The sequence below is a fragment of the Clarias gariepinus genome, chromosome 6 (assembly GCF_024256425.1).
Source record: "Clarias gariepinus isolate MV-2021 ecotype Netherlands chromosome 6, CGAR_prim_01v2, whole genome shotgun sequence".
Lineage (NCBI taxonomy): Eukaryota > Metazoa > Chordata > Actinopteri > Siluriformes > Clariidae > Clarias > Clarias gariepinus.
In genome coordinates, this window is record NC_071105.1 from 5577398 (window position 1) to 5649486 (window position 72089).

A 72089-nucleotide genomic window follows, 5' to 3' on the forward strand; every position below is an offset into this window, starting at 1 on the left:
AGATAGTGTTGATAAGTAATGAAGAGGAGAAGAGTTGTGAGTAATCATCTGTGGCATATATTTAAATCATAATAATATTATATTTATTTACGTACATAATTATGATGTACATAAAAGTAGTGGTACACAAATTCTGTACATGAAAAATATTAGATACATTAGCAAAAGTATGTTTGTATTAGCTCAACTCTAGTCTATATCTTAGAGTATCTAGTCTCTAAATTATAGTAAAAGACTCTCTCTCTCTCTCTCTCTCTCTTTCTCTGTCTGTCTCTTGATCATGTGAACAGGCTATTTTTGTCACTTTATAACACCTATTTGTATCCACCCTGATGTTAAATAACTGCCACGTGATTAAGCATTTTACTGATGGATGGCAGAAAAACAACTGCTGATACTCATCAGCAGGTGGCGATTATACAAAAGTAGGAAGTGCAAATGATTGCTTTAAGATGCAGTAAAAGATATCCTCTAATAAAACTTCTTAAGTACATAAACATAAAAACTGGACTTATCCAGCAAGCACTGGACCCAAGGCGACATCGTGTCCCTGGCCAAACCTGCGGTATTAATTGGTAAAGATTTTACCAATTATGGTATTAACTAGTAAAAATACGTGGCACAAAACATTCCAAAAAAATGCATTTAGATACATTTGTAAATGTCTACAGTTGTGTGGGGTTGCATTTATAGCTGTTACTCTGACTTTTAACTAATTGTTGTCCAATATATACCCTCCAAGCAAAAATTCGGATGATCCATGACCGTTTATGACAGCTGTTGTGAATGAGATATGTCAAACACGTCAGTTCAACTTTCATTTTAGAACTATTTTTTAATAGTTGTACATTTTTAAAAGTTGTAGAATTGTAAAAAAAAAAAAAAAAAAAAAAAGAAAGAAAGAAATTCATGTTTCATAGGGTTGTCATTTTAACAGTCATCAAACGTCCAAATGTTTGCTGGGTAGGTTCAGTAGCAAAGTAATTGTAATTAGTTATCGTCCACTCTGCATATGTGCATGTGTGTTGTGTATCTAAATCAATCAATCAACCAATCGATCAATCAATTAATCAATCTATCAATTAATTCAACACAGAATAATCTTGTTATGAAATGCTAGGTAACATTAATATACTGTAGTGACAAGTTCTCCTCACTGTCTGCTTAAAAAATAAACTTGGATTCTGTTGTATGTTCACTAGAAACTCAGTGGGGATTCAGAATTCATAAATAAATGTAACACACAGATGAACCTTGTGATGAAATGCTGAGCAACTTTACTGCACTGACCAGCTTTTTTTTCTTTTCGGGCGGTAGAGCAGTACACACTGACATCAGTAAAGTCAATTTTGGGTATAAATAACTTACATGGAGAAAGAAAGTCACATGAAGATATCTACTGTACACATTCATCTGAATTAGAATCAGATTTTTTTTTCATCAAGTATCTTGTTAAACCACTCATGTGTTTATTTACACACTGTACCTGACCAGATGCTCATTGTTATGTCAGAAATGTAAAAGTGTTTTGCATTCGCTGATGTAGTTTACATATTTCTTTTTCTGTGCAGCTCTTTCTAATGAAGGCAAAAGGGGAAGTTATTACTGCGTCACATCTGTTTAAAATGCAGATGAAGACACGAAGCACATTCACAGAGCAGGACAGAGACAGTAAGAGTGTGTAACAGAACAGGAGCTTTAATATCTTTCTGAAGTGGAGTTGGTGTGGAGATGTGTGAGTGTGAACTCAGGATGAAGATCCTCCTCCTCATCTTCACCCTCTGCCTGATCTCAGGTAAAGAAATGCACTTCAGAATAATCCTCACTCTCAGCAGCAGTGTTACATGAAGGAAGGTTTTGCTCAGATGGATGTTTGGTGTTTTGTTAGATGGAGGAGATTGCAATGCAGTAACAGGATATTCAGGAGGAGGAGTCCTTATCAAGTGCGAGTATGATGTAAAATACACACAAAAAAATAAATATTTCTGTAAGAATTTAGGACCAATGTGTTGTTACCAAATAAAGGCTAATAATGATCAGATAAACCAGTGTGCGGCTGATACACAAATAGTGAAGGACATTTCCATACTAGTGGAACTGAAGGCAACAGGTGAGTTAATACCATATACAATACCTTTTGTTAATTTTGTATATGGTATGAAAAGTCGAGATGGAAAATACAAAGGACAAACAAATCAGGCATCATTAACTTAAGTAATTATTTTAGAAGATCTTTCCTTAATTTTTTTTTTTATTTAGACCATTGTAATAGTAAGGTAATGTTATTTTGCATAGCTGAGAAACCAATGAATTTCTTACTATAATTAAACTCTTAAATCCATTATCATTTTTACACCTGCCTATTAAAGTCACCTGCTCATTAAAAAGTGTTAAGTTTCTTGTATATTGTTTGTTTTTGTTTTTTTATACAAATATACTGTATAACTCTCTTTATGTTGTTACTAAGAGCAAGATTTGAACATCAGCTGTAAGGAACCTGCATCCCTCATTAATTACCCCATCGTTCTCTGCAAGAGTCTGCAAACTGCTAATTGTTATGTTAAAGAATGTGAAAATGTTAATAAGGGGAAAATCTCCCTTTGTTATGACACAAGAACACAAATCTTGAGTGTGAGTATTAGAAATGTAACTGAGCGAGACTCTGGTGAATACTGGTGTGGAGCTGAAGCATGTGGACAATCTAGTAATGGAAATAAGGTTAATTTCACACGGATCAACCTGACAGTTACTGGTGAGTTTATAGAGACACAGAGACACACACACATGACTATTTTATCATTACAACAGTTTTGTGTGAAGCACAGCGTCAGTGCACATCCTAACCATGACTAGTCTGTAATATTATTGGACATTTGATGAATATAACAATAATAGCAGGAGAAATATAGTTATGTTTAGAATTTCCACACAAATGATGTAGCTGATGTTTTTCGTCCACCTTCTGAGTTTTGTTCTTTCAGGTTAAATGATATAAAGAAACAGCAGCTTCCTGTGATTTAACAGATGTATTGAATGCACAGCCATCTGTATTTCTAAAGTTTTAAACATATAGAATTTTGACATTATTGTGTTGAATCTGTTCTGCTATCAGTCGTACACTAGATTCACTCTCTTAATGCCATTCATTATCTAACTAAACTGTAAATGTTTCATTTCCAACAGCAAAACCAACAAAACCTTCACCATCATCGACTTCTCCTCCAGCAGGTGATTTTGCTCAGACACACATTATTCCATCAGTCTAACTACATAACACTGATGAATCTTTTTCCTTATAAATGACCAGAATGAAGGTTAAAGTGTCTGATTCTTTTTCAGAATTTCCAGCTTCCATTTTGATCATTGTGTCTGTGATTCCACTGCTGCTTCTGATTGCATTGATATTCCTTATTGTAATTCTGCAAAGGAGATGCATGGTGAAAGGTACCCATACACACACCACACATGATAAAACGTTTAATATGGTAAATGTATTGTAACAGGTTGGTTCAGGCAGTACGGTGACACAGGGGTAACATTACAGTCCAGTCTCCAGATGCAGTTTTGCATTTCTAAGCTTCTACAGTACAATGGATTTAATTTTTATATAAAATAAACAAATCATTTATGGCTAATTCTGTGTGCACCCTGGCATAAGCTCCAGGTTTCCCATGATCCTGTGTGTGTGTGTGTGTGTGTGTGTGTGTGTGTGTGTGTGTGTGTGTGTGTGTGTGTGTGTGTGTGTGTGTGTGTAAATTTTTTTCAAGTGATTAAGTCAAAGCAAAAACACTTTACTTTATTACTGTGACCCTGGATCATGCTGTGGTACACAAAAATCATATAATGTACATGATGTAAGATGTAATAATGTTTATAAGAGCCCTAACGCAGAGCTTCAGAGGGGTGAATAAAACAGGAAGTTGTGCGAGTGCTTATGATACGCATGGGAAGACCTTTTCATTTGGACATAGCGTGGGATTATTAATTAGTGAACTAAAAAGGAAATGAAAGAAAATGGAATAAAAAATTTACAATTAAAAAATTTAATCTATATCCTCTCAGGGCCTATGTCCTTACCAAGGATTTATGGGAGAGAGTTTGTGTTTTATATTTTTATACTTATATTTTTTATACTGTCCTAAGGAGACAGAACCTGAGTCTTTGCCTTTGTCTCTTGAGTCTTTGTCTTTATCTTTTTCTTTGGTCTTTAGCCCAGATACCTTACTGGTGCTACCTAATGATATAAGGATGTATAACCATGTGTATAAAGTGCCATGGCTCTGCCTGACAGTGCAGAGTAATTTTGCATGGTTCTGCCCCTTGCAAGACCCGCATCATTACAGTACAACAATTCTATTCTCTCCATTTGAGTATTTCTTCACCATAAATGTGCAATTTGCCATTGTTTTATGTTTAGAGCGAAACAAACTTTGGTGCTCTTGAGTTGTCTAGTATATACATCTATAGCAGCTTCTCCTGTGCCCCGAGCCCTGTGCTCTTGCCTTGTGCCCTGAGCAACTTGGCATAAGCTCCAGGCTTCCCATGACCCTACACAGGATAAAGGGTATAAATAACGGATAGTTAGATACATGAATAAATGATTCATGAACAATTGTCCAACTGCTGTATTTTATTGACTCAAAACTTAAAATGAGCAAAAAGTTTCAGAGTTGTGCTTAAATGTTATGTTGTAGTGTGAGTTTGTGTGTCTGTGTAAATTAAATGCTCAGTAGTTAAATCAGGATATTGCTGTACATGTTTATTACATTCACATGTCGCAGATGAATACAAATGAGAACATACAATACAGACAATACAGATCAATAGGGATTTCTAGCCATCATATAGTAACAAAATAAACAACATAGTTGCAAGCAACAATGCCCGGGGCCAAACACCTAGCCAAGCCAAAAAGCTGGGTGATATATCAAAAAAATAATAATCCTTAGAAGAACAAGAGGGTCCTTATACACTATGATGCCTGATGTCATAGTGCCTGGGGCCTAAATATAGTTGCAAACAAAAATGAGTGGGCCCAAGCACCTGTGCCATCACCACCACACAACTTTTGTGCCTTTTGAGCATGTTAAGACTTCCAAAAGACAATGCCACAAAGATGTACTGCACAATCTGTGTGTTTTGAGCAGAAATCAGAATCTGTGTGGAAATTGTGTATCTGGGGAAAGTCGGTGTCTGGGGGCCGTGGCCTTGTATTACCCAGACTGTTTTCCCTGTGAATAGTGTTTGGGCGTGTCCTCCCTCGAGTAATTATCAGATAATTTCCACACTGATTACATAAACTGAGAATTTTTTTTTACACACCTTAAGCACTATATGTATATCTTTAAGACACTTTAAGCTTTTTGTCTGTTTGTCAATTACAGTGACGCGTTTCAAAAATATTTTCTTGGAGACTGAGAATATTGTGAATGTACATAATTAAATGTAGACCCTTTACAGATTCAAATAATGTAAAAACACTTATGTGTGTGATAAAAAATGACGGGGCTTTTTTTACAGTTACCAGAAAATAATGTACGTGTTGCTGCTGGCAGAAATATCGACTCCTAAGGGTTAAGAACTTGAAAGAGTCCTGGATTATTGAGGGAAAAAAATACTCAAAAAAGAATAGGGGCCATTTATACACTGTGATGTAATAGGTCTGATGTCATAGTGCTTGGGCACTAAATAATCCTTAAAGGAACACGAGGGCCCTCACACACTATGACAACATAGGGCCAAAGTCATAGTGCTTGGGATCTAAAAAATACTACTAATAATAATCCTTAGAAGAACAAGCTTGCTATATGCTATAATAAAATGCCACATGCTATAATGTAATAGGGCTGATTTCACAGTGCTTGGGCTCCAATAAGAGCAGTAATAATAACTGTCTATTTATTTCAGCAGGTATGGCTTCCTTGGTCAAGTGTTGTGTCTCAGGAAATAACCAGGAGGTAACTGTCTTTACTAGTGCACATGTGTGTTCAGTATGAAAATATATTCTCTTTTAGTAATAATCAGTAATAAACATTTGCATTATTCTGTTGTTGTTTTTGTGTTTTCGGTCCAGGAGAATGATGAGAATAAAGACACCAGGCGACTTTGTGCATCAGATGTTGATATTTTCACCATTTCCCCTGCGCAACAACCTACAACCACCTCTGATGCTTCTCAAAATGTTTATGACAACACACTGTTACCCACAAGCCCCTGTGTTTCCACTGTTTATCCTAATGCAGAATTTCCCACAATCCCATCTGATCAGGACATCAGCACCACAGCTCAGTTACCCACAGATCTGCCAGCGTCCTCAGTCAGTGCTGCTCAGCAGTCAGGTGGAGAATCTGTTACAGGTCCTGTTTATGCAGCAGTGAGATCCAGCACTAAAGTCACCAGCTCGAATTCTACAGTCCCAAAGATAATCATTGATAAGGAAGAGATCGTGTGTGACAACGAAACACAGCCATGATTTCAAGCTTATCATCAGCTCTTTTCTTGAATTACAAATTCCTTTACTGTGTTTCTATAGCCTTCCTTATAGCCTTTTTCTTGTTGTATCTGTATCAGGGTTACAGTGGTCGTGCCACCATTTGACTGTTGTTCCTCCTGTAGTGCCAACTTAAATTCTTATTCTAAGTTTGTAATCATGAATCAGAATGATTTATGAAACTTCCATTCACACTGCTCATGACTCATGAACGTTCGGAATCTGCTGCCATTAGAATGCCTGAGAGTCGCATGGCCTGTGGCCCTCAGGGACCCGCACACAAGATTTTGATGCATAGCTCATACACACTTGCACATATGCACACGAATGTTGGTACACATTTAGAGCTCATTGAACTAAACAACTTTTGAACTGCATGTCCTGGGTTCAACTCAACAGGAGGCCAGTTATTTTGGGTCGTTCGAAAAAACGCACCAGATGGATTTTGATCCTCCTAGGGAATTTATATAATTGCCACCAAACCGGGCTGATGTGATCTAAAGACACTGAGGATGCAAAAATGTAAAAGGATTTTTGATATCTCAAATGGGTCAGCCGTGATGATGCCTTAAACTTACACTGAAAAATGATTAATAACTTTCTGTGTGGCTTCATAGTGAGTGGCATTATATTCAGTGACACGTTTACATACACAAACACAGTCATATATCACACATCACAAATTTTAACACTCACACACTTACATCAGCGTCTCACATGCCTGCATGCAGAAACGCATCCACACACACTAACAAGTCACGCCTTACACACATATTACAGACATGCTAATACACACATCACAAATGTAACACACAGACTCACTCAACAAATATTTAGGGCCCAAACCGACATTAGCCCTGTATAGTGTGTGATGTGTGCAAGTGTGCGAACCGCCCGGGGTGGCGATGGCACAGGTGCTCGGTCCCGTCATCATTGCTTGCAACTATATTTTAGTGACTTTCCTATAAATTGCAAATATTGGGGTATTTTCTTATAGTTTTATTAATTATTTACATTCATCATCTTTTAATGATTAATAAAGAAGTACATGCCTTTTTGTCATTTACAGTGTTTTAAGATATAATGTAAATTTCTAAGACTGCGATTTTAATTTTTTTTGTTGCTGTTGTTTTCATTGCTGCAATTATTATTGAATCTTACATTTTTACTTTTTTCTGCCAGGATGCTAAGCAATAAAAATACAATTGTAAACTATTTGATTCATCCTTATACACTGATTAGCGATAACATTCCAACCATTTTCATTATTACCATCCAGGTTTTGGGTTTCTCTTGTGCCACTGAAGCGGCTCTGGCCTCTCAGGGCATGACTGCACATGACCTCTGGGGGCATGCTATGGTGCCAGACACTTTGAGTCCTGTGGGTTGCGAGCTGTGTCCCCCATGTATCGGACTTGTTAGGTGCTTGATTAGATTCAGATCAGTGGAGAGATAAGGCCAAGTCAGTGGCCTTGTGCTGTTTGCCTGCTGTGCCCTATGGTGGCAAAATATGGTCATGGGGGTGTTCTGGTATCTTTCAATTGACTTTTTTTTTGCAGAAATGCTGCATTAGTATGCAAATAAATGCAAATATCTAATCAGCCAACTACATAGCAGTAACTCACTGCATTTAGGCATGTAGACATGGTCAAGACAATCTTCTGAAGTTAATAATGATCATTAGAATGGGGAAGAAAGATAATTTAAATGACTTTTAACATGACATGGTGGTTGATGCCAGATTAAAATACTAGCAAAACTGCTGATCTACTGTGATTTGTATGCAAAACCATCTGTAGGGTTTATAGAGAATTTTAATATAGGGAGGCCATGATCATTACAACAGTCTGGTTGTGAAGGAACATTTCACAGAAGCTTCACTCCTTTAATTTTAAAATACAGTATGTCATCAATATCACATTACTGGAAAAGAAAATTTAGATACACATGAGGAAGCAAAAGTTAACACTCCCAATCGTAATAATTCTATTACTATTACTATTAATTCTAATTATCTAACTAAGTTCAATTAGTTCTGACAATTACTTACAGACGCATCAATGTCTCAGACAAATAATGGTGTCACAGCTTTCAGACAGATCAGTTGTAACACACAACAGTATACAGTATATCTACATTGAAAATACAAAAACATTTTCTTTAAACCTTTTACTTTAGGATTTGTGAATGTTAATACATCTATACATTATCTAGAGAACATATTCACCTCTACATCAATGTATCAATATATTTAATACAAACACCTCTGCTTATGCCCCTAGGCACCAGCTAAGTCAATTATCTACATACTGTATCTACAAAGGAATAGTGTGCCCTGAATATATATATAAAAAAAAAAATATATATATATATATATATATATATATTTTTTTTAATCCATGATCCACACTTGTATAAACCAATAAATCTGCCTCCCCCTTATCAACAAGGTTTTTAACTTGGCTAGATGTCGTGAACGTGTTCTTCTTCTCCATGGACTGAATTCTGAAGTCATCCACTTTAGTTGTCCTCATGGTTTTCCAGGTCTTTTGTATTTGCTAAGGTTGCTAGTTAATTCCTTCTTTTTAATAATGTTCCAAACAATTGTAATGGCCTTTCTAAATGTTCCTCAATGATAGTTAGAGTGAACAGCTACCAAATATAAATGTTGCACTTTCAGGTTTTTTGTTTCACACATCTTGGTTTTTTCACGTGCTTGATAAATCATGGAGCAACAAAAAAACATGCAACTGCTTGTCATCCATTTGTTCAAATACATATGAGCCCCCAAAATGTGTGTGTGTGTGCGCGTGCGTGCGTGCATGCGTGTGTGTGTGTGTGTGTGTGTGTGTGTGTGTGTGTGTGCGTGTGTGTGAAAATGGCTGTTATTCCTGAATGATTAACAACAAACCTTTGTTAAACCCCTTGAATTAATGCAGACAGTCTTGAGTGTTTTATTTCAAATTCAATGTACACTGTAAACCGAATAAGTTGGTAAAACTAAAAAAAAATTTGGTAATCAGTTACATCTAATTTTTTAAGTAATGATGTTTTCAATTTTGATTATCAGTTTTTGACTTTGTTGTACTCATTCATATTAAATATTCTTTATTCGTATTAATGAATAGCCTAACTCATACTATTTAATAGTAATTATCATTATTTAATTTTTTTTGTTGTTGGAACTCAAAGAAATTGTTGTTGGTCTTTCGCACAAAGCTTGGCACAGGTTTTACACCAGATGCCAGAGTTTATCTGGGCTTGGGACAGGCACTTTATCCAGTGGCTAAGAATTGAACCCAGGCCTTTTATGTGGCAGGTGAAACACCTACACTGAGCCACCAGTGCCCTGTTACTAACCAAATGAGTAACTTCTTTATTTCAGTTAAATCTGAAAGTACAAAATCTATGAATATTAATACTAAAACTAATAGGAATTCAGGATTTATATTCAAACCCCGAAAACCGGAGTTGTAAACCTGACAATTTCAAAAACCAAACAATTTATGCTAGGAAAGTAGTCGGTTTAGATTAAAGATTGATGTTTGCCAATTACAAGAAGTCTTGCTTTCTAACAGTAAAACAGTAGGTAGAAAAATGTGGAGCTTACGTCTAAAAAAAAATCTATTCATAATTCTAGAGAGCACGAAACTGTCGACAATCAGATGACATAAATCAAAAACATCAACTTTAGGGTCCCCAGATTTATAAAGATTTTAAACTTTGTTTAAAAATGTATGGAACATCTAATATTACCTACTCCATATTCAGAATGTTGCATAATGTCTAGAGCACAATTTAGCACTTTTGTGTTAATGAATATTGAAAGATGTACGAAATATTATAAAATGTAATAAACAAGCAAATAAATAAATAATGTAATTTTTTTACAATTCTACTTCTCACTCTGTACTCATTATGTTTTGCTGATAATATTTACAGTACAGTTCTGTGTAATAAAGATGTTTGTGTTAAAGTGCCAAACAAATGCTCTACTGATGCTTATTTAGTAGAGAATGTTTGGATTCAATTACATTTTTTTGTCCAAAAACAGAAAGCTGCTGAAATTATGTTGTGCTGTTACTTAAGGCTTCTCTAGATGGCTTATTGATCCTCATGCATAGGGTTTGGTTCTTTAAAGGTTCAGGGGAGGCAATAATAAGTTCAAGTTCAAGTAGGCTTTATTGTCATTACAACCATATACAGTTAGTACACAGTGAAACGAAACAACGTTCCTCCAGGACCAAGGTGCTACATGCAACATACATTTACAACATAAATTACCATAGACACTAAACTAGCTAACCAAGAGGCCTGGTTAACTGGCTAGCAGAGACAGGACAGAGAGACCTAACACAAATTACATCATAAATTAACAAAAACTAACTAGCTAAGTATAACTATTTTAACAGACAACATAAAGTGCACATGCAAATGTGCAAACAAGAGCAACAACAAAGTGACAGTGCGCAACCACGACATAACAGAACATCAAATATGGTGTTGAGGTAGTGGGTAAACATAAACGTTCCTTAAAACAGCAGCAAGAATTGAGGAATTAGTGCAAAAATTAGTCCAGTAATGATCATTGTGCAAAAGATAAACAGTGAAGCATTTACAGGTTGGTGTGTACGATAATTTGGTGGTGTAGGTCAGTGTGTCTGCACTTGTGTTGATTAGTCAGTCCAGTCCCAATATTTTGAGGTAGTTGAGTTAAGCTGTGTGCTAATGTTTGTGTGTGTGTGTTTGTGTGTGTGTGTTTGTGTGTGTGTGTGTGTGTGTGTGTGTGTTTATCAGTTCAGTCCCTTTTTGTTACGGAGACGGATGGCTTGTGGAAAAAAGCTGTTGCACAGTCTGGATGTGTGTGCCCGAATGCTTCGGTACCTTTTTCCAGATGGCAGGAGTGTGAAGTGTGTGTGAGAGGGGCGTGTCCGATCAGCCACAATGCTGGTGGCTTTGCGGATGCAGCGTGTGGTGTAGTTGTCTTCAATAGAGGGGAGAAAGACCCCGATGATCTTCTCCACTGTCCTCACTATCTGCTGTAGGGTTTTGCGGTCCGATATGGCACAATTCCCAAACCAGGCAGTAATGCAGCCGCTCAGGATGCTCTCGATAGTTCCTCTATAGAAGGTGGTCAGGATAATAATAATAATAATAATAATAATAATAACAGAGTCTAAATTATTGTCACTAGGGTGGTATACTCAGAAAGTTATACTTCTGAAAGTTGAAATTACTCTGCTTATGCTTCTACGCACCAAAGAAGTAAAACCATCTACAAATCTATAAAGGAAATGAGAGTTCTGTGTTTGTAAATCTAAAAGTGTGTGGTATGAGCAGGGTTACACAATCCAAAAGGGAAATGGAAACTGCATTAGTGTCTGATTAAGATACAGATAAAGACACAGAGCACATTCACAGAGCAGGACAGGGACAGTAAGAGTGTGTAACAGAACAGGAGCTTTAATATCTTTCTGAAGCGGAGTTGGTGTGGAGATGTGTGAGTGTGAACTCAGGATGAAGATCCTCCTCATCTTCACCCTCTGTCTGATCTCAGGTAAAGAAATGCACTTCAGAATAATCCTCACTCTCAGCAGCAGTGTTACATGAAGGAAGGTTTTGCTCAGATGGATGTTTGGTGTTTTGTTAGATGGAGGAGATTCCAAGGAAGTAACAGGATATTCAGGAGGACGAGTCCTTATCAAGTGCGAGTATGATATAAAATACACACAAAATGAGAAATATTTCTGTAAGGGTTCATCACCGGGCTGTTCTAACCAAATAAAGACAGGAGGTAAAAATAAGTGGATAAATTCAGGAAGATTCTCACTGTATGATGACACCAAATCAGCAGAGTTCAGGGTGATGATCAGAGAGCTCACTGTACAGGACACTGGGACGTACCACTGTGGAGTTGATATACAATCATGGACAGACATTTACACACGAGTGGAACTGAAGGTAAATGAAGGTGAGTCTCCCACTATTGATATTGACAGACATACAAAATGCCAAGTAATCATACTTCATTACTATACTTATATAATTTATTAATCTATTAAATATATTTCATGTTTTTTGTTACCCACAACATTTTTTAATTTTCAGATAATAAGATGATAATTAAATTCATATTTACCATTTTTATTGCTGAGACTTTAACTGCTGATTTATAATTTAAATACCCAAATATACTGAACAAAAATATAAACGCAACACTTTTGTTTTTGCTCCCATTTTTAATGAGATGAACTCAAAGATCTGAAACATTTCCTACATACACCAAATAACCATATCTCTCAAATATTGTTCCCAAATCTGTCAAAATCTGTGATAGTGAGCACTTCTCCTTTGCCGAGATAATCCATCCCACCTTACAGGTGTGCCATATCAAGATGCTGATTAGACAGCATGATTATTGCACAGGTGTGCCTTAGACTGGCCACCTGTAAAAGGCCACTTTAAAGGTTCAGTTGAATCACACAGCACAATGCCACAGATGTCGCAAGTTTTGAGGGAGCGTGCAATTGGCATGCTGACAGCAGGAATGTCCACCAGAGCTGTTGCTCGTAAATTGAATGTCCATTTCTCTACCATAAGCCGTCTCCAAAGGTGTTTCAGAGGATTTGACAGTACATCCAACCGGCCTCACAACCGCAAACGACGTGTAACCACACCAGCCCAGGACCTCCACATCCAGCATGTTCACCTCAATAATCGTCTGAGACCAGCCACTCGCACAGCTGCTGAAACCTGTCTCAGGGAAGCTCATCTGCATGCTCGTCGTCCTCATTGGGGTCTCGACTTGACTCCAGTTCTTCATCGTAACGGATTTTGACAGATTTGTGAACAATATTTGAGAGATATGGTTATTTTGTTTATGTAGAAAACGTTTCAGATCATTGATTTCATCTCATTAAAAATGGGAGCAAAAACAAAAGTGTTGCGTTTATATTTTTGTTCAGTATAGATATAAACTTGTCCCTGTACCTGAACTCATTCTTTTTAACTCACTTATTTAATTTAATGGATTCATTTCAGTTCATTCATGACTTATCTTAGGAATGATATGTTGTTCCAGTGTGCGTTATGTTGTTTTACCTCAAAATCTCTTATGTTTATTCTGGTTGTCCTGCATTGCTCTGTGTGACTGACCTTTGACCCCTGTCTTTTTCACCCCTGTCTTTTTCACGCATAAGTTGTTACAAATGTTTCATGCTTACTTCCATCTGTCATGAAATCATATGTCTTATATTGCAAGAAAAAGCTCAGACTTTAACCTTACCTCTAATAAAGTATGGATTTAAGATGTGATCTTTATATAATACTTGAGTTCAAGATATCTTTTTAATTTCTACTAGGTGTTTCTAGTTTTAATTGATCAATCATGATTTAAACTTCTTGTTCTTTATCAGGGCCCAGGGTCTCTAGAGCAGTAAGTGCACATGCAGGGGGAGGAGTCAACATCAAGTGCAGATATGAAGATAAACACAAAGACAACATCAAATCTTTCTGTAAGATCGAGACAGATCATAGCTGTTCAAATCAAATAAGAACAAAACTAAACAGTGAATGGTCACATGATGGCAGATTCTCAGTTCATGACGACAGAAGTTCAGGATTCTTCAGTGTGTTTATCAGAGAGCTGATTACGGAGGACACTGGAACATACGCGTGTGCTGTTGATGTGTTTGATAGAATACAGACCTACACTGTAGTGAAGCTGAATGTAACAAAAGGTGAGTAACTGTAATTATGTGTTTTAGCAGAACAAACATGTTGGGATGATATTTATAGAAGCAAATTTATTGTACCACATTAAGTATAACTCAGACTCCATGGAGGTTTAGTGCTTAGCACTGCTTATCTACTTCTAAAGTTTGCCTTCACCCTGTGTGTGTGTGTGTGTGTGTGTGTGTGTCTGTGTGTGTGTGTGTCTGTGTGTGTTTGCTTGATGGGTTCACTCGTGGTAGTCTGGTTTTTTCCAACAAAGACATGTACAGTATTTTGATTTACATTTACAATTTGCCCGTAGTGTGTGAGTGTGTGCTTTGGTGCTACAATGGGTTGGCTCTCCATCCAGGGTTCCACCTTACCGTAACTCTACACTGAACAAGCAGTAAAGATAATGGATGGATGGACAAAAAGTATAACTCAGTTATTGTTGCTCATCATAGCTTCCTAAGACCTCAATGTCTCCAAAACAGATGATGTTTGGCAAAAGTATTGCAACTAACAGTCCTCATATGTGGATCCTACAAGGATCATCCACACAGACAGTAAGCTCTATTCTGTAGCTCTCCAAGCTTTCAAAGACAGAATATAATATCAAAATCTCCCAGTGTGAAGGGTTTTTCCAGGCTGCTACACATCAGTAGAAGAACGCTGCCATGATTAGTGTATCTCCACATAACATACAAACTGTTGCAGGATGTTTATCTGATGTTTATATTTACTGTAAATAACGTGAAGCATAAAAAAACATCCAAAGTTTAAAGTATGTAAAAAAAAGCAGTGATGGTGTGATGAGGAGCGTCATGTGACTTTGCATCAAAATTCAAGAAAACTTTGAGTGCAAAACGATATACCTGTACTAGGAGACCTGTACCTGTACCCCCCTTAGGACACATAGACACATACAAACTGATCTAATGTTTTCCGATTTGCAGATCTGTCCTATAAAAAGTCCATCAGTGAGACTGTCCATGTGGGAGGAGATTTGAACATCAGCTGTAAATACCCAGAATCCCTCAGGAGTAATTCCAAGTTTTCCTGCAAGATGAGCCTTCAAGATTCCGCTTGTTCTTATAAAACATCTATTAATGAAAGTAGAAAACACATAAATATGGAGAAATGGTCCCTGTATGATGACAGAGAAAGACGAATCTTGAGTGTGAGTATTAGAAATGTAACTGGGCGAGACTCTGGTGAATACTGGTGTGGAGCTGAAGCAGCCTGGGAATCTGATGATGGATACAGGGTTTATTTCACACAGATCAACCTGACAGTTACTGGTGAGTTTGTAGAGACACAGACACACTGCATTAACTACAGTATGTTGTCATTACAAAGGTTTTGTGTAAAGCACAGAGTCAGTGCACATCATGACCAGGACTAGCCTGTGATGATATTGGCAGTTATAACAATAATAGCAGGAGGAATTGGGTGGTTACTTTAAGAAAGAAGCTTATTAACACATGAAATTACATAGATTTAGATGCTAAATGATGTAAAGATAATTTTATTAGGCTTAATGTTTGTTCTCTGTTTTTCCTGTGCATGTGTATTTGTTTTTGCTTCTGTACACTTCCTGTGATTTATCAGATGTACTAATTGCAACTCAGCAACTTCTCACAGCAGTCATTTATTATAAAACTTAATTTATCCATGTTTTAAAATTACCTGCCACAATTTCAATCTTGATATCACCATCATCATCATCATCAACAACAACAACAACAACAACAAATAAACATGTATTCTGACCCTCACCAGCTTCTCCACCAGCAGGTGATTCTGCTCAGATGTACATCACACCCATAATCTAACTCCATGACTTTTATGAATCTAATCTCTTGAATGATCAGAATGTAGGTTAAAGTGAGTGTTTGTTTCTTTTCCAGCATTTCCAGCTTCCACTCTGATCCCTGTGTCTGTAATCTTACTGCTGCTTCTGATCGGATTCTTATCCCTTATTCTGATTCTGCAAAAGCGACACAAGGTTAAAGGTACCCTTTTTTTTTTTTTAAAAAAAAAAAAGAAGTTTCTACACACGCATGGTGAGCTGGTGCAGTACAGTAGGTAGAGCTGCTGCCTCAGATCTCCAGGTTCTGGTGTTTAATTCTGAGCTCAGTTTCTGTTGGGCATATTGAAGTGGGTGAATAAACTGTGTAAAATAGCTTTTAGGTGTGATTAATTTAAAGTAAGAAATGCATTGTCATATGTGAATGATGGATTCACTGTGATGAACAAGTGTAATGAATGACTGAATGAGCAATGAGGTCTTGTGCATGTCCTTTTTGGGTGTTGTGGGATTCCTCCAGATCCTCTCTCTCCTCCCAAAAAGTAAGTAAGTGGATTCACTGCAGGAAATTGCCCCTAGGTGTATGAATGCGTGTGTACTGACAATCCCAGCCAACCTGGAGCCCATTGCAGTCGTTACCACGAACATTCACAAAGTGAAACATTTGATGCTTAAAAATCGATGGCTACAGTAACTTGTTGCCAAATTGTGCAAGGGACACATCTGTCTGTGTGAACTGGACACACAATCATTCACCAACATCATTTGTACATTACAGAAACTCAGCTGGGAGTTATTGCCACATCCTATTTAAAGTCCTGACCTCACTCCAAGCCATTTCCACATGTTTGGGCCATTAAAGGAGCTCCTGGGAGGCCGGTGTTTCAGACAAAAGGCAATTTTTCTAGTGTATTATCTTGATTGTATCCAATCACTAGTGAAACACTGGAATAAGTGAATTAGTGTAGCAGGGGATTATATAGAGAAATAAAGGGAGTTTTTACTCTTATAATTCTATTCTGCACAATTCTCTTCTGTTCTTTTTATTCTGCACAATCAAAAGTCTCAATTTGACTTGAACGTCTCTCATATTCACAACTGGGGTCCGTTCTTCATACGTCGCTTGACACATCCGAGATAAACTGACACATCTAAGATGAGATCCGGCTAATTCGGTTCTTCAAGCTCACCTGTTGTTGATGATTAGTATAGCTGGATTGAGTTGTCTAGGATTATTGCGCGTTCGTACGTTGGTTTAAAAGGCGATATCCATCGATAGTAGAAACACTGATCACAACCCCTTTGATTGGTTGACGAAATGGAAAAAGAGCGGCTCAACTTTTTTTTTGTAACACGTGATATGCGCTGAAATGCGCACGTACGAAGAACGGACCCCTGGTGACTACACAGCTGTGTTTTCATTGTTGTTGTTGTTTTTGTTGTTTTTTAGCAGGTGCAGCTTGTTCTGGTAAAGGTCATGTCCAAGACTCACAAAGCAATCAAGTGGTACAGTAAATATCTTCACAGTTTTGTGCGTGTGTGTGTAGTAGTAGTAGCAAAACTTGATCTTCTTTTTTATTCTCTTTGCTCTCAGGTTCCTCTTGATGTCTGTGAGTATGAGGAGATTGAAGACTTCAGACGACTTTCTGCCTCAAACACAGTTTATGTTACAGTTCAATTACCCACAATCCCCTCTGATCCTTCTTAAACTGTTTATGGCAATAGGGTGTTACACAAAAACTCCTGTGAGTCTATTTATTGACTATGATTCAGTCACGTTACTTGATCTGGCTGCATAACTTTGTATGATACTGTCATAAAATTATTACAACGATCCTGTTTTTAAAAGTTGACATTAATGACTTTAATAAAATGGTGTTTGGAAAGTGTTGAATAGATCATCACATGATGCACAATATTGTAACAACATGTTGTAGAGATGTATCTCTGTTTAATTTTCTTTCAAAATTACTGCAATGTGACATCATGACATCTAAATGCAGCAAAACCACCACTAGTAAGTACTGATCTGAAATGAAACAGAGGATTATTAAACAACAGTAAAGTGGAAAATCCTGTGTAGTATGTTTTGACTTTTTTGTCAAAACATACTACTTATTTTGTGGTCCTTGTTGTTTGAAGAAGTGATATATTTGCATTTACTAGGGTTGCCAGTAAGTTCCCTGCTGAACCAGACCAGCCCATGTTAGAATTATTTTTAAAAGAACTAGCCTCAGCACTGAAGAAAAAGCCCCTTAATGTGAAGAAGTTAAGTAAAAACTTTACTATAGTAAAGTATAGCTTGTATAGCTTTTTTGAGTTTACTCAACTTTTAGGGAAATTTGCTGGCCAAACAAAATATTGCTGCTTGACACATTGTGTACCTAGTTCAAAATCTTAAACTGACTCAACTTGTAATTCAAATATTTAAGTCAGCTCAAGTAGTATTGGTTGTGAGCTCAATTAAGTATATTTCTGGTTGACTTTCATTTACTTAAAAAACTGTCTCCCATTCTATCCCATTGATGTAGATGGTTCGAGTGATTGTTTTTCTATAAAAACAAGTTGGCCTAATGATACCCCAACAACTAAAACACACAAACATTACTTAAAACTTTATTTTTCCCAAACTGATAAAATTTAAAACAGTAATCTGCATAAAACAGGAACATAGACATTCGATCTTGTTTTAAGGTCAATAAATTACCAGGAAAACAACAGATGCTTATCAGCAGTGTTAGGAGCCTTACTTTTTAAAGTAACTAATTTCATTACAAAATTACTGTCTTTAAAAAGTAATCAGTTACATTACAGCGTTACTTTCTGATAACAGTAACTAGTTCAAATACTTTTTTATTGCAGAAAATGAAAACTCCTTTGTGATTCCTCATGCATGTTGTTCTAGTCAAGACCTTTATAATTATTCTACCATCATTACTCACTGAAGTTTGGCCCATAATGTGTTAACTACTAATACTCCTATCTCACCTAACTCTAAACCGTACTTAAATGGCGGACATAACGCGTTAGATTACTCGTTACATCAGAAGGTAATCCAAGTACTTTAAGTATTCAAAATAAAGTGTTACACCCAACACTGCTTATCAATATCTTACTGATTCCTTTATTACAATGTCATAACTTAAAAAAAATAAAAAAACTAGCAAACATGAACAGTTTTTTTCCCCTGGTGATGTCTAACACAAAAGAAAGAGTCTATGGCAAAAATAATGTTTCATGTGAATCTTAACACATGCATCTGAGGTGAGTGTGTCTCTCCAAGTCCAATAGAAATCATTTGGACGGCTACTTCAACTTTGTCAGCTTGTTCATGTTCCTCCAGTAGCTCCAAAAGACCAGGCGTCACCCTTCTGACCCAATCCTCCACAGCAGAGCTCTGCCTAAAGAAAACAAGAGAAGATTTGTAAAGACAAAGATAAATAATTAATAACAATATTAATTAATTCGACATTTATCTAGTTGGAGTTTTTACACTGAGTAGTAAAATTATTTTAATGCTGTAATTCAGTTAAGAAATATAATTAAATGTTTTAAAGTCAAATTTACACCATTGTCCTGGGGTTGGTTATTCAACATGATGCCAACATCATGTGAACCATGTTGGTCCAATGTCATTTTATCAAAACACAGTGCTGTTAAAAAAAAAAAATTTTTTCTGTTTTTTTTTTTCAGATTTCTCACACTTAAATGGTTCAGATCATCAAAGTTTTACAAATTTTACAGAGATAAACCAACTAAATATTTAACAGGGAGGAAAACTGTCAAAAACCTACCTGGCCCTACAGTATGTAAAAAATAATTGTTCCTCTTGGTAAATCATAAATTAACTGTGATTAACCCAATTTTTTTGGATTTTGGAAAGCTAAGTTAAATTTCATTTGCCACACCCAGGCCTGATTATTGCCAGACCATTTAAGTGTGACAAAAAATGTATGTTGTTAATTTATGTTGTATGTGGCATCTTAGTCCTGGAGGAACATTGTTTTGTTTCACTGTGTACTAAACTGTATATGGTTGAAGTGACAATAAAAGCCTACTTGACTTGACCTGACTTGACTTATTCTGACCTTATTTTCATCATTTGTGAAGGTTTTTTTTAAGCTCCAGTTAATGTGCTCATTAGACTGTAAGTCCACTCCCTTTTAGGACCTGCTTGATGAATTCACTTCACTTTTATTACTTTTTTGACTTACCATCTAATATCTAATTGTCAATTTCCTATCATTTATTTTGCTTATAAAGTCTGTGTCTCTGTTGTGTGAGTTTGTCAATAATTAACAAATGCATTGTTTTACCCAGCCTTCATGGTTAAGTTTCTTCCTTGCTGACACTACAGTGTGAAGGTATAATAGTGGGTAATGTACATTTGGAACAAACCTTGTCTTTTTCTTTTGTTTTTTTTTGAAAGGATTAATGAGTGACAACTATAATTTTTCATTTCATTTTTTTTAAATATTCCACTAAAATAAAATAAAAAAATCTAAATAATGAACTTTTTTATTGTAAGTTAGATTGTAAGTTCAGTTGCGCAGTTGTAATTTATTTGTATGCATGCTCACTATTACTGTATTGCACACTTATTTTGCTCAGTTTCATACTAGATATACACACAAATTGTCATGATTAGTTTTCAGTTAAAGGAGTATGATATATTTAAGGAGTTTATTTAATGTTGAGTTCTAACACAAATTTGTTTGCTTGTTTGTTTGTTTGTTTGTTTGTTTGTTTATTTGTTTGTTTGAAGTAACAGAAGAAGTAATATGTGCAAGTATATTAGAATATTAGGTCCAAAATGGAACATGGCTGAATTATGTTGTATTTTCACTAAAAGTTCCTCTAGATGGCAGTGTTAATGCACCAATAACATCAAAATGGCCAGTATTGGGAAGGTTCCCTTTGTGCCACCTGGGCAGCTTTGGCCTCTTGGGTATGACTTCACAAGACCTCTGGTGGTGTGCTGTGGTGTCTGGTACTGAGATGTGGGCAGCGGATCGTTGGAATGTTGTGGATTACTGCCTCAACTGTTCAAAACCTCTTCAAACATGCATTTCTATTAATCATGAGGTAACTCTCATTTATGTGATATCACCTAATCTAAATGACAGAAGGCTATTTATAAAATTACATTGTGGAATGAAAATGTGAGTTGAAAAGTAAGCTTGGCTCATATTCTAACCACTTAGATGGGAATGGATGTACATTAGCCACCCACTAGATGGCCTTAGTTGAGTTGGCTTTATTTTTCTTCCCTGTTATAACATTTGTTACAACTAGTATTATGTTCTCTGACTACACTTGCATCTTAATTTACTGGATTATATTAATCATACAAACATGCAGACTATAAGATGTCAACTGAAACTTGAAAGGATACTTTAAGAGCCACAAGAAAGGCATTTGCACAGCATGTAAATCACCTAGAAACTATTAAGCAGCATTTCATAAAGCAAGTTCAAGTTTAAGTAGGCTTTTATTGTCATTTCAACCATATATAGTGCAATACATGGTGAAACCAAGCAACATTCCTCTAGGACCAAGGTGCTACATACAATATAAATTAACAACATAATTTAACAAAAACTAACTAGCTAACTAAGAAACCTAATTAACTGTCTAGCTAAGAAAAGACAGATTGACATTTTAAATTAACAAAAAACTATCTTAGTCCTATACAAAAGATACAACATAAAGTCGATGGCTTGTAGAAAGAAGCTGTTACACAGTCTGGATGTGAGTGCCCGAATGTACCTTTTTCCAGATGGCAGGAGGGTGAAGTGTGTGTGATGCGTGTGTCCAATCAGCCACAATGGTGGTGGCTTTGCATATGGTCGTGTCATCAGCAAACTTGATGATGTAGTTGGAATTGGTGTTGTACACAGTCATAAGTCAGCAGTTTGAACAGCAGGAGACTGAGCACACAGCCCTGGGGGGCCCCAGTACTCAGCGTGGTGGTGCAGTTTCCACTGTGGACTGTGGCCTTCCGGTCAGAAAGTCAAAACGGTAGTCATGGTAGTCACAGGGAAGAAAAATAAAGCCAACTCAACTAAGGCCATCTAGTGGGTGGCTGATGTACATCCATTCCCATCTAAATGGTTAGAAAGTGGTTAGACACAGAAGTACCTAGACTCCATAGTAACTACCTAGACTACATATTAACATCAATTAACATCAACTGTTATGCTGAACTGCCTGCCACCAAACACACAGTATGAATACAGATCAATTCCTCCTCTCTGTTTTACCCAGATGAGTATGGGTTCCCTTTTGAGTCTGGTTCCTCTCAAAGTTTCTTCCTAAAGTTTTTCCTTGCCACTGTTGACCGCGGCTTGCTCATCGACCATTTTGATTCATACACATTCACATTCCATACAAACTTAAATAATTCTTTTGATTGTGTAAAGCTGCTTTGCGACAATGACAATTGTTAAAAGCGCATTTTTCCAAGATGGCGCCGGTGAGGTCGGCTGCCGTCACGACTGCTCCGACCACCTTTTCTTTGTTTTTGTTCTTTAAGTTAGTTTACAGCGTTTTAAAACCGGCAAAATTACCACCATGGGGTACATTAGTTATGATAGAGACACTCTTGTTTCTATTGGTATACAATGTACTCACAATTCGACGTTTTTAACTCCGGATCCGAGCTGGCCGAGTGAGATCCTGAGGGACAACAAAGGACGCGACGCGAAGCGGCGGCCTCGAGGGAAACGAGCCGGCGTCAGGAACAGGCTGAGAGCCCGTGCACACCGCACACCTCCGCCTAGCATCCTGCTCGCCAACGTCCAGTCAGTGGAAAACAAGCTCGATGACCTCAGGGCCAGGGTAAAGTTCCAGAGAGACATACGGGACTGCAATCTCCTCTGCTTCACCGAGACATGGCTGAACCCAGCGGTGCCGGACCACGCCATCCAGCCGGCCGAGTTCTTCTCGGTTCACCGCATGGACAGGACGCGGGACTCGGGGAAGTCAAGGGGAGGCGGCGTGTGTCTAATGGTGAACAGCAGCTGGTGCAACAGCGCGAGCGTTGTTCCTCTCACACGCTCCTGCACACCAAACCTGGAACTACTGTCCATCATGTGTCGTCCTTTTTACCTTCCTCGGGAGTTTACATCGGTCATAATCAGCGCCGTTTATATTCCACCACAAGCGGACACGGACACTGCCTTATGCGAGCTGCATGAGGCACTCACACAGCAACAAACACAACACCGGGACGCTGCGCTTATTGTGGCGGGGGACTTTAATAGTGCCAACCTCAAACGTGCAGCGCCAAACTTTTATCAGCACATCACTTGCCCCACCAGGGGCGAAAGGACACTGGACCACTGCTATACAACGGTCAAGGACGGCTACAAGGCACAATCTTGTCCACCGTTTGGTAAATCCGACCACGCCGCCATCTTCCTCATGCCAAAATACAAACAAAGGCTGAAACAGGAAGTTCCGGTTCAGAGGGAGGTCGCGCGCTGGACGGACCAATCGGTGGCCGCGTTACAGGACGCACTCGATGACGCAGACTGGGACATGTTCAGAAACAGCTCCGATGGTGACGTCAGCGTGTTTACGGAAGCGGTTGTGGGATTCATCGGGAAATTAGCGGACGATACCGTAGAAAAAAAGACTATTAAAACGTTTCCCAACCAGAAGCCGTGGGTGGATAAAACCATCCGCGACGCTCTGAGATCTCGCACCGCTGCCTACAACACGGGACTCGCGTCGGGGGACATGGAACCATACAAGGCTGCGTCATACAGCGTCCGGAAGGCGGTGAAAGAGGCGAAGCAGCGCTACGGGAGAAAACTAGAGTCACAACTCCAACAGAGTGACTCTAGGAGCCTGTGGCAGGGATTGAGAACAATAACGGATTATAAAGCACCAACATCCGGTATGATAAACGCAGACGTGTCTCTGGCAGATGAGCTGAACACTTTCTATGCTCGCTTCGAGGCTGCAGCTAAGGACGCTAGCGATGCTAATGCTAGCGGCGCTAACGGCTGCAGACAGGAAGTCACTGCCAGCACCGGAAGCGCGTTCATCATCACCGAGCATGACGTGAGGAGAGCCTTCAAGAGAGTGAACACCAGGAAAGCAGCAGGACCAGACGGCATCTCAGGCCGTCTCCTCAGAGCCTGCGCAGACCAGCTAGCACCTGTGTTCACTGAGATATTCAACATCTCTTTATCTCAGTCGGTGATCCCCACATGCTTCAAAGAGTCCATCATTGTTCCTGTCCCAAAGAAACCTCATCCTGCTTCACTCAATGACTATCGCCCTGTAGCCCTCACTTCAGTAGTGATGAAGTGCTTTGAACGCCTGGTCAGAGACTTCATCATCTCTTCACTACCAGACACACTCGACCCACTACAGTTTGCTTATCGTCCAAACCGTTCCACGGACGATGCAATCTCTCATCTCCTCCATACATCTCTCACTCACCTGGACACTCGGAGGGGGAATTATGTGAAAATGCTCTTCATCGACTACAGTTCTGCATTTAATACCATAATTCCCTCCACACTTACCACCAAGCTGGAGCACCTGGGACTCAGCTCATCTATGTGTCAGTGGATCTCCAACTTCCTAACTGGCAGACCACAGGCAGTAAGGATGGGCGGACATGTTTTAGCCCCTCTCACTCTCAGCACTGGAGCCCCCCAGGGTTGTGTTCTGAGCCCCCTGCTGTACTCTCTGTACACCCACGACTGCGTGGCCACTACCAGCTCCACCACCATCATCAAGTTTGCTGACGACACTGTTGTGGTGGGCCTGATCACGAACAATGATGAGACGGCCTACCTGGAGGAGGTTGGAAATCTGGAGAACTGGTGCCAGAGGAACAATCTCCTCCTGAACGTCAGTAAGACAAAGGAGCTGATAGTGGACTTTAGTACAAAGCAGGTGAGGAACTACCAGACCCCCGTCATCAACAGGAGCCCAGTGGAGAGAGTGGACAGCTTCAGATACCTCGGTGTTCACATCACGCAGGACCTGGCATGGTCCTGTCACATCAACACCGTGGTAAAAAAGGCCCGGCAGCGTCTCTACCACCTCAGACGCTTGAGAGACTTTAGACTGCCCTCCAAGGTGCTCAGGAATTTCTACTCCTGCACCATCGAGAGCATCCTGACGGGAAATATCACGACCTGGTTCGGGAACAGCACCATGCAGGACAGACGAGCTCTACAGAGGGTGGTGCGATCAGCTGAGCGCATCATCCGCATCGAGCTCCCTGACCTGCACTCGATCTACAACAAGCGGTGCTTGACCAAGGCCAGGAAGATCGTGAAGGACCTCAGCCACCCCAATAACGGACTGTTTACTCTGTTGCGGTCTGGGAAGCGATTCCGCTCCTTGAAGGCCAACACAGAGAGACTGAGGAGGAGCTTCTTCCCGCAGGCGATAAGGTCTCTCAACCACAACCACACCACTATGCAGAACTACACAATATTTTCATAATTGGTCAAATCCATCAATCATCTTACATCCATGAACACTATGGACAATTACACGCTCACCATCCTTCATATATACACTACATGTCGTACGTTACATCCTGGACCATTGCACAAAGACACTTTAATAACTTTGCACACCTACCTTCACAACTACACTACATTTTACAGTTTTACGTTTACATCCTGGACCAGTGCACAAAGACACTTTAATAACCTCTGCACTAAGACACTTTGTTCCATGCATATTTGCACACACCGTAAAGTATATTTCAATTTGCACTGTATATTTCTATTTTGTACATCCTATTTCTATTTTTATTTTTAGTTCTATTTTTTCATAGCACATTTCTATTTTTATTTTTAGTTCTATTTTTCCTAGTTTAATTTAATTTTGTAATTTAATTTCTATCGTATTTCTTTTATTCATATTTATTTCTTATTTGTAAAATTTAACTCTCTTTTAGGGTCAATGGCAGTCGTATAATACATTTCACTACATTTCGTACTGTGTATGTTTGTGTATGTGACAAATAAAATTTGAATTTGAATTTGAATTTGAATTTATACAAATAAAATTGAATTTAATTGAATAAAAAACTTTTTAGCACAGAGTGGACTTAAAGCACGTGACGCACATGGGAATGATGCCGCTGCTCAGAGAGATGTTGGTTGAGCACTCTGCCAGGGATATTGTCTGATCCAGCAACTTTACGTGGGTTGACTCTGCATAGAGTTTTCCTCACATTAGCTGTGGTGAGACATTGCACCTGGTCGTTCGGGGGAGGGGTGGTCTTCCTCGCCGTCATGTTGTTCTGCATGTCAAACTGAGCGTAGAATCTGTTCAGCACATCTGGGATAGAGCCATTACTGTCACAGGTAGGCGTTGTCGTCCTGTAGTTGGTGATGGCTTGTATGTGTCACCGCTGTCCCTGAAGTGGTTGTGGATTCCCTGGGCATGTGCGCGCTTTACCTCTTTGATGGCCTGAGACAGTTTGGTCCTGTTCTTAGGGCCACCTTGTCCCCCACTCTTAAGACGGTGTCTCGGGTCTTCAGAAGTGCATAAACCTCCACAGTAAATCCATGGTTTCTGGTTGGGTTATGAGATGATGTTCTTGGAGACAGTGACATCATCGGTGCACTTGTACAGACAGCTTGTCGAAAACAACGTAGTGCACTATATTTTTTAAGTACCCTTTTTAACTTAAAATCTAGCCATGTTTACATTTTTCCTGGTAAGACTATTGTGTTAAACATGTGTAGTTGTTATTATTATTTTTCTATTATTATTTTCTTTATTTCTAATCACGTGTGATTTACATGTTTATTTATTTTTTAGAGTTACAATGTGACGTGGGGGGAGGGGGGTTGTTTTGTGTTTTTTCTCATTAAGAGATTTCAGTATTGGAGTGTTGAAATGTTTTTTTTATATATTTAATTCTTAGTTTATATAAATTACGTCTTAGTTGAAAATGGGGTGGTTAGCAGCAGGAAGATTTGTTGGGTGAAAAATGGAAGGATGGAAAAGCTTGCTGCTTTGTTAGCTAGCAGCTATCTTTGTTTGTTTGGGGGTAGTGGGGTGTGTGGGGGAGGGGTGCGGGGGGCAGGGGTGGGGGATCTCCAAAGCCAGTATTATGTTAGTTCTGTGTACACGGTGTATCTTTAATATGTTGCTCTGTGTTTTACACTTTTGTTTTAAGGCTGACACTGGGCATTTCAGTATTAATTATGTTTATCTACCTGCATCTTCTCTCAGGGAGAATGAATAGTTCTTTAAACTTTGTGAGCTGGAATGTTAAGGGTTTAAACCATCCGGTCAAGAGAAGGAAGGTGCTCTCACACCTTAAACAACTTAACACTGCAATTGCATTTTTACAAGAAACTCACATTCGCAGTTCCGATAATTCTCGTCTTATGTCGCATTAGGGAGGGCAGCACTACCACTCGACCTTTCAGGCCAAAGCTAGGGGTGTCTCAATTCTCATTAGTCCAAACATCTCTTTTGAGCACCATAATGTTTTTATCATTGTTTCAGGAAAGTTATTTAATACTAACGTAGTGTTGGCTAATTTATAAGCCCCTAATTATGATGATGTCTCCTTCTTTGAACATTTCTTTTCTGCTCTACCAGATCTGAGCTCATACTCTCTCATATTAGGGGGAGACTTCAACTGCTGTTTAGATCCATCACTTGACAGGTCATCTCCCAATACTATACCTCTGAGTAAATCCGCCACGCTACTTCAGTCCTATCTCTGCAGCTTTGATATCTCGGACATATGGCGCTTTCTTAATCCAAAAAAAAAAGGGAATACTCCTTTTTCTCACATGTTCATCATACTTTCTCTAGAATTGATTATTTATTCATAGATAATCAACTGATCCCAATGGTTAATGCTTGTGCTTATCAGAGCATTGTGATATCGGATCATGCTCCAGTTGTTATGTCTATAAAGCTCCCCGATCTCCCTTTAAATTAATAAACATTGGCGCTTTAATTCACCATTATTGATAGAGGACGATTTTGTTAAATTTATGGAAGACCAGATAGTTTTTTTCTTAAACACAAATGAAACACCTGAAGTGTCACGTTTAATTGTTTGGGATGCTGTGAAAGCCTACCTCAGGGGACAGATAATTTCATACAGCGCGAATATGTAAAGGAAAGGATATAAGGAACGAAAAGATTTGACCAACCAAATTAAAGAAATTTATCAGCAGTATGCCCCATTTAAAAACCTCGATCTGTATTAAAAAAACGTGTAGAATTGCAAAGCTCAACTAGATATCCCAACACTGTCCCCTGATTCTAGATTAAGATTAGAAGAGCCCATATCACAAGAGGAAATAACTTCAGCTATCTCATCATTGCAATCTGGTAAGTCCCCGGGTCCCGACGGGTTCCCTGCCGAGTTTTTTAAATCATTCTCCTCATACCTTGCACCACAACTAGCTTTGGTTCTATCTGAATCTTTTCAGCAAGGTAAGCTGCCCGCATCATTTAATGAGGCTCGCATCACCCTCATAGCAAAGAGGGATAAGGACCCAATAGAGTGCTCTTCATAAAGACCAATCTTTCTTCTTAATGTGGATGTTAAAATCCTTGCTAAAGTCTTGGCTCGTAGATTAGAAAATGTTCTACCCTCAATTATATCTAAAGACCAGACCAGTTTTGTTAAAAATCGCTATTCTTACTTAAACATTCAACGCATTATGGATATCCTGTACACACCATCAGAGGGGATCCCTGAGTGTGTCCTTTCTTTGGATGCTGAAAAGGCTTTTGATCGTGTGGAATGGGAGTATTTATTTAGGGCTTTAGAAAAATTTAATTTTGATCCAAGTTTTATTATCTGGGCTAAATTATTATATTCAAGCCCTACTGCCTCAGTTCTGACAAATGCCCAGCAGTCCCAACCATTCAGCCTTCAGCAGGGAACTCGTCAGGGGTGTCCTCTCAGCCCATTACTCTTAAACCTGGCCATTGAGCCACTAGCAATTGCATTCCGCAGTTGTAGGGATATATCTGGGATTTGGAGGCAGGCAGAACAACATAAAGTGTTCCTTTATGCAGATGACCTTTTACTCTTTATATCAAATCCAATCTCCTCCCTCCCACCTGTGCTGTCATTGCTCAGTGAGTTTAGCTATTTTTCAGGATATAAATTGAATCTGCACAAAAGTGAATTTTTTTTGCTAAATAATACAGCACTAACAACTGGTATGCACAATTTTCCTTTCAATATAGTGAAAAATCAGTTTACCTATCTCGGTATTACAATCACAAGGAAACATAAACACCTTTTTAAAGAAAATTTCATTAGGTTGTTGAACCAAACAAAAAAGAACTTCTGGTCATCACTGTCCATGTCACTGGTGGGACGCATTAATGCCATTAAAATGAGTGTTCTTCCTAAATTTTTATATATTTTCCAGTCTGTACCTGTTTTTATTCCCAAATCTTATTTTGGTGCTTTAGATTTAACTATATCTTCTTACTTTTGGAAAGGTAAACAACCACGTTTGAATAAGTCCCTACTTTAAAGATCTAAAAGAGACGGTGGCATGGCTCTACCTAATTTTCGTTTTTACTACTGGGCAGCAAACATTCGATGTGTCATCTTTTGGGCATATTTTTACAACCAACCTAAACGGCTTGCCTGGATGGAAATGGAGATAAAGTCTGTCAAAAATCTCTCGGTCTCTGCACTCCTTGAATCTGCACTCCCCATCCCCTCAATAAAATTAATCAATAATCTAGTTATTAGGCATACCTTGAGAGTATGGGCTCAGTTCAGAAAGCACTGCGGTCTTCTGGGCTTTTCTCGTTCCAGTCCAGGCCTAAAAATGGCATACATGAACTGTATCAGTCAGGATTTAGGCCTCATCACAGTACAGAGACAGCACTCGTTAAAGTAGTAAATGATATCCTATTGGCCTCTGATCAGGGTTGTGTAACTATGCTTGTATTACTCGACCTCAGTGCAGCTTTTGACACCGTTGATCACACTATTCTTCTTCACAGATTAGAAAATGTAGTAGGAATTAAGGGTACAGCCCTCTCCTGGCTCAGATCCTATTTGACCCATCGTTATCAGTATGTAGACTTAAATGGTGATTATTCTGCATGTTCTCTAGTGGAGTTTGGCATTCCGCAGGGTTCAGTTTTAGGTCCACTGCTTTTTTCCCTTTACACGCTTTCTCTGGGCAACATAATCCGTAAGCATGGTATTAGTTTTCATTGTTATGCTGACGATACACAGTTATATGTCTCAGCAAAACCTAATGAGAAAAAACAGCTTACTAAAATTGAGCAATGTGTGCAGGACATAAGAAATTGGATGCTAATTAACTTCCTTCTGCTAAATCCGGATAAGACAGAAGTTCTAGTCATAGGACCGCATACAGCTAGGAGTAAAATTTTAGATCACACCGTAACTTTAGATGGCCTTTCTGTTCCATCAAATGCAACAGTGAAAGACCTTGGTGTGATTATTGATTCCAGCCTTTCATTTGAAGCTCATGTAGATAATATTACCAGGATAGCATTCTTTCACCTCAGAAATATTGCCAGGATAAGAAATTTATTGTCGCTAAATGATGCAGAAAAACTAGTTCATGCTTTTATCACCTCTAGGTTGGACTATTGTAATGCCTTACTGTCTGCTTGTTCAGCTAGATGCATAAATAAGCTTAAGCTAGTCCAGAATGCAGCAGCGAGAGTCCTCACTAGAACCAGACGATATGAGCACATCACCCCTATCTTATCTTCACTCCATTGGCTCCCTGTGAAATTTCGCATTGATTTTAAAATAATGCTCTTGACATATAAAGCATTAAATGGTCTAGCGCCGCAGTACCTGAGCGAACTGCTAGTGTCTTAGATCCGCCACGCCTACTTCAATTAAAGGATGCAGGCTGCTTGTCAGTACCGCGTATTATGAAAAATACAGCTGGGGCAAAGCTTTTTCTTACAAAGCCCCAAAATTATGGAATAGTCTTCCAAATAGTATTCGGGACTCAGACACAGTCTCAGTGTCCAGGCTAAAAACCTATTTATTTAGCCAAGCATTTTTATAAATAGATTTGCCATAGGCTAAGGAGCAGATCTGGGGGACTCATGGACGTAGAGTATTATGGTGAGCTGGTATGTTTGGATGCTGTCTTCCTTACTCTCATTGATCACTCAGGTTTGCCGACGGTGAGGTGATTGTTTGCTTTACATCTCAGGAAGCCCTCATGTTTGTGTTTCCTTCCTCCTCTCCCTTTTAGTTATGCTGTCATAGTTAGTCCTGCCGGAGTCTCTGCTTGCACTCTACAGTTAATATACATTCACATTATACATTGTGTGACTGTGACCATACCTAACTGCCATCTCTCCTCTTCTTCTCTTTCCCCCCTCTTTCTCTTTCCCCTCTTCTTCTGTCTCCCCCTTTCACTCTTTCTCTCTCTCTGTCGAGCTACACATGTCGTTCCCGAGGTGCCAGTGATCCAGACTCCCTCTGCCCTCCGGACCTGTCTGACCCATCCTGGTGCCCCGCTTCTGGCTGAAGATCTCGTCACATGGATGCCCCGTGTGTCTTTCTGGGATGCGTCTGGTGTCTGGGAATGATTCTCTCCACCTAGAAAATGGTTCTGGCCTTGACTGGTGTTGGCAACTGTTTCTCTGAGGACTTGACAGTTCGATAGTTCAGGACTGGAACTTCTTACAAGTCTACCTGGGTCTTCAATAACTACCTGGACTCCATATTAACATCAATTAACATCAGCTATTATAGCTGAACTGCCTCCCACCCTACACACTGTATAAATGCAGATCATTTACTGCTTTCTGTTTTACCCAAATGAGGATGGGTTCCCTGTTGAGTCTGGTTCCTCTCAAGGTTTCTTCCTATTACCATCTCAGGGAGTTTTCCCTTGCCACTGTCGCCCTCGGCTTGCTCACCAGGGACAAACTGACCATCTTGATTCATACAAATTCACATTTCATACAAACTTAAATGATTCTTTTGACTGTGTAAAGCTGCTTTGTGGCAATGAAAATTGCTAAAAGCGCTATACAAATGAAATTGAATTGAATTGAATTGAATTGAATTCATTGGCTCTGTAATACCAAATTTTCCTGAGACTCCTGCTGCAAATATTATAGATAATCTCCTCTGTTTGTCCCTGCTGCGTAAAGGCCTAATATCCACTATTTATGGTGGATTGATGAGTCACACCTGAAGAGTCACACCTCTTTGTGTAAAATTGCTTGGAAGAAAGATTTAAATTTGTCACTATTAAATGATACTTGGAATTTAATTCTTAAACTTGTCAACTCAACCTCCTTATGTGCCCGCCACTCCTTATTACAGTTTAAGGTTGTACACAGGGCTCATTTATCCAAACTTAAACTTTCCCGTTTTTACCCAGACATTGATCCTTGTTGTAATAAATGTAAAAGCGGAGAGGCGTCTCTTATTCATATGTACTGGACATGCCCGAATTTGGAAAAATTCTGGAGGGATGTTTTTAAAACCTTGTCGTATATATTGAAATGCAACCATAAACCAGACCCTCTGATCGCTCTTTTTGGTATCACTGGAGAGGAAGATAAGTGTCTAACTCCAGCTAAACAGCGTTTATTATCTTTTGCAACATTTCTGGCCAGGCTTTCTCTTTTATTCAAATAGAAGGATGCCGCGTGACCCACTCACGCCCAGTGGCTCAGAGATATTATTTCCTGTTTTTCCCTGGAGAAGATTCACTACTCAATTTGTTATTCAGACTTGAAATTTCAACAGGTGTGGGGGCCCTTCCTTCACTTTTTTCACATACATTTTTAGTTAGATTCCCTTCTTATTTAATGGTTTGTTTGTTTGTTTTCTTTTTCCTTTTTTTCTTTTTTTGCGAGCAGAACCAAAAAACTTCCAGCTCCATATTCTTCTTTTTTTTTCTTTCGTTTTTTTCATTTTTTTTCTTTTTTTTTAATGCCTGGCGTCTAGCCTTTCTTATGAATGTAAAACTGGCTTGGAGTTAGGGAGGGACGGGGTGGGTGCTATGTGGTTTATAAGGGGGTTATAAAATCTGTATCCCTGTTTAAAATTTAAAAAAATATTGTTGGAAGAAAAAAAACCATAAAGAGCAGATTTGGCTTCTGCTGGCCAGGTTTTCATTTGCTTCAGAACCGGTTTTAAACGTCTGACGAGTAGTCTGTAGGCTGGAATTAGCTTAACAGAGGTGGGGACGGGGCTCCACCCGATATGCACCTGGGATGTTTGTTATTATCCATACAAAATGTATAATAAATTGTGGTGCCCTGAAAATGATTGTGAAGTCAATAGGTGATCTATTCACAATAAGGAAAGCATTATCTGCCCTCTTCTGCATACATGTCACTAAAACAACCATTACACAGAACTTTGCAGAACTTTGAATTGAATTACATCACCAAAACATTAGGACCACCCACCTAATACTGAGTAGGTCCTGTATTTTATCACCTAAACTGCACTGGGACCAAACTGATAAACACACATACACAAACACACTGAACAACAACCATCCAACAATTCGTACATACCAACCTGAAATTACTCTTTTGCACAATATTTGTTATTTGCACAAAAAAATCTTTTCTATCTTTGCTGCTATCTACAAGGAAATGTTTTCTGTTTCTCATTACACTACCTCAAATTATTACCACAGAGTGTTGAAAAGTGTTACGTTGTAATACGTCACTCTTGTTTGCACATTTGCATGTGGACTTTGTTATTTGTACAAGACTTGGTCCTGGAGGAATGTTGTTTTGTTTCATCGTGTACTGAACTGTATATGGTTGAAATGACAATAAAAGCCTACTTGAACTTAAATTTCATTGCTATACAGAGATCGTTCATAGTGTGCTAAGATGCATATCAATAAGTCATTTGAATTGGTCAGAAAAGTTGAATATAGATGCAATTATTTAAATCACTAAATGAATGCAGATACAATGGAGCAGAATAAAGAAATACATAGCTTGGCCCAAAATATTTTGTTTGACTGCCCTTTGCTTTGATTGCAGGATGCAGTGTCGTGTCCAGTTCATGTGTAAAAATATTATTTCCCATAATCCCAGAACCACTCCTTTGCAATCTCTCCTTTGTGTCTTGGAATGAGTGCCCAACACCAGATCATAACATTGACTCCAGAGGCTTGTACAGTAGTGCAACACCTCATAGACTTCCCTTCTCACCCCGGCACACCCTTCTCTCTAGAATAGGGTCAATCTAAATTTATCAGATCACATGACATTTTTCTATTGCTCCAGAGTCCAATCTGTATGCTGCCTATACTGAAATTTCCAACTAGTGGTTTTCTTATAAACACACTGCTGTTTGTTCCCAAGCCTTTGTGGTTTCTCACACTGTAAAAGTGAATCACTGGGTTTTCTACTGACAATGCCGTATTTAAAGTTTTAATAATGCCTTGGACAACCCTTGTCTTCCTAACTCAATTCCAGTACTTAGTTGTATTCTTTGCTTGATGCAAGACCAATTATTTGACTGGTGTGAAGCAGGACATGTAAATATGTTCAGTAAACTTACTTCAGGATTGCAATGGAGAAAAAAAATAACTCGCATGGAAAAAGATGTTCACATGCAGAATGTTAATATTAAACACTTATGCAACATCATATGACTAATAACACACTGTACTGTAATTAACTAGAGGTTCATTTTTGATATGTTAAAAAACTGAAATGTTTTGTATGGATTGGCACCCTGTCCAGGGTGTACCCTGCCTTATTCCCAAACTCCTAGGCCCACCGTGATGCTGTATACAGAATAAAGCTGTATAGAGAATGAGTGTATTTTACTTGTGTTTTTCCACACATACACTTTACGGCTTTTTTTTTTTTTTTTTATCAAACAGCTAAAAGAGGAAGTGGGCACTATATCAAGATATTGTTAAGACACAGATAAAGACACAATGCACACTTACAGAGCAGGACAGAGACAGTAAGAGTGTGTAACAGAACAGGAGCTTTAATATCTTTCTGAAGTGGAGTTGGTGTGGAGATGTGTGAGTGTGAACTCAGGATGAAGATCCTCCTCATCTTCACCCTATGCCTGATCTCAGGTAAAGAAATGCACTTCAGAATAATCCTCACTCTCAGCAGCAGTGTTACATGAAGGAAGGTTTTGCTCAGGTGGATATTTCGTGTTTTGTTAGATGGAGGAGATTCCAAGGAAGTAACAGGATATTCAGGAGGAGGAGTCCTTATCAAGTGCAAGTATCATACAGGATACACACAAAACAAGAAATATTTATGTAAGGGTTCACCACTAGGCTGTTCTGACCAAATAAAGACAGAAGCTAAAAACAAGTGGATAAATTCAGGAAGATTCTCACTGTATGATGACACCAAATCAGCAGAGTTCTGGGTGATGATCAGAAAGCTCACTGTACAGGACAATGGGACGTACTACTGTGGAGTTGATATAAGTTATGGGACAGACATTTACACATCGGTGGAACTGAAGATAAAGGAAGGTGAGTCGCACACCACTGTTTTCTGTTCATCTTCCCAAAGCTCTAGATGCCTTACCAGACTAAATACCAAATAGTCCTACTGTATTATTACACACAAGCATTATTTTAACATTTTATATTTTTTATTTACCTAGTTATTGATGTATTCTTTCTCTTTTACTAGCTGAAAAATAAATTACATTCTTGAGCATTTTGACATTATTTCCTGATTATTTTTAATATTCCAAAATTACCTGAAAACTGTTTTTTGAAATTTCCTGCCCCATTCATTTGCTCAGTTTTAGTTTATTTGCAGTTTATCATTGGAATATGTTTTTCATTACTGTGTTCATTTCATAGCTTGTTTTCTTTTCATAATATTTCTGCTTTCATAACTGTTATTTGTCAAAGAGGTCATGTTATTTCTTATTTATTGCGCAGTTCTGTTGACCTGATGTTCACTACGGCATTTTAACGATGGGTTTCTAGGTTTGGACTGCCTAAATGTAACCTAAACTATATCAGTGTTTTAATACAAATCGAATTATAGTCATTCATTTCCTAATGAGAAGTCATCTTAAGAGGGAAAAAAAATAACATGATATGAAACTTGACCTCAAAAACTTTAGTCTCTAGAGAAGTGAGTGCATATGCAGGGGGAGGAACCAACATCTAGTGCAGATATAAGGATGAATATAAAAATAGAAGTATGATTTTTAGCAAAAGAAATATAAAGTTCTAAGAATTTTTTTAAAGAGTTAGGACACATATTCAGGGATAATCTGACATTTTTGATTTATACATATTTCTTCTAACATTTTTAACTAATTTCTCTCTTTTTTTATTCTGTGAAGCTGTTTTGCAACAACGATCTCTGTTACACAAATACACAAATAAATAAAAACAAATAAAATTTGTTAAATCGAATTGAATTAAATTTAATTGAACTGAACATACACATATAAACTGATCTGATTGGTTGTGATTTGCAGATCTGTCCTATCAGAAGTCCATCAGTGAGACTGTCCATGTAGGAGGAGATTTGAACTTCAGCTGTAAATACCCAGAATCCCTCAGGAGTAATCCCAAGTTTCTCTGCAATACAAGGCTACAAGCGTCAGTTTGTTTTTATAAAAAATCTCTTAACGAAAGTGAAAAGCATGTAAATGTGGGGAAATTCTCCCTGTATGATGACAGAGAAAGACAAACCTTGAGTGTGAGTATTAAAAATGTAACTGAGCGAGACTCTGGTAAATACTGGTGTGGAGCTGAAGCAGCCTGGGAATCTGATGATGGATACGAGGTTTATTTCACACAGATCAACCTGACAGTTACTGGTGAGTTTTTAAAGACACTATTAACTGCATACGGTTATCAGTCAAGTGCTACATTTGACTAATGACTTAATGTTGTTCAAAGTCAAAGTTACATACAGAAAACTGACATTACGGTACACGCAGTCCCCTTGCAAACAACATTAAACACAAAACTTTTGTACTATATAATAAATATTTAATTTTGTTTAAAAAAATAAATAAATAAATGAAATAAAAAATAAATAAAAACCTTAAATAACACAAACTAGGACTATCAGTATGCTTGTTTATTTTCTTACCAAACATACACTGCTTTAGATCCACATGTCCCTGTTTCAACCTGGAAATCAACACAGCCTTCATCATCATCATCATCATCATCATCACCATTTGGGCTCCTATCAGCTTCTCCTCCAGCAGGTGATTCTGCTCAGACTCACATCACACCCATAATCTATCCCAATAACTTTGATGAATCTGATGTCTCATGAATGATCAGCATGTTGTGTTTGTTTCCTCTCCCAGGATTTCGAGCTTCCACTGTGATCCCTGTGTCTGTAACGCTGGCGTTGCTTCTGATTGGAGTCATATTCCTCATTGTGGTTTTACAGAAGCGACGCAGGATGCAAGGTCAAATCTGTTAAATATTACATACAATCTGTAAAGAAAATATATTTACTTATTCACTACACTGTTTGCTATGTACTATAATCATGTCTGAAAAAAATGTATGTTTTCATATTATTTTAAAATAATAATTTCATATAATATCATAATATTTTTTTCAGGAGAAATTTATTTTATTGGTAGTTCTGACCAAGACGGAGGAAATAACCGAGAGGTACTGTAAATGTTTTTAGCAATGTGTGTGTGTTTAATACCAAATATAATTGTCTTTTTAAAACCATGAAAAGGTGTATAAATTTTGTTTCTGTTCCTCTGTGTTTACTGTCTTTGATTATAAGTGGGTTAAATACACCAGAAGCTCTTCTGCCTCAGACGAGGGAACTTCCGCAGATTACTGCAACATGCGACCCACAATACCCTCTGATCCTTCTCAAAGCATTTACGCCAACGTAATGTAGTTGAATTACGCAGCAATATGTTTTTTATGTCAATGCCAGCACACTCTAACGGTGCAGTTGCAAAGATTATCTTTTAAGAAAAAAACTATCATGTGTGTATGTGATACAGGAAATTATTTTAATTTATGTGATTTATTTATAATAACCAGGTTTTACATTCATTCTCTCCATCCACACATCCCCATCTGTGTTTTTCCTCTTTATTAACCGCATCCCGGTCAGCTTTGCAGTGCGTTGTTTTTAAATATGATTAATGATTTTGGCTCTATTAATCTTTGTATTTTCATCCTTTTTAAATATCTATATGTATATATTGTATGTATGAAGTGTGTTATAGTATGTGTGGACTACGGTATGTAAACCATTGCAAAAAATTGGAACATGTTTTTTGTCTTTGGTATGTATGAAAATGAGTGTAAGATTACACTTTTAAATAGTTTCTTTACGGAGAAATATTGCTAAAAGAAAGAGAGAAGTGAAGACATTTCATTTATATTAACAGCAAACTCTCAAAATTAACTTGAAACACCTACTTCACTTTTCACTTCACTTTTTTTGTTTACTTTCTCTTATAGTGACCACACTCATTATTAATGATCTATGTTTTATATCAGGCATCCAAATAAACAGAAAGTTTTAATTTTGTGAAAGTTATAAAGCAAAAATTTGTCTAATAAGTAATAGTCAATATGCCCAGTGGTGGTGTTCGTATTAGTTTTTTGGCTGCTCTTGTCGAGGGGTCGCCACAGCAGTCTATCTGATCTGCACACAACTTGGTACAGGTTTTCCACTGAATGCTCTTACTGACACAACCCTTCCATTTTATCAGGGCTAGTGGACTGGCACTATATTCAGTGACTGGGTTTTGGCCATTGAATGGAAATTGAACCCAGCCCTTCTGCATGGCAGAACTAAATGAGAAAATGACACAAGGCACGACATGATAACACAATGACACTTTGACTATTTTTTACTGAAATATTCCTACTTTGTACTGAAGACTGTGTCCACAATTATTATTACTTTTTCTAGGTATCTGGAATGATACTGCCATCTAGAGGGGGCTTTGGTAACAGCTCAACAGGTTTAAACATACACTAGTCTTTAGTGATGCAGGTTGGGAGTCTTAGACATCCGGCTGTCGATTGGCGAATTGGACCAATGTACTGTAGGCATTTTCCCATGAGGCTCACTTACTTAAAAACTTTTTAAAAAATTTATTTTTAATATTCTTTAAAAACTAATCAATGTTAAAACAGTGATCCGCATAAAACTGGAGAATACACATTATATTTTGTTTAAAGGTCAATAAAACACCTGGATAACAGCAGAAGCTAATTAGCCTCTTACTGATTCTTTTATATTTAATTCAATTCAATAAAATTTTATTTGTATAGTGCTTTTAACAATTGACATTGTCGCACAGCAGCTTTACACACTTAAAAGATCATAGCTGTTTTTTTTTTTTTTAACTAGCAAAGGTGAACAGTCTTTTTTCTTGATGTGTCAAACACAAAAGGAAGAGTCTAGAGTCTGGCAAAAAGAGTTTGTTTCATGTGAAGCTTAACATGTGAATCTGTCCAATTAGGACAGATAGAAATCGTTTGGATGGCTACTACATCTTCATCAGCTTTTTGATGCTCCTCCAGTAGATCCAGAAGACCAGCCGTCACCCCTCTGACCCCAATCCTCCACAGCAAAGCTCTGGTTAAAGAAAACAAGAGAAGTCTTGTAAAGACAAAGATGAATAAATTAGAAAATCACCTGATTGCATCTCAGTCAAGGGAAATTGCTGGCTTAAATTGATTATTTTAGTTTATTCAGTCTGTGTCCTCAAAGTTTCAAAGAACACAATGTTATCTGTTGACTGAACAAATACTGCTGTAAGAAGTTTGACCAACAATACAATATTAATTCATTGAAAACATTTATCTAGTTTTTACAGTGATTAGTTAAATCATTTTAAGGCTGTAATTCAGTTAAGAAACATAAATAAATGTTTTGAAGTTAAAACCTACCTACCTGGCCCGATGTAAAAAATACAGTAATTGCTCCTCTTGGTAACTCATGAATTAACTGTGATAACCACATTTTTTCCTCCTCACCTACTTTTTCTTCTTCTTCTTCTTCTTCTTCTTCTTCAGTATTCAAAGCAGTCCCTTTAACATGGACATCAACATTTTTGCTTAATCTTTTAAAAGCTCTGATCTACTTTGCATCATTTGTGAAGGTTTTTTTTTTTTAGCTAATTAGACTATTAGTCCACTCCCTATGACAGTCTGCAAGGATCTGTTTGATGAATTCACTTCACTTTATTCACTTTTTTTTAAATATAATATATAATATCTATTTAATTGTTAGTTTCCTGTAATTTCTGTTGCTACAAAAGTCTGTGTCTTTGTTGTGTGAGTTTGGCAATAATGAGCAAATGCATTGTTTTACCAATATTTAACGGTTAGCTTCTTCCTTCCTGACACTACAGTGTGAAGTTATAAAGGTGTATAATGCATGTTTAATTATTGTTAATTCAGTTGTAATCTATTTGTATGTACATTTATTATTACAGTATGGCCATGCACACTGTCATGATTAGTTATACAGTTAAAGGAGTATAATGTATTTACAGAGTTTTTTTTTAATGCTGAGTTATTTAAAAACTTTTCGGTTTTGGTGTTATCAACAAGAAGTTACACAAACAATTCATTTTGCTTGTTTGTTTAAAGTAACAGGACGGAATAGGTGCAAAGATACTGCCTCTAGATGGCAGTATTGATGCAGCCATAACATAACAATGCCAAGTATTGGGTAGGTTCATCTTGTGCAACCTGGACAGCTTTGGTCCCTTTGGGGATGATAGGGTAAGACCTATGTGGTGTTTAAGATTTGGGCAGCGGATCCTTGGGGCGTTGTGGGTTATTGGCCCAACTGTCTAAAACCTCTTCCATTATGCCCTTTTATTGATCATCAAGTAACTCACATAAAATTAATTTATGTGACATCATGGTCAACTAATCATGTAAAATTACAGAAGGCTATTTATAAAATTTATTTTGTGCGATGAAGATGTGAGTTGAAAAGTAACCTTGGCTCATATTTCAATGTACATCAGCTAGGCACTAGACAGTCTCAGAGACATTCTGGCTTTTTCTTACTGTACACTTTTATATTTCTACTATTGGATCTGACTAGATAGGCAAGCCTTCACTTCTCTTGTGTATCAGCAAGTCTTGGGCACCCTGACCACTGCAGAGAAGGAACGTCCCAGAAGAGCTGTAGTTTTGGAGTTGCGCGGTTTCAGTCATCTATCCATCATAATTTGGTCAAATTTGCTCAAATCCTTACGCTTGCCCATTTTTTTCTGTTTCCAACACATCAACTTTATAAAAATTTATATAAATGCTTGATTAAATAAATAGGTTTTTAGCCTGGACTTAAACACTGAGACTGTGCTCTGCCCCCAGCTGTAGTTTTCATAATACGCGGTACTGATAAGCAGCCTGCATCTTTGATCGAAGTAGGCGTGGCGGATCCCAAGACACTAGCAGTTCACTCAGATACTGCGGTGCGAGACCATTTAATGCTTTATATGTCAAAAGTACTGTAGTATTTTAAAATCAATGCGAAATTTCATAGGGAGCCAATGAAGTAAAGATAAGATAAGTGTGATGTGCTCGTATCTTCTGGTTCTAGTGAGGACTCTCACTGCTGCATTCTGGACTAGCTAAAGCTTGTCTATGCACCTAGTTGAACAACCAGACAGTAAGGCATTACAATAGTCCAACCTAGAGGTAATAAAAGCATGAACTTATTTTTTTCTGCATTGTTTAGCGACAATATATTCCTTATCTTGGTGAGGTGAAAGAATGCTATCCTGGGAATATTATCTACATGAGGTTCAAATGAAAGGCTGGAATCTATAATCACACCGAGGTCTTTTACTGTTGCACTTGATGGAACAGAAAGGCCATCAAAAGTTATATAGTGATCTAGAATCTTACTTCTACCTGTATGCGGTCCTATGACTAGAACTTCTGTCTTATCTGGATTAAACAGAAGGAAGTTAATAAGCATCCAATTTTATGTCCTGCACACATTGCTCAACTTTAGTAAGCTGGTTTATCTCATCAAGTTTTGCTGAGATATATAACTGTGTGTCGTCAGCATTACAGTGAAAACTAATACCATGCTTATGGATTATGTTGCCCAGAGGAAGCATGTAAAGGGAAAAAAGCAGTGGGCCTAAAATTGAACCCAGTGTAACACCAAACTCATAATCACCATTTAAGTCTACATACTGATAACGATCGGTCAAATAGGACCTGAGCCAAGAGAGGGCTGTACCTCTAATTCCTACTACATTTTCTAATCTGTGAAGAAGAATACTATGATCAATGGTGTCAAAAGCTGCACTGAGGTCGAGTAATACAAGCATGGTTACACAACTGTAAGCATATTTTAATTAAATATATATTTGTGTATGTAGCAATGTAACAATATGATAATATTAATCAACATAATATTAATCTTGAAATAATATAGAGGTTAGGTGAGAAAAGCAGATGGGGAGAAAAGCAGACAGGGAGTATGACAGGTCATAAAACATAGCAGTAAGGGAATGGGTAAAGTGACCCCGACATGAATTGTACATTAATTGTAATTAGACTCGAGCACATGAAGTGAGTGGCCCCCAGACCAGTGTAGCAGTGTAAGAGTTTGACCAGTGCAATCACTCCCAAGGCTGTAGTATTAGAATTAGAGTTTACCCACTTCTCAATTGATCTAAATGCACATTATAGTGTAGTTTATGCACAAAATGTGATCACAGAATTCGTAGTTCACCCACCTCTTTTTTTACCACTACACCCCTGATCACTCCGTTCTGTACGGGGATATGGTACACAGGTGGATTCTGGCATGGTTCAGCTGGACACGGACACATGTAGTGTGATTACTAACTGTGCCCCAACATGGCTCTCACTGTACGTTCACACCAGGAGAGACCAAAGCGAACACGTCACCAAGGTCGTGGAAGAATCTTCGTTGTTGAATTTGCTTTATTTACTTTGTTCGGTCATTGTAATGTTTGATTTAGCCTGTTACCGTGGGGCATTGGTAAATCTATATATTAGAATTGGTTTTTACCGAACTGCGTCGTAACTCATTACATAAAGTTAACTGGTCACCCAATTCGCTTCGCTGCCAGAGAATTTGCTTTGTTTGGCCAATTCGCCGACTCTCCATCGAGAAATAATGACTTTCGTCGCTCTGGCCTAAAACCCTCTGGTTTTAGCAATGAAGATGAGCTCACCACTTTTATTGTTTTCTATTATTATTTTTGATTATTGTTATCTGACAGTGTCTATGAACCCTTGCAGACTCAGTCAGGTACAGGACACGGATGCCAGCCCTGCCAGGCTACCACAGACCACCAGCAACAGAAAGATAATCAAATGAAAGTTGCAGGTGTGTCAGAGCCACAATAAGACCAGTCAGCTGCATTGTCTGAGGTACAGTTTTCAAATGAGGGGGGCACAGACCCCAACTCCTGGTGTAAAACCGTCAATGACCCTGATTTATAACCCAGTACCATTACCGCCCCAGCCAAGTCAATTCTTCTTAGTAGAGGGGTAGCTGCATTTAAAAACAGAAGTGCTAAGTATCCTGCCTCATTCAGGGATAGAAACATTGGGGGTATCAGTAGAAGCTTTACAAATGTTTTACTCAGTTGTTGTCTACCAAATGGGCAAACAGTGACTAGGCAGTGGCTACTTTACTCCCCTTCAACTGGTTGTGTGTATTGTTTTGCTTGCAAACTGTTTTCCATTAAGGACAATACTTTTGTTCATGTATTTTCTGACTGGAAACATTCAGAGCGGATTGGTGAGCATGAGAGGAGTGCAGAGCATAGAGCTTGCATGCTAGCATTACACAATCACTTCAAAGGCACAGTAACAATTAATTCTGATATCATCAAACAAATTGATGCAGAGAGACAATACTGGCGGGATGTTTTAAAATGAGTTGTTGCCGTCATCCGGTTTTTAGGGGAGAGGGGACTCGCTTTCAGGGGAGACGATGAGCTACTGGGAGCAGCTCACAATGGTAATTTTTTGGGCATCATAGGACTGTTGGCCAAGTTTGATCCATTCCTAGCTGAACACCTCCAGAGGTTTGGTGGCAAGGGAAAAGTCTCTGTGTCCTATTTGTCATCAACCGTCTGTGAAAAATGTATTCATCTAATGGGAGAAAGAACAAAGCAAGCAATTGTTAATGAAATAAAAGATTTAAAATATTTCTCTGTTATAGTTGACTCCACTCCAGACCTTGCTCATGTGGACCAACTCACTTTTATTTTTGGATTTGCTAATCAGGACGGACATGTAGTCGAGTGTTTTCTGGCATTTAAGCCTGTTGACAACCATTGGGGGGGGCAGTTTGGCTGAGTGTGTCATTGCTATGGTGGAGAATCTGGGCCTAGACTTGTCTAACTGTAGGGGGCAGTCATATGATAATGCAAGTAACATGTCGGGAAAGTACAATGGAGTCCAAGCTCATCTTAAACGACGAAACCCACTGATTTGTTATGTCCCTTGTGCAGCACATTCATTGATTTTAGTTTGTGTCAATTCTGTAGACAACAGCCCAGAGGCTGGACATTTCTTTGACCTGCTACAGACAATGTACACTTTTTGAGCATCATCTAAGCACAGGTGGGGGAAGGTCTTCCATAACACTGCCGTCAAACTCTGAAACACTGAAATCGCTGTCAGGTACTCGGTGGAGTGCACGGGCTGACTCAACTCAGCCTCTGTGGAGGTATTATGCACAACTGAGAGAGGCATTGAATAATATTTCCAAAGATAAGGAGGAGAAGCGAGAAACTCGCAGTGAAGCCTCTGCACTTTGTGGGAAATTGGATACACTGGAGATGCCTTTCATGGCACACTCCTGGAATACAATATTACAGAGGTTCCAAGCCACCAGCCTGCAGTTGACAAAGCCAGACATTAATGTATGTACAGCTAAATGTCTACTGTCATCTTTACGAGACTTTGTGGCAGCACAAAGAAACAATTTTGAGGTATTTGAAGCGGCTGCTTTAAACATCACCACTACTGTCTCCCAGGACTATAGCCATGACCTCCAGCGCACAAAGAATTGTCCACGAATGTTTGATGAAAGAGCAGAGCCAGGTGTTACACTTAATGGTAGGGACCACTTTCGGATTAAAACATTCAACGTTGTTATCGACAAACTTGTGTCTTGTCTTAACCATCGTTTGAGTGCATACACACTCAAAAAAATTAACCTGGCTACCTGTTACATGTACTAAAATGTAATATGTGTTTTGTACATAATAATTTCATGTTTCCAAGATGAACATGAATAAATTATGTTGTATTTACATGAAATTCAACAACTTAACATGTATTAGATTTAATCATGTTGAGATAAACCAAAGAGATCTTGTCACTATGAAAACCGGAAATATCAGATCAAACATCGCGAGAAGATATCGCGAGAAGAGAACGCAGTGTGTTGAGAAGACAAACGTTTGGCGGGCGTGTGGAAAAGGTAAGCAGGAATTAATTCCCGTCTTTCTAAATAGAAACAAAATACTGAACATAAATGTCACCTGCTGTTTAGCGATGTTTCGTCACGTTATTTTGGTTTAAGCTATTTCTTGTATTTTTAATCACACTTAAAATACAGACGGTTATATGTGCGTGCTTAATCTGCGATTCGGTTCTGGTTTCCGTCTGTTCTCATGAGTTGTGAAGCGAGAGGAACAAAGTATAAATATTGTTTATTTGATAAATTAAGTATCATGAATTTTAATTGAATCTATCTTTGTATTTTTTCACAGGAGTTTGTGAGTGAAAGTGTCCTGTCTGCATCTGACTTCAGGAGTTTCCTGACCAACCGTCTCTAACGGTCATATTTAAAAGTCATAACGTACAGTTATAAAGTACAAAACGTTTCTGTTGGTGTTTAATTGTTTTTTCTATGATTAATACTTATTTGTGGTGTTTTATGTTTTGTACATCTTTTTAAATTGAGACCTTATTTGTAAGTTGCTGCTGGTGTAAAATAAAAATCTCTGTTTTATCCCGTTTGTCTTATGCTTCCTTCCTTCACAGAATTCTGTTGACCAGGGCTTGAAATTTAAATTTACTTGAGTTGGATCAACTTAATTTACAACTGAAAAATGTGTTGTACCAACGCTATTCATTTATGTTAAAAGTATTAAATTATGTTGGACGCAGCTGTAGTAAATAAGTTTAATGAACCTAATAAAATTAATTTGACTAAACCTATGAACATTAAATTGGGCCAACAAAATTGCTTAATGCTGAAAGAAAGCCATTAAATCAGGTGAAATTTTTTTCCATAATTTAATTATGTTCATTCAACAAGTTATTTTTTTGAGTGCACACGTACAGTAACTGAGCTATTTGGTGCTCTTTACCTATCTGAAAATATGTCCAACAGTGAGCTCTCTTTAAAGGCTAACTCACTCGTTGCAGCATATCCTTCAGATCTGAACATGAGCCTGGCAGATGAACTGATACAGTACAAGTCATTCATGTCAGAAAAAGATGCCCAAGTAAAATGCTCAGAACAATGATAGATTTAGATTTGCAATCAACCTTTCGAAATGTGTACATAGCACTTCGACTTTTTTTGACCCTGCCTATTATAAACTAGGGGAGCAAAATATCCATAATTAGACCTAAATGTTATCCATTTTATACAAAATGGTGACTTGAAGTAGGAACAGTAAAATTAAATGTTATTTCTCCCTTTCGCTGCATAAAAAGTCCCCAAAGTTTCACAACTGGTTCATGGTAAATTATTTTCCAAATGTATCAAAATCTCCCTCCCTCCCCCTTAAGAACGTGACACATGCTGGCTGCCAGTGTAGAGCCCAGCCTACCGGCTGCTGCCAATACACAGTTTATGGCTGCTTCACACAGGTTATGGAATGTTGCTGATATTCGGATTCTAGGGTGTTATTCTACTCTAGGAAGTTCTGCATACAATACATTGTTTTAATGCTATTTTAATCCATGTTATTGTACCAAATACATTGCCGATTTTATCAGCAAAATAAGCTAGATCATATTTCTTAGTTGATTTTGTTTACCCATGCCAACGGTTGCTAAGGGAAGAAAAGCCATGCTTTTAAACAAGGGTATCGTTAATTTCAGCCCAATTAGTCGGTAATAGCAAATGCACACGGATTTGACAGAAAATTAAGCAATTTAAATGAAGAAAAGAAAAGAATTATATGGACGTGCGGTAGACGTTTCTAGTGGGCATTCCCAAGTTGAAATCATGGATATGTTTTTCTTGTCGTGGCACAAAGTGTTTTTTTTTGTTTCGATCTGTATTACAGTATGCTTGCCCTCCTAAATCTTTATGGCATAAAGTAAAAGAACGAAAAGTAATGTAATAAAAGTAGATCTACAATCGCAAATTTAAACTGATAAAGACTTCCATGAGCCGGCAAGAAGACAAAAGGATCACACAGCTAACGACAACATTAACTGTAGCTAAGAAGTTTTAAGGTAGGACAACAGGTTTGATTTATCATTTGTCCGCCATGGCTCTAGTTGGCAAGAAATTCACAGCACATATTATTTTGACCGCATCATATTTCTTGTTGGGTCTATTTGTTGCACCTTATACCATCGTCAGATTTATACATGTTAACTTGCATCTGGCAGGCTAACGCCCGGCCGCCTCTCAACTACATGAGCGCACTTCTCCACAACATTCTGACAACCCACGTGTAAATCTGCTGTTTATCTAAGTTATTGGTTTATTAAATATGACACGGGTGGGTAGTATTTGTAATTTCGCTTACTTTACCATTTCATTCTATTGGTGTCCTTGAATTTATTTGTTCCTGGCCCTGCGCATGATATGACTGCCCCCTAGCTACGAGGATGTAATTGTCTTCTTTGGGAAAGCTGCAAAGCAACAATTGCAGATTATAACAGGTACATGCCATTTTGGTTTACTTTTATAGACATTTCCATTTTTATTTTGAACTAGCACATTCTGGATAATTCAAACAAATAATGTTTGTTATGGTACGATCTGGTTGTGCTACGTTGCTACCGGTCTCTATGAACAGAGATGAGTAACCTGGTGCTAACATTAACGTGAGGTAATGGCATTAGGCTGTACTGATTATAATTTGAGATCCAACTTACTGTATCAACTTAAGCCACCTTCTTTTCACTTTTTCCGAGGTAAAAAGCGGCAAAAGATAGTTTTGTCAACATCATTCTGCTTTTACAACACGGTACGCGTATGCCGCACTAGTTTGGACCCACAAGTGGCTTAATGACGTAGCAACTAGCCATCCCAGACACTGCTGGTGTTGTTTTTTTTTTTGTTTGGGGGGGGGGGGCCCTCGCGAACAGTTTTGCCCAGGGGCCCACACAACCCATAATCCGTCCCTGCATCTACATAATACCAAACAAAGAGATGGACAGAAGATAAGCACAAAGGTGACAGATACCAGATAAGCACACATGTTTTAATACAAAGTGCACAACTGAAACTAACAATATATGTCTCTATTAGTTTAATGGGCTTTACTGTATGAGTACACATACAAATAGCAACACACATAGACTTGCATAAAGGGCAATGAATAAATAACCAGAGACACAGAACCAGTCTTATTAAAAAAACATATTTTAAAGATAATGGAAAATAATTATTAAAGACGATGAATTATAATGGGAAAAAGCTATGAGAGCGGGGAGGAGTCAGATAGCGAGGTGTATGACGTAATGGTACAAGATAAGAGAAATGTAATTATAATGAGTAAATTTACTGGAAGAAATTGAATTATAATGGGTTAATATAACCAAGGCTGGAGGAAAAAAAAAAAGATCTCCTGTACAATTTGAAAACTGTATATAAGAAGCCTGCATGTGGCTGTCGGGCAGTCTGCTCTTGATAATGCCTTGATTTATGATCTGCACAGAGTCTTGAGTCTCTCTTTAATTATTTTTACTAATAACACTGTGTTTGTTTGATATTTACTTAAGGCAACATTAACAGGTGGAAGACAAAAAAATCTCCCACATTTATTGGTGACCCCCACTGTGATTGCCTTCATGGAGGACCCCTCTGGGGACCTGGGACCACCGCAGGCTGATAGTCCATCAACTTATGCCGGCATAAAAAAGGTAAGCAGAATAACTGTTTGACCAAATTTCTGCATTAGAAGTTCATGGTCTGTTAGTGTGCGTGTCTCCCAGCTGGAGTGGGTAACTCCTAAGGTATGGTAAACACAATAGTATTAATATTGCCAATATTGACAAATTAATCGCTGTATTGATTTTAATATAAAAAGACTGTATGAAGTAACAAAGATTTGGGAGATCTCCAAGTCTTGTAACAAGCCGCTGAATTAAAAACGCACGTTTCGAGAAAAGGAATCCCGTGACTTGCGGCGGCTTTGCGCGGCTGCGCACAGCAAGCTGTGAAAATGCCCTTCATTACCTGTAGGGGGCAGTCGTGTTTCAGTCTGAAGTATTGTAAAGAGCTCATAAACTGTAAATACTACTATGTATTTATTCTTCATTTTCTTCTCTCCTTCAATGATGATACTTCTTTGACTGCGCTTTCTTCATTTATATAATTATTAGTAGTAGTAATGCTTCGAATTTATTATTATTGTTATTATTCCTTATTATTATTGTAACGCACCCGCACGTGTGTGCAAACAGACTACAATGATGTATGATATGTTAGCCTAAAACAATAGTTTTATTGTGTTTATGCGCTTTAAATATACACTAAACAATAAACACTGTCTTGTGCAAAGTGAAAGTGAGTTGCGTGTGCAGCTTTTTGATCAAAAGGCTGATAAACGCATGCACAGATATGAGCAGATTTATCGATAAAACAACAGACATGAAATAACCACAAAAATATGTACTGTACTCTCTGAATACAACGCGACGGCACGCAGAATCCCCGGGCTTTGACTGCACTTTCTCCATTCGTTAGTACTGTAGTAGTACACAAAAAAATTGTTGGGTTTCTGTAAACACATCGTTGGGTTGTTTATGCTGGGTCAAAATTCTGTGTTATTTCAGGTACTTTAATCACACTGTTGGGTTGCTTTTGCTATAAACACTAAAAGTGCTGTATGATTAAACTCAATGCAAAAAACAAAAAAAATAACAAAAACAAAAAACCTTTCTGTTTTGTCCCTAGACCTTTTGTTCCGGTGTTTATGCAGTAAACCAATAAGTTGAACACGATGATTTAATGATTTAATTAAACACACACACACACACACATATATATATATATGTGTGGCATTTTAATTTAAATCCAACATTTTAATGGTTAGTGACCGGTGCAAGGGCGTCAACTTGCACTTTCTGCGATATTCCATTGTCATTCATACTGCCGTAGTTTTAGAGCCCTAAAAAAGCATTCGCTAGTTAGTAAGTAAGCAAATAAAAGATAAATGAATTAATAGCTTTAAATGGTACTTTAGCATAGTAAAAGTACCATTATATATATATATATATATATATATATATATACTGTATATATAATGAAAATATTATGTATAAAGAAAATATAATAAAAAAAAATAATATTTATATATTTGTTTAATTAAATTCTTAACATTTTAATGGTTAGTGATTGTTCCAGACATTCACACTATTTTTTGGGGAAGAGCTTGGCTTGTACAGGTTACTATACGCTGATCAGCAGTCGGCGCCCCGCTGTAACCAGCAGATAAAAGGAGCAGTTATCGGCTATGAAACCTAGCCTTCTGAGTTTGGAGGCAAGGGTTGGTTGGTTGGAAGCATATTTGAAGGAGAGGATAACGTTACAAACACACACACAAACTCTACGTGCACACACACACACACACACACAATCTCTTCGTGCAGATACACTGTGTAGGAAACATCTCACTTTGTAAGACACCTGGCCATAAATAGAAATTAATATTTAGGCCTAAAAAGATGCTTTAAAATCTAAAATCTAAAATTCATTAATCGGCGTGTATAAACCCGCAGCCTTAACAAAAGACAGCGGATCAAAGGGAAGATAAAAGCGTGCGGAAAAATGCAGACATGAAGGACTATACTCGATAAGAATATAGAGAATAAGAATCATGTTTATAATAAGATAATTAATTAAATTATAAAATTATATCAAATAAGAACTTTATCTAAAAGCCAGATCGACCAAATTTCTCATTCATTGCTGAAGTATTTAAATATGCTTATACTGTAGATACGTAGGTTACATTTTAAAAGTACAATTGCAAGTAAATTACAAATGGCATGTAATGTTGTAAAATATGAATTAAACAGTATTAGACACAAATATATGATATGGTAGTATATATGCAATGAAAAAAGCTATTTACACATGAGTGCTCAAATGTAAAGCAAACGCAATTATTACTTTGTTGTGTATATTTAACTTTATTCAGCCGTTTAAGTTATAGAAAAAATAACATTCCTACCAGCCCACTATTATTTTCTGTTTAAATTTAAAGATGCCCGCGTGTGTGCAAATAGACAAATTTGATAAAGAATACAATAGTGTATAATCTTTAATAAAGTTAGCCTAATACAATATTGTTTTCAATGCTGAAGCAAACAAGATTTTGTTTTAGTCTATTCTTTGAATACAACACGACAGCGCACTCTGAGGTAAAGCGCACCCACAGAACCCCCAGTCATGCCTCTACTCACCTGTCATTCATAATGGTTTAAAGTTATCAAACCGGTTTCGCTGATGGGGGAATTTGCAGAATTGGGGGTTTTAAAACAAAGACCGAGCAGATGTCTCTGCCTAAAATGTTTTTCAGCAGCAAAACACCTCTTTCTCTCTCTCTCTCTCTCTCTCACTCTATATATATATATATGATGACCTGTATATCAACCTACAGTATATGTGAAGCGCACGTCGACACACACAAACTCTCCGTGCACGCGCACACAATCTCTCTGTGCGAAAACAACGCGAGTAGCCTATATACAGAGAATGCCGCATTTTTATTGATAAATCGCGCGCGATTAGCAGCCTTTTGATCAAAACGCTGCCTTTTGTAAAGTGAAAGTACAAGTCGCGGGTTTCCACACGGCAAAGAACAGCTTTATTTATTTCAGTCATAAATTGATATCAAATATATGATATGGTAGTATATACTGTATGCAATGAAAAAGCTATGTATATGATACGCGCGCGCGGACACACACACACACACTCACACAGTGCTTTGCCTGCCCATAAATCTGCGTAGCTGGCATGCCTTAAAATAGACGCAGGTTAATTTTTTTAATAGTCTAAATATAAATTCTCCTTTTTAATTTCCTACATTTCCTACAGTCTAATCGGCGCTCAACCACATCAAAACGTTTTCAAGCGCGGAGGAATGGTGTTGTACTAAAAAAAATGTATGCAGTAAGGGCCACTTATTCCTATTAATCCTGGGTTGTTGTTCTGTTAGTGTTACTGTGTGTGCTTTAGAATGCCAGACAACATTTAAATACAAATTATTCACCCTCCCCAGGTGTGTATCAGCTGTTCTCACCTATACAAGAGAAACTAAAATGCACCTCTCCACACTTTATAAACCTCTTGAATCTGAGACTCTTCTGGAGACTTTCAGTGATATAAATTTGTGTAATTTTAATCTTCTGGATTTGAGATTCTAAAGTTAACATTGTTACCGTTTTTAATCCTTGGAATGGAAGAAATCGAGATTTTCCGTATGATAGCATAAATTGCATTGTTTTTAATTACTCTATACACAATAATATTCTTTGGTATTTTTATTTAAAAAATAAAAACGGGTATGGGGCTATTTTGGTTTATTAATCCTTGTGCCTGGCTTAGGTTTAGTATTCAGTGCGCACCGTTTGTACATCTGTTATTTTAACTATATCATAACACTCAGAAAGACCTTTTATTTGGGGTTAAGTGATTAATGTGCCTAACATTTTTCAGCAGATCCTCTGTTTCACTGTAATCCACGACTTTTCATGAGTATGTTAGACCTCTTGACACCTCTCTTTTTCTAACACACACACACAGCAGACCAAATCGTCATTAGCATGTCCCTCCCCCAAACAGCGCAGCCATTTACTTTCTTTCCATTTACTTACATCTGAACTGAGTCGTTTACATAAATCACTGATCAATAGCTCATCATATCAATTTATTCATACAACCGTTCCTGTTTTACATGGAAATTTACAGGTTTGTTACAGAATGATTGACTCTGACAGAGCCACCAGAACAATGGAAGCTGGAACACCTAAAACACATGCAGGATTATTTTATTATAGTCTAAATAAAAATGCTTTTCTAAACGTGGGCTATTGTTATTTACTTACAATATTTGTTAATTCAATTTAAATGGGGTTTGGCCTCCGGGATGTTGAGCATAGTGATCCTCAACTTTACTTTCTACCAAATCTACTATCGCTACTCGCTCAATCCGTCAGACGGAGCCGCCTATTCGTGCCGGCTGGCGATAATTAACGTTAATAAGATTGCGGGCTTATAGAGTTACTGCATTATGTTTCAAGACATTCTTAATTAAGATTTTTCTCCTAATTACATGTTCACAACATGTGTACAACATACACTTATCAACTTATCCACATACACTTATCAACAGAAACTCTCCGTGTTATCATGAATTGCATTTTATATGAATGTAACGTATGAGGCGTGCGCACAAACACATACTTATATAATATATTTACATACAAACACATACTGTATACACATAAAAACATAATATATTCAGTAAATTTGTGAATTACACTCAAAGTAATTATAAAGTCTAATTTGATTGGTACCATTAAACATTTTATTTCTATTATTATGTTTTGCTGGCGAAATACATTTTAGGCAGAGACGTCTTCTTGGTCTTGTTAAATAGTTTTAAACCCCTCAATTCTGCCAATTCCCCCTGCCAATATTTAACGTTTTAAATAAGATATGTTGGCATATTCACGAATCAGGACATTCGCATAGTTAACACTATCAGATACAGTAGCGTTCCATTTAGGAAATTAAATAAATTTCAATACCATTTAAACCGAGGCATTGCCATGTCTTTCATTATTTTGTCCCTGTTAAGACATTACAAAAACTATATTAAAAACTTTTAAAGCACGAATTTGGGCATCTCATTTCATCATTATGAAAATAACATGAAGCACATATGAACACGTTTATTTTGAAATATCTGCTGTAAAACAAAATAAAATTCATGTTTGCTTCAGCATTCATAAAGTCCTTCCATGCGCCATCTGGCGGATGTTCAGTGAAGCACAAACCATTTATTATAGATTCCCGAATGTTGCCTCCCGCAAGTCGCGCGCTAAATCGCGGCATCTTGCGAGAAAACATGCGCAGTCTTAATGGCGACATCTGTATATGAGGTATCGCTAGGGAATGAAATGTGATCGCTTTTGAAAATTCCTACAGGTGGTATTGAAGTTTTCTGGGGCCAGGTGGTGTTGTGTGATAAAATGTTTTACTGGTGATGTTGTTTTGAGTACTCAAATAAAAAAAAAAAACTGTTGCGGAAATGTGTCTTTTGTATCTGTGAGCAACGTGTCCTTTAAAAGTGTGCATGCATTAAACTTATGTGCAAAGTCCTTAATTTATGTGTGTATGTGTAAGAATATAGTATGTGATACGATATTAGAGATAACTTAATAAGTAGATAAGGGAATCCAAAAACTTTTTTGGATTTTATGACTTGCTATAATTATTAATAAAGATAATTAATATATATAAATAATAATATGTATAAATAATAATGTATAAGATAATAGCATACAAGTGATACATATAATATATATATATTAAATCTCAAGGCTGCGATGAGACAGGAGGGAGGTAAAATGGTGTTGCATGCAGTGGGGTCCTTAGAAGAGGGAAACTGGCACGATAGGTCATCTGGCTTAACGTTCTTTGAGCCTGGCCGATAGGGTATATCAAAGTAAAAATGTGAAAAAAAAACAATGACCATAGAGGTTGATGTGCGTTGAGTCTTTTGGCAAAATGAAGGTACTCAAAACTCCTATGGTCTGTCCATACCAAAAATGGGAGCTCAGTTCCCTCTAGCCAATGTCTCCATTCCTCCAGAGCCAGCTTAATGGCCAAGAGTTCTGTGTCTCCTACGTCGTAATTCCTCTCAGCTGGGGATAGGCAACGGGAGTAGTATGCGCAAGGGTGCATTTTATTATCCTGGGCGGACCTTTGGGAGAGAATGCCCCCTAAACCGGTGTTGAAGGCGTCAACCTCCACCACGAACTGGCGAGAAGGGTCGGGGATAATGAGGATGGGAACAGAGGTAAACCTCATCTTTAGCTTAGCGAAAGCCTTCTCCGCCCTGGTGTTCCAATAGAAACGGGTCTTCGTGGGGGTCAGGGAGGTGAGTGGGGCGGCAACAGAGCTGTAACCCCGGATGAAGCGGCAGTAAAAATTGTCAAAGCCCAGGTACCGTTGTAGGTCTCGTCGTGAGGTCGGAGTGGGCCACTTGGAGACTGCCTGGACCTTGGCTGGTTCCATCTCGATCCTGGAAGGGAAAATAACAAAGCCCAAGAAGGTGGTGGAGGGTGTGTGGAACTCGCACTTCTCTGCCTTGACGTAGAGGTGGTTCTCCGAAAGTCTTTGTAGAACCTGACGAACATGACGCCGTTGTTCCTCCAGGCCTTGGAAGAAAAATTAAGATGTCGTCTAAGTGGACAAACACGAAGGAGTTAAGTAAGTTGTGCAGGACGTCGTTAAAGAGGGATTGGAAGACAGCGGGGGCGTTGGTTAGGCCGAAGGGAACGACCAAATACTTATAATGTCCCGTGGGGGTGTTGAAGGCCGTCTTCCATTCGTCCCCCTCCGTAGATCTAGCTTGGTGAAGATGCCAGCCCCCTGGAGAAGTTCAAAGGTGGTGGTCATGAGTGGAAGTGGGTAACGGTTCTTTACGGTGATCTTGTTAAGACCCCTATAATTGATACAGGGGCGTAAGGACCCGTTATTTTTTCCCAAAGAAAAATCCTGCCCTCGCTGGAGACGAGGACGGGCAGATGATTTCGACAGCGAAGGCTTCTGTGATGTATGTGTCCATGACACCTCTCTCTTGGTAGGTTAGGGAGTATAAGCGACTCGTCAGAGGTCACGATCCTGGGAGAAGGTTGATAGGGCAGTCATACGGTCAATGTGGTGAAAGCGACATGGCCCGGGTCTTGCTGAAGACCTGCTTGAGATCATGATACTTCATTGGGACATTGGAGATATCCAAAGTCTCCTCAGGATTGGCTGGGGTAAGGAGTGCGTGATTCGCGGAGCGAAGGCATGATGTGGCACAGGAGGGGCTCCAACCTGTAATGACTGGTTTGGTCCAGTCTATCTGGGGGCCATGGAACGTTACCCAGGGGAGGCCCAGGACCAGGGTGGCTTGAGATTTTCTTATCACAAAGAGACAGATCTCCTCAGAATGATTTCCTGACGACCTTAGAGTGAGCGGAAGCATTCTGTGCGTGATGGAAGGGAGGGAGCTCCCATCTAAGGCCTGGATTGCCAGTGGAGTGCTCAGGGGTGTGCAGGGAATCCTGAGGGCCCTGACAGTAGCGGCGCTGCTTAGGTTCCGGTTGGAGCTGGAGTCCATGAGAGCCTGAATGGAGTAAGATTGCCCATTCACAATTAGCGGTATGGACAGCAGGGGGCAATATTCTGGGGGTCTGTTGGGAGGAGCGCCCTCTAGGGCTCCCAGTCTGACTAGAGGGCGTTTCCTATTACCGGGCAGTTCCTGAGAATGTGATCAGAACTACCGCAGTAGAAACAGGCTCCTCCAGGCAGCGGCGGCGTCTCTCCTGGTTGGAGATTGTGGAAAAAAATTATTGATCTATAATTGAAGTTAAGTGGAAGGTACCAAATACCCAGAAGGCCTTAGTTCAAGAGGCCTTAATCCTCGCAGCACTTGTTCAAAGAGACGCCTGCACGACAAATTAAGGAAGTGAGAAAAACATGCAGGCAGAAGGCAAGAGTTAGGTAATAGAGCAATAAGATAAGAAAACTAACATCAGGAAAAATAATAACCTGTAATCTGCAATAATAATACTAATAATATTTAATACGTTTACGCTTAAGATGATTAACGATGGTTGGGTAATGTAAATTAAGAAAATTTGCAAAGTGTGACCCAAGAACAACCCGTACACACAGAGTGCCAGAAATTAAGGAACTTTATTGGAATGGAAAATTCAGAAAGTGCGGGCAGTGATCCAAAATATAAAAATAAACTTTCGGTTCTGCTTTAATTGGGACAAAGTGCAAAAAGCCAGACTTCTGCTCTGAAAAACAGATAAACAACATAAATCAGATTTATCAAATTGTTAAGAAAAATATAAGAAGTATATCAGGTAAATTGTTAAAGTAAATCACTGATCTTCAGCTGTATCATCATCCTCGCCCATCAGAGCTCGAATCAGACGCAAATTGTGACGATTTGGGTAAGGGAAGGTGTAGCCACCTGCTCCCAGAAGGAATCTTAGACGAGAAGGTGTACGAGAAGAGCGCTGCCTGCGAAATAGAACGATAAATAAAAAATTTAAATAAATGCACTCTGCACATATTAAAAGAAATATAACAAAACAAAGCATACAGAAAGCAAAGCAGTTGTGCAACATGCACAACTAAAAATTTATTTATTACTTTACCAACCAGTAACCAAATTGGACTAATAGTGTAATATACACAATAATAATAATTTATATATATGTATACATGTAATCACGTAATCTTGATTTTAGTAGTGTAGGTTCAAACTAGCAAATAATCATGCAATGATCAGATTAATGTGATTGTTTAAACTAACCTTATATTCCCACATAATATGGGAATAGTAAGTAAACAAAAAATAAATATTAACAAACATGATCAATTGATTGAATTAATCCGATTAAAGTCATTTTAATACTTTAATCAGATTTAAGCTGATTAAATTTACCTCAATGCTTATCTTAGTTAAAATATAAGGGCAAAATCATTAAAATAATCTGTTAAATTAATTAGTTATAAGCATAATCCAAATGAATAACCAGAACATATGTTAAAGTACTAATAGACAAATAATTTCTATAAATGTCTCTAAAATATTAAAAAATCTCTAAAATATATATAATGGACAGTTAAAAACAAATAAGACAAAATATACTGTGATGGGAATAATAAAAAATTAAATATAATTATGTAAATAGAACACTTACACACCTTGATGAGGAAAATTCAAAAAAATTGATTGCGGCTTCAGCAAAACCTCAAGTCACCAGCGGTGGTCAATGGTCTGGTCAAGAAAAAGGAACAAACCAAATTTTCTCCAAAAAAAGGGAAAGCATAAGACTTCTTAGGCCCAGACTTAAATAAATATGAGATGGAAAAAAGAAAAAAAAAGATTACGCAATTGGGAGGTGCTACATCAACCAAACCTAGGCAAAATTGGCTTACATCTCATAAATATTAAATGATTTCTTGACTTAAGGAGGAGCAAACAATGATGTAAGTGTTAAATGAAGGTATATAAACCATGTAAAATTAGGGAAGTTAGAGGAGGTGAGAGATAGACAGCTTCGCAGTTTGTCGGTTTGTCTTTTGTCTGGCTGGCCCAGTGCTGTCCATTTACTTTTGGCTGCAATAAACTCTTTTGCTATTTCAGTGCTTGAGTAGTTATTGATTTTGTTTTGGAAAATTGGCATAGTACACAGCAAATCTGCCACGACAAGATGCGGGTTCTGCCCAGCTGTATGGGCTCCTCCTGATTGCTCTGAGATGGGGGAGAAGATGGGTGAGGTGTTCTGGAAGGAGGAGGTCTCCTAGCGTGGGGTGACCTCCGGGTAGGGCGTCTAGAACAAAGACGTGAGTCAATCCTCCCCGCGAGATCCATAAGTTCGTGGAGGTTGGAGGGAAGTTTGCGGGTGACTGACTAGCTTGTCCTTGAGTGCCTCTGACAACTCCTCTAGAAAAACGTCTGCTAGGGCTCTGTCGTTCCATCCACTCGAGGCAGCTAGTGTCCAAAAACCCTTCTCATCTCCCCCGAAAAGTTCTCGAATCTCTCGCAGCATGAGTCGCGAGCGTCCCAGAGGGCTGTACTCCACTCCCGGGCTCTCCCGGTGAGGAGTGTGATCACGTAGGCTACCCGGGACCTTTCTGAAGAGAAGGTGGAGGCTTGCAGTTCAAAGATCAGCGAACATTGGGATAAGAATGATCTACAGGTTACTGCTTCCCCTCTGTAGGTGAGAGGGGCTGGTAGGCGTGGCTCTTGCGGGGGCTCTGGGGTTATGCCCCGAGCTGTAGGCATCTGGAGGTGCTGCACGCAGGCCGTGACATCAGCTAGTGCCTGCCTGGTGGTGGCAAACTCCTCCTGGTTTTTTCCAAGGAGCGCACCTTGATACTCCAGTTCTTGTCTGATTCTGTCCAATCCTGCTGGATTTATGATGGCTGGATTATTCTGTCAGGAAAGAGAGACTCTTGGGCTTGGTGGCTGGATCCAGAAGCAGGTGCAGAGTGGCAGCACGCGAGTGGCTTTGGTCGAGCTCCGTAGGGGCGTGACTGTGTCAGCAGGTGCGCGTGCTCGGAGCCATGAAATCTGTATGCGTGGAGTAAATGCAGAGGCGTGGAGGTGTGCTGTAGTAGAGAGCGTGAGTCTGAGACTTTCAGTAAAGCAGAATATGAGAGGGAGGGCATTGAAAAAAAAGGACGCGCCAACGACCAGATTGCAGAAGAGTGAGCCTGCCATTGCACTGCACCATGTACTATGACCCAAAAAGTCAAGATGAGAATAAGCACGGTTGTGGACAGATGTCATAGAGAACACAATCATTGATGTGGCATTAGGAGATATAATCGTAGGTGCTGCCGGAGCAGCCATCAATGTACACTTGACTGAACAACTGGAACACTGGCATCAAGTATATAACAGCTCCCCACATCTCTCTGTTAGTGGGAGAAGAAAACACAATCGAAAACGAGGATTAAAACAAAGAACGAGGACTGATGGTCAAACCGGCAGCTGAAGTAACTGAATGGGTACAAACCACTAATCCTTGTGTACATATTTTACAAGACAAAAGATTGAAAAAAAAAAAACTTTTCAGGAATAGACAGAATGAGTGCAACACACACAGAGATAGACGGGAACATGCTGTTGTCAACACACCCTCAGAGGGGGATGTGTAACATTCTGTTGTCATCGCACACACAAATGTCATTTAAGATGGTAGGGCAGATAGATAAAAAAAGGATTAGCAATAGAGGAGGAATTGCTGAAAACAATCCCAGAGAAACTATGAACAAGACATTCTACAGATGTAGGATTAGTTAAGTATGGAGGACAAGTCTTTATAAAAATAAGACTAAATGCAACATTGACTTATCAACGACAATACCCACTGACACCTCAAGCTATAACAGGTATTAAGCCTGCAATAAATGGGTTATTAGAAGCTAGAGTATTAATACCCATTAAAAGTCCTTGTAATACTCCCATATTTCCTGTCAGAAAGCCCAACTCAGATAAATAGAGACTTGTGTATGACTTACGAGCCATAAATAAAATTGTAAAAGGAGAATTACCTGTAATGCCTGATCCACACACACCACTGTCTAATATACCAGAATATACTCAGTGGTACATTGTCATGGATTTATGTTCAGCATTTGATAGTATTCCACTACATGAAATAGCTGAAAATGGACAAAGTTAGTAGAGAAAAGTTGGAAGCAGAATATCTAGGCAGAGTGTTAAAAGGAACATCTAGACACATATCTCCTGAACATATAGAAGCAATATTAAAAGCCCCTAAACCACGGACTGTAAAAGAGATGCTGTCTTTTCTAGGTAGGATTTAGTAGAGACTGAATTTGTAACTTTGCATTAAAAACAGCACCACTGAGAGCAATAGTCAAAGCAGCTGGACAAACAAAAAATAGTGCAGTGTTAGAATGGACACCTGAAGAACTGGAGGCTTTTGAACAGCAAAAGAGAAAACTCTGTAGAGCACCAGTACTCGCTAGCCCAGAGTATAATAAGTCATTCCACCTGTATGTCTCAGAATGTAGCTGTTTTGCCACAGGGGTTCTGACTCAACAACAAGGTCCTAGCAAGCAACCAATTGTTTATTATAGTACAGCACTTGGTAATATTAAAGTGAGGGATACTGAGGGATGGCAGCGGCAGCATTTGCTTATCAGAAAGCCTCATCAATTACCAGGGGACATCCAGTCGTATACCACCCATGTATTACATGAACTCCTGACCAGCCCATAGTTTGAAATTACAAATGCCAGAAGAACAGGATATGATGTACCTGAATTAACCATACGATTGTCAGACAGTAAATCCAGCAGATCGCATAATGACTCCAGCAGAGGAAGACCCCCACGATTGTCACCTAGGGTCAGCAAAACCTCTAAAGACATGCCAAGATTTAGAAAACCAGCCTCTGTATATTCATTGTACTGTGGGTCGTGTTTTAAAGATAGGGATAGCAATAAAGCAGACTATGCTATAGTAACACCAGCTCTAGATGGAAAAGCATTTAGAATAGTACAAGCAGAACATGTGCCACTACCCTATTCCGCCCAGTTAGCCGAGTTAATTGTTTCGTCAGGCGCCTGTAAGATAGGAGAAGGAAAAGCATATACAATATATACTGATTTAGCTCACGCATATGGAATATGCCATTTGTATGGCCCCATATGGGCACAAAGAGGTTACGAAAGAGCGGACGGAACATCAGTAGTACATGAAGAAGCAATAGCAGAGCTATTAAATGCAATCAAACTACCATGTAGTCTAGCCATAGTCAAATGTGTACAGCACATAAAAAAGATAGTACTTTTGTTAGTGATGGAAATGAAGCAGCAGATGAAGTAGCAAAGAAAGCAGCAGTATAACAGATAAGCATGATGCCAGAATCAACAATGCAAACGGAACCAAGTCCACAGATAGATAGTGGATCAAGTTTACCAGAATCGAGCATCGGTTTCCTCATAACCTTGATACAGCAAGCTCATGGTAATGATTACGTAGCAAAAGGGGAAGTGAAAAATTTTTTAAAATAAAAAATAATAAAAAATCTAAAATGCATGGTGGTTGCCTTATTTAGGTCCTATGGTTCATCGAATGCTACAGTATCACAGTTCTGCGACATCTGTGCTGGATTTAACAATAGAAAGCACTTTACATCACCAATAGGACATATTCCAGAACCAGATGGGCCGTTCAGACACAATAATGTGTGACTATGTGGACATGGGGGAACCTAGGAAACAAGGAAAATGATACATCTTAGTGGTTGAAAACAGATCACAAAGTGGTGAAAACAGATCGAATCGAATGACCAGGTCATTCAATAAGTCAATAAGTCGGCAAAGGGTAAGATATAGAGATCATGTTTAATACTACCGGATTGGGAGGGATGTTATGTAAAGGTACTTAACCAACTCAGAATATCGTCTGTTGAGTCAGCAGCATATGTAACAATAATTCCACAAATAATAAAGAAAGCACCTGTTATACCAATGGCTGAAATTCACAGCGGAGTCTTTAACCGAAAGAGACTGCATCGTGTGCCATGATAGAAGCAATAGGACGCAACATATATGGTTGTTGTCGACTACCGAAGGCAGGTGCCACCATATGAGGACGGCAGGGAGAAGTCCATTAACATGCAAATGATGGAACAGTGACTGACCACGCTGTATGAAGAACCAGAGACTATATCCTTATCAATTACATGTATACTGAAAATTGTTTATCCTTATCAATCACATGTATGCTGAAAATTGCCCAGCGTAATGACATATTTTAATCTACAGTATCATTTAATCCATATTTTGAGTAACTATATCAGAGACAAAGTAGTATCTGTAGAAGCATGTTTTATGTTTTGTTTCTGTGTTTGTTTTGTTTCTGCTATACACGTTTTGTATTGTATTGTTTTGTTTGTATTGCAGGATGGAACCAGTGCCTGATCCATGGTGGAGGGTTTCCTGTACAATCTGCTGTGGCATATGGAAAAAGGATGTGAAAACAGCCCCAAAGAAACGCTGGGATGAGCTGAGACACCATCTGGCCGACTGGCATCCGAAAGATCCAAGATGGCCTAAGAAGTTCATTACCATGGCTGATGTTGTGGCAAGGAACTTCAAATAGCTCAAGGCTAAGACACAGAAAACGTTTGACCTCGATGGAGGCAGTGGACTTCGCCTGGCAACAACCTCATATCAGCTTGGAAGGCACCTAGAACTAGGCCTTTGTAGTGGTATTGAACTGGAGGAGGATTGGGCTACAAATGATCCTTGTGGAATGGTTAGATTTGACTATATCTATATGGAAACAACACAGACCATAACTAAAGTAATGTTGGGGATGACATCTTGTGGACAGATACTCCCACAGCCATTCAATGAGCGCTGAACGCCTTTAACACACCTTGGCGGTGGTTAGATCTTCTTTTTTAGGTTGCAGACAAACCGTATTTCATTCCACTATCATTCCTATTAAACTGCAAGGACCTGTACGTTCTTGAATACACCAATGAGGACCGTGAGCTAATGATGGATGAGGGAAGCAAAAATCTTAACACTCTGTCTTTGTTCCACAGGGACCCTAATTCACTGTTTGGATTGTCTTAGCAATGTCTACTGACCTAATGAAGGCTTAAAACAAGTGTTGGATACACATACACATGTCTTTGTAAGAATATAGACACATATCCAAAAGACACACGATCAGTTTTAAGAATACTGAGTTAAAAAAGTAGACACAAAAATAAACTAGTATGTGCATCTACATGATACCAAACAAAGAGATGCTTATACATGGTCTGTCTCATGAGAACTGTAGACTAAACCAGGAACAACCAACAGATAAAAAAAACCAAGGGCAAAGCAGGAAGGATAGAAAAAAACCTGGAACAACTAACAAAAAAAAAACAAGGACAGAAGATAAGCACACAGGTGACAGATACCAGATAAGCACACATATTTTAATGAAAAGTGCACAACTGAAACTAACAATACATGTCTGTTTAATGGGCTTTACTCATGCTGAGTACACATACAAATAGCAACACACATTGGCCTGCATAAAGGGACCAGAGACACAGAACCAGTCTTATAAAAAAAAACATATTTTAAAAATAATGGAAAAAAATTATTAAAGGCAATGAATTATAATGGGAAAAAGCTATGAGAGCGGGGAGGAGTCAGATAGCGAGGTGTATGACGTAATGGTAAAAGATAAGAGAAATGTAAATATAATAATATAATGGGTCAATTTACTGGAAGAAATTGGATTATAGTGGGTTAATATTACCAAGGCTGGGGAAAAAAATTGTACAGGAGATAAGATAAGGTGTGCCCCCCCCTTGAAAACTGTATATAAAGGGCCTGCGTGTGGCTGTCGGGCAGTCTGCTCTTGATAATGCTTTGATTTATGACCTAAGCATTGCATGTTCGGCTCACTTGGGTTTTATTGCGGCAATAAATCCTGCTTACTTCATCCAGAAGTCCTGAGTCTCTCTTTGATTCTTTTTACTAATAACACTGTGTTTGTTCGATATTTACTTAAGGCAACATTAACAGGTGGAAGACAAAAAAATCTCCCACAGAACCCTGATCAGAGGCCAATAGGAGGTCATTTACTACTTTAACGAGTGCTGTTTCTGTGCTATAATGAGGTCCAAATCCTGACTGATACAGTTCATGTAAGCTATTTCTATGTAGATATGAGCATAGCTGCTCCGCTACTATCTTTTCTCAGAATCTTAGAGATAAAGGGGAGGTTTGATATTGGCCTGTAATTGGACAGCTGACAGGAGTCAAGGTCAGGTTTCTTAATAATCGGTTTGATAACTGCTAATTTAAAAGATTTTGGAAAATACCCAACGATAAGTGAAGAATTAATTATTCTCAACAGGGGTTCTGTTATTGCTGGTACAAACTTTAAAAAAAATGTGTCGGTACAGGATCTAATATACAGGTTGATAAATTTGCGGAAGAGATGAGTGAAATTAGTTCATTCTCTTCAAGGGGAGTAAAGTATTCTAGGTTCTGGTCTGACATGGCTAGATTAACATCTGCATCAATTACATTGTTTGGTTTCAAAACCTCAATTTTATGCCTAATATTTACAATTTTATTATTTAATAAGTAAATTTTAATTTTACTAATTTTATTAAAAGTTCATGAAGTCCTCACTATTACACGATGTTGTTGTGGAGATTTCTGCAGTGGTCTTATTTCTAGTTAATTTGGCTACAGCATTAAATAAGAATCTAGGATTATTTTTGTTATTTTCTATAAGAGTGGAGAGATATGTTCTTCTAGCTACACTAAGAGCTTTTCTATAGTTCAGGATGCTCTCCTTCCATGCTATTTGAAATACTATCAATTTAGTTTGACGCCATTTCCGTTCTAATTTCCGAGCGGTCTGTTTTAAAGTGCGCGTGTGATCGTTATACCAGGGAGCAAGTTTCTTATCTCTAATAATTTTTTTTTTAACTGGAGCTACATTATCTAAGGTATAGCGAAATGTCGACTCTAAATATTCAGTCGCCTGATCGAGTTCTGTGGGGTCAGACGGTGATCTAATCAAAGTTGGTAACTCTGGGAGATTACTGATAAAGCTCTGTGTGGTAGTTGATGTAAATGTACGTTTCATACGGTAGCGCGGCGCTGTGCGTACGTAATTACTATGACACACTTGAATTGAGACAAGATAGTGATAACTTTAGACAGTGGAATTGTAAATAAATTTCTTATACTTAATTTCAAGAATATTATTAAATCTAAAGTGTGACCTGCTTTATGAGTGGGTCCTACTACACACTGATTTACTCCTACCGAGTCCAGTATGGACATAAATGCTCTACGCACAGGGTCTTTTGGAATCTCAAAACTAATATTAAAATCTCCAGCAATTAACACTTTGTCTACAGAATTGACTAGGTTTGAGAGAAAATCTGCAAATTTACGAAAAATTCAGAGTACGGCCCTGGAGGTCTGTAAATGATAATTAGTGAGATCGACTAAGCTGACTTTATATTTGTAGCTACACTTATGTTACTATAGAGAATTTCAAATGAATTACATTTGCGTCCGTGTTTTTGTAGGATAGCCAGATTATCATTGTGAATAACTGCGACGCCTCCTCCTCTACCAGTTAACCGAGGCTGGTGTATGTAGCTGTATCCAGGAGGACTAGCTTCATTTAAAGCTACATACTCATTCTGTTTAATCCAGGTTTCTGTTAAACAGAGTATATCAAACTCCTGATCCGTGATAATTTCATTAACAATAACTGCTTTAGATGTGAGAGAAATAATATTTAACAGTCCTAGGTTCAGATCAGAGGTGCCGGCTGCGCTTTCAGTGTGATCAAAGTTTGTGGTATCTATGTTAATTAAATTACTAAAACAGACTTTCTGAGTCTTTCTAAATTTTTGCTTACTGTAGCTCAGGGAACAGACACAGTCTCTATACAGTGAACCCTGAGTGACGACTATATGCAGCTAGCAGACAGTTGGTTTAGCCTGTCTGTCTGCTCCCTGGCCTGGGCTCTGGATTGTCACCGATTAACTAGGCCTCTTCTGAGACTATGAGTTGCAAGAATTGAGAGCACCACCTGGACTTCAAGCGGTTCAGCGACCATACCCTGCTGTAAGCTATGTCGCCACGTCTCATTGGGATGGGACCAGCAGAATTTGAACACCTCTGTAAAGTTATTCTTGCTAACCTCTGACTGACGAAGGCGTATATCATTAGCTCCAGCATGTACTACTATCTTGGAGAACCTATGCTGTCCTAGAGCCCTAAGATTACCTGCTATGTCCGGTGCTCTGGCTCCTGAGATACACCTAACCACTGCCGCTTGCGCCCCTAAAGGCCTGGCTAATTTCACGTGCCTTATTATAGAGTCTCCTATAACCAGAGCTCTTTCAGGCTTCTCAGCGGGGGCATCACTAAGGAGAGCAAACCTGTTGGACACGTGAAGGGCAGAAGAGGTGTGCTCCGGTGGGCTAGCCTTAGCGTTAGCTTTGGCTGAACGAGTATGCCGCCGAGTCGTCACCCACTCGCCCCGCTGTGAGGGCTCTAATGCCGGAGTCGGGGGCTGGTTATCTCCGCCTGTGGCACCCAGACTGTCCGCTACAGGAATAATGCTGCTCTTGCACTCTCTAAACCTCTCCAAAGTCTGGATGCGCTCCTCTAACGCTAATATATTGTGCTCACTAACACACAACTATCACAAGTAAAATTATCAACGACGGAGGAAGAATGTCTAAGCATCCTGCATTCTACACACTAAATGAGCTGAACATTAGACATTATAACGTACCTGAGTCAGAGTTTAGTTGTTCTAAGCTAAATTCCGTTTGTTGTTCTTACAGTAGAAGAAACTCGTGCGTTCTCCAAAAAGTGCAAAAAATGGGGGAAAAAAGGCGAAGCCAAATAGTATGAAGATGTAAAAACTAGTTGATATTAATTTAGATTCTTATAAACATTACAATTTTTTATAATTTAATCAAATTTTATCTAATTAAATTAGATTCTTATAAACATCAAAACATCCTGTGGTGCAGCTCCATACTGCACCAAGTGTTTTCATTATAGACTTCCTTCCTCTGTTACACACTTTGTGTTCTAAAAGGCAGTAAGGGCATTTTGTCAATGGAGCAGAATGAAAAAAATACATAGCCTGGCCCAAAAAAGTCACCAAAGCTAATATTTTGTTTGACTGCCCTTAGATAAGATTACACGATGAAGTGTGGTGGCCAGTTCATGTGTGAAAATAATTCCTCATAATCCCAGAACCACTCCTTTAAAATCTGAGTCTTGGAATATGCTCTTGGAATATGCCCAACCCCAGATTTGCCTCCAGAAGCTTGTAGAGTGATGCAACACCTCATGCACTTCCCTTTTCACCAAGACAAAATTCATCAGATCACATCCAGAGTTCAATCTTTATGCTGCTTAACAAACAGAAACTTTTTTCTTATGGACACACTGCTGTTTAGACCCAATCCTGTGAGTTCTCCTCACACTGAAAAAAGTAGATTGCTGGGCTTTCTACTGATGATGCAATTTCACCCAAGTGTTTAGGTGATCTCTGAACATAAATATTCATTAATTTTTATTTTGACCACATTCCTTTGTAAAACTCGACAGTTCAACACACTCCTTCCAAGTTTTAATAATGCCTTGGACAACCCATGGCTTCATAACCCAATTCCAGTACTTCATGTGATTGTTTGCACACTGTACTGTACCTGACCAAAAGCTAATTTGATATGTTGAAAATTTTAAAGCTTTTGTATTCTCCCTGTGCTTGGTGGGTTTCTTCCGGGTATTTAAGTTTCCTCCCACAGTCTAAAGACATACAGGTTATACTAATTGATGTTTCCAACTTGCTCTAAGTCTGGGAATGAACTGTGAATGTGTGTGTGTGTGTGTGTGTGTGTGTGTGTGTGTGTGTGTGTGTGTGTGTGTGTGTGTGTGTGTGTGTGTGTGTGAGAGTGAGTGTTTGTGCATGTGTGTGTGTATTTGTGCGTGCCCCACGATGGATTGGCACATCAGGATGTACCCAACCTCTCCCCTTAAAGATATCCCCAGGATAAAGCAGTATAAACAATGATTAACTGAGTGTATTTCACTTGTGTTTTTCCACACATACACTTACTTTATGGCTTTTTTTCTCAAACAGCTGGAAGGGGAAGTGACCACTTGTATCACACTGTTGTTAAGACAAAGATAAAAACACGAGCATACTAAAAGAGCAGAACAGAGACAGTAAGAGTGTGTAACAGAACAGGAGCTTAAATATCTTTCTGAAGTGGAGTTGGTGTGGAGATGTGTGAGTGTGAACTCAGGATGAAGATCCTCCTCATCTTCACCCTCTGTCTGATCTCAGGTAAAGAAATGCACTTCAGAATAATCCTCACTCTCAGCAGCAGTGTTACATGAAGGAAGGTTTTGCTCAGATGGATGTTTGGTGTTTTGTTAGATGGAGGAGATTCCAAGGAAGTAACAGGATATTCAGGAGGAGGAGTCCTTATCAAGTGCAAGTATGATACAGGATACACACAAAATGAGAAATATTTCTGTAAGGGTTCATCACCGGGTTGTTCTGATCAAATAAAGACAGGAGGTAAAGATGAGTGGATAAATTCAGGAAGATTCTCACTGTATGATGACACCAAATCAGCAGAGTTCAGGGTGATGATCAGAGAGCTCACTGTACATGACACTGGGACGTACCACTGTGCAGTTGATATACAATCATGGACAGACATTTACACACCGGTGGAACTGATGGTTAAAGAAGGTGAGTCTCTAACCACTGCTTTCTGTTTATCTTCCCAAAGCTCTAGATGCATTAGACTAAATACCAAATACTTATATTTTAGTACCACACGTAAGCATCATTTTAACTTATTTCTACTCTTTATATTTTTCATTAACTACCAAGATAATGAATATTTTTTTCTCTACAGCTTTCCGTGTACTGAAGCTGAACTTAGGAGAAAAGAGTAGCTATAATTACGATTGTTTGACAAAAAAAAAAAAAAACATAAAGGTCTAAGAGTTGTTCATTAGAGTTAGGACACGTATACTGTACAGGTATAATATGATATTTTTTATATATGATATATATACACTACCGTTCAAAAGTTTGGTGTCACTTTCTCCATGATGGTTCCTGATTTTTATTTCTTTTTACATTGTAAAGGGATGCTGAAGGCGTCCAAAAAATGCATTAATCTCCTTTGAACAGTTAATGGTGAGATGTTTCTGCTACTTCTGCTCTGTAAAGACTTCATAACGCCTCTAATCTGAGGGGCTGTTAATTGGTCATTTTTCAGGCTGATAACTCTAAATGAACTTCTCGTCTGCGGCAGAGGTAGGTTTTGGTCTCGCCCTCCTGGGACGGCCTTCATGAGAGCCAGTTTCATTATGGTGCTTGACGGATTTTGCAAATGCACTTGACCATACTGGTTTTGCAAGAACTATTACAGAAAGGCTGACCTCTGTGTCTTAAAATAACAACTAACTATTAATTACCTAATTCTATATGTGTTATTTTATAGTTTTGAAATCACTAAACAAAGAAATTTGCAGGTGACCCCAAACTTTTGAACGGTAGTGAACATTTTAAACTCACTTCTCTAATTGTATTTTTTATTCTGTAAGGCTGTTTGCGACAATGACCACTGTTAAAAGTGCTAATACAAACAAAAATACAATTAAGTTGAATTGACTTGAATTGATTTTATTAGAATTGAACTGAATTGGATTACATTGAATATACACATACAAACTGATCTGATCAATTGTGATTTGCAGGTCTGTCCTATGAGAAGTCCATCAGTGAGACCGTTCATGTGGGAGAAGATTTGAACTTTAGCTGTAAATACCCAGAATCCCTCAGGAGTAATCCCAAGTTTCTCTGCAAGATTGAGCTGCATGATTCAGTTTGTTCTCATAAAAGGAAATTCTCCCTGTATGATGACAGAGAAAGACGAATCTTGAGTGTGAGTATTAGAAATGTAACTGAGCGAGACTCTGGTGAATACTGGTGTGGAGCTGAAGCAGCCTGGGAATCTGATAATGGATACAAGGTTTATTTCACACAGATCAACCTGACAGTTGGTGAGTCTGTAGAGAGACTGTACACTGCACTGTGTTGTATCGGTACTGTTATCATTGATGTCATGTACTAGATTTGACTAACGACTTAATTTCATTTATTTTTTTTACCAAACATACCAAACTACTTTAGACCCACATGTTCCTGTTTCAACCTGGGAACCAATACAGCCTTCATCATCATCATCATCATCATCTTCATCATCATTTGAGCTTATATCAGCTTCTCCTCCAGCAGGTGATTCTGCTCAGATTCACATCACACCTATAATCTAACTCCAAGACTTTGAATCTGATGTCTCATGAATGATCAGCATGTAGGTTTAAGTGTTTGTTTTTTACTCCTTCAGGATTTCAAGCTTCCACTGTGATCCCTGTGTCTGTAACTCTGGCATTGCTTTTAATTGGAGTCATATTCCTCATTGTGGTTTTACAGAAGAGACGCAGGATGCAAGGTCAAATCTTTACAAACAATCTATAAAGAAATGTATTTAATTAATTACTACATGGTTTGCTACTGTACGTAATTATGTCTGAAGGGTTTTACGTTTTTGGTTAATTATTTATATGAATAATATTTGAAAAAATACACAACATGACAATTTTTTGTTATAATAACATCTAATGGTAATATTTTTTTAGCAGGAACTTCTTTTACTGGTGGATGTACTGGCCAAGATGCAGGAATTAAGCCAGAGGTAAATGTCTTCAACAATGTGTGTGTGTGTGTGTGTGTGTGTGTGTGTGTGTGTGTGTGTGTGTGTGTGTGTGTGTGTGTTTGTGTGTGTGTGTGTGCGTGCGTGCGCGTGCGTGCGTGCGTGCGTGTGTGTGTGTGTGTGTGTGTGTACTAAACTTCAGTACTAAATATTATTGTCTTTTAAAAACCATTTTAAAAAATTATACATTTAGTTTCTGTTCCTCTGTGTTTACTGTCTCTGATTATAAGTGGGTTAAATACACCAGACGCTCTTTTGCCTCTGATTAGGGAACTTCCGCAGATTACTGCAACATGCTACCCACAATCCTTTCTGAACCTTCTCAAAGCATTTATGCCAACGTAATGTAGTTGAATTAAGCATTCATCTTTGTATTTTCCCATTTTAAATATTTATATGTATGTAATGTATGTATGGAGTATGTTATACGTTGTATGTGACTATGGTATGTAAACCATTGCAAGAAATAAAACATGTATTTTCTCTTTGGTATGTATGGAAATGTGTGTAAGATTACACTCTTAAATAGTTTCTTTACAAAAAAGTATTGCTAAAAGAAAGAGATAAGTAAAGACATTTCACGTATACTACCAGCAAACTGTGAAAATTAGCTTGAAACTCCCACTTCACTTTTCACTTCACTTTTTTTGTTTACATGATTATCATCTTACTTTCTCTTATAGTGACCACACTCATTATAACTGATCTGTGTCTTATATCAGACGTCCTCATGCTTTCTGTTTCACTAGAAAGA

General features: G+C 38.4%; 3 protein-coding genes across 3 annotated transcripts in view; all 3 read left to right on the plus strand.

Annotated features, from left to right (window-relative positions):
* The first annotated feature begins 12238 nt into the window (after positions 1-12238).
* On the plus strand, positions 12239-15640 carry LOC128526266 (uncharacterized). The gene is made up of 3 exons (XM_053497940.1): positions 12239-12465; positions 13913-13962; positions 15160-15640. Exons 1-3 carry the CDS (start codon positions 12356-12358, stop codon positions 15606-15608), a joined length of 609 nt encoding a protein of 202 aa, XP_053353915.1. The 5' UTR covers positions 12239-12355; the 3' UTR covers positions 15609-15640.
* A 19388-nt stretch (positions 15641-35028) lies between these two features.
* Positions 35029-39028, plus strand: LOC128526389 (CMRF35-like molecule 6). Its single transcript, XM_053498193.1, has 6 exons — positions 35029-35089; positions 36475-36819; positions 37117-37218; positions 37324-37428; positions 37587-37639; positions 37764-39028. Exons 1-6 carry the CDS (start codon positions 35029-35031, stop codon positions 37881-37883), a joined length of 786 nt encoding a protein of 261 aa, XP_053354168.1. The 3' UTR covers positions 37884-39028.
* Positions 39029-58188: 19160 nt separating this feature from the next.
* LOC128526390 (CMRF35-like molecule 8) overlaps positions 58189-72089 on the plus strand; it is a 13924-nt gene continuing 23 nt past the window's right edge. Inside the window, exons 1-7 of the mRNA XM_053498194.1 lie at positions 58189-58205; positions 62883-62914; positions 70317-70622; positions 70753-70857; positions 70970-71074; positions 71262-71317; positions 71605-72089. The exon at positions 71605-72089 is cut by the window's right edge and continues 23 nt beyond it. Of these exons, the coding sequence (XP_053354169.1) occupies positions 58189-58205; positions 62883-62914; positions 70317-70622; positions 70753-70857; positions 70970-71074; positions 71262-71317; positions 71605-71685 (702 nt within the window). The 3' untranslated portion in view covers positions 71686-72089. The remainder of the gene's footprint in view (positions 58206-62882; positions 62915-70316; positions 70623-70752; positions 70858-70969; positions 71075-71261; positions 71318-71604) is intronic.

Coding starts and splice junctions, on each gene's coding strand:
- LOC128526266 (XM_053497940.1), top strand. CDS start 12,356: ATGATCAGAGAGCTCACTGTACAGGACACTGGGACGTACCACTGTGGA. Junction 12,466..13,912: donor CTGAAGGTAAATGAAGGTGA/GTCTCCCACTAT, acceptor ATCAGGGCCCAG/GGTCTCTAGAGCAGTAAGTG. Junction 13,963..15,159: donor GGGAGGAGTCAACATCAAGT/GCAGATATGAAG, acceptor TCCGATTTGCAG/ATCTGTCCTATAAAAAGTCC.
- LOC128526389 (XM_053498193.1), top strand. CDS start 35,029: ATGTGTGAGTGTGAACTCAGGATGAAGATCCTCCTCATCTTCACCCTA. Junction 35,090..36,474: donor CACCCTATGCCTGATCTCAG/GTAAAGAAATGC, acceptor TGTGATTTGCAG/ATCTGTCCTATCAGAAGTCC. Junction 37,429..37,586: donor GAAGCGACGCAGGATGCAAG/GTCAAATCTGTT, acceptor TATTTTTTTCAG/GAGAAATTTATTTTATTGGT.